Source organism: Chlorocebus sabaeus, chromosome 6, assembly GCF_047675955.1.
Source record: "Chlorocebus sabaeus isolate Y175 chromosome 6, mChlSab1.0.hap1, whole genome shotgun sequence".
Classification (NCBI taxonomy): Eukaryota; Metazoa; Chordata; class Mammalia; order Primates; family Cercopithecidae; genus Chlorocebus; species Chlorocebus sabaeus.
In genome coordinates this window covers 42,557,701-42,618,648 of record NC_132909.1, presented here as the reverse complement: position 1 = coordinate 42,618,648, position 60,948 = coordinate 42,557,701, and the positions used below count along the sequence as shown (strand labels likewise).

Here is a 60,948-nt window from a genome sequence, read left to right as displayed (position 1 = left end):
CTTCTCGAAAGGGGTATAAGCTTTTCTGACCTCTGGCAGTTTCTGGGTCCAAAACATAAAAAGTACCCTCTTCCCATCTTGTTTCTGCCTCAGGCTCCAATTAGCATGTTGATCTAGGACAGTTACTCAGTTTGTCTGGCCCATCCCGTATGGACCATAGATCCAGGGCCAGTTGCACCGCTTGTTTAGCTTGTTCAAAAGCCATGCTCTCTTTCTCTCCCCATTGAAAGTCATACCTATTTCTAGTGACTGCACGCAGAGGCTGTAAAATGTTACCCAAGTAAGGAATATGATGTATTCAGAATCTAAACAAGACAATACGTTTCTGGGCCTCCTTCTTAGTGATGGGGGTTGCAAATTATAGTATTTTAGCCTTAGCCTTTGGTAAAGTGGACTGTTTCTTTGCATTCCATAGGATGCCAAAGAATTTTACATTTTTGTGCAGGTCCTTGAATTTTACTAGGGTTAATTTCCCATTTTTGAGATAGGAGCTGGGTTTTTATCTGCTCCAAGCCCCGACTGACTAGTTCTTTAGTTTTACCTTGACCAGGCCACCTGGACAGCTGCTTTTTTCAGCAATAGGCTAATAGCTTTGAGCCTGATCAGTCAAGACATTGACTGGCATTGGGCCAGGGTCAGTCTGGAAGTCAAATGAGCATTTTCCTTTTCCAGCTTACATTTCTCTTGTAGCAACCAGCCCCTATCTTGATACATTAACTTATAAGCAGCCCCCTATCTTGATACATTAACTTATAAGCAGCAATCAAACACCATCCACTTTGGGAGATCCCTCAGCATCTCCTTTGGTGACCGGAATCCCCTGCAGCACTTCACACACAGTCAAAGGTTTAAATTGTACTAATTTAGATTCCCAATTCTCTCAAAGGCCAGTTCCCCTGGACCATTCAATCACAAAGAAGGAGAACTGGGAGAGATCTCATCCCAGGATATGGGAAGTCTCGGAGCCTCCAGACCTGTCCTTCTGGTCAAAAAGGGGCACAGTTTTGTTTTCAAATCCTGTTTGTGACGCCAGAAATGTTCTGTGTGGGAAATGTGAGAGGGGAGAAGAAAAGACAAACACACAAAACCTTTAAGGGTAAACAACCTTTATCCCACATCAATAGCAATGGAGACATAATAAACTAATGATATAATAACCAAATGGTATAATAAGCAAATAAATATCATAAGCAGATTGATATAATAAGCAAACTGCAGTAAGAAGAGGAGACGGGAAAAGATATATATACATACATATATATATATGTATGTATGTGTGTGTATATATATATATTTACCCTCATCAGACTATGGAGGATTACCAACTGAGTGAGAAGCAACAGTCTGGGCTCTAGAGTTGGCCAGACAAGCAGAAGTCTCATGAAGCTTCAGGGTGGTCTGGGACCCTAGCTCTTTTGTAAGAGTTGTGTGGCATAAGGCCCAGTGAAGAGGGCCATTCGTGACTTGCCTCAAGGAACACAAAAAGGTGAGCTTGTTTTTGTGATTGTCTATTGCTTTTCAACAACTAATGTATAGGAATAGATTGAAATAGATATTTCTTTGATACAAGGCTGGATGAACACCTCAGGGGCTCACGGGACCTGTTCTGGGACTTGGTGGCAATTGTTTGTGTCCACGTTCAATTGAGTTCAAATTTAACATTTAACTTTTCCTCCACAAATTTCCCTGTCTTGCTGAATTGGCTCTGTCTAGGCAAAGGGCAAAATGAACCCCTTGGGCCATTACACAACCTCCACCTCATGGGTTCAAGTGATTCTCCTGCCTCAGCCTTCAGAGTAGCTGGGACTACAGATGTGCACCACCACACCCAGCTAACTTTTTATATTATGAGTAGAGATGGGGTTTCACCGTATTGGCCAGGTTGGTCTTGAACTCCTGACCTCAAGTGATCTTAGCCTCCCAAAGTGTTGAGATTACTGGCATGAGCTACCTGTGCCTGCCCCTAAATGATTTCTTTCTACCTCCTATAGCAGTTTGAAATTACTTAAAGGTTGTTTCAAACTGAAAAAATAAAAAGAATGTGGATAAAAATAAAATATAAATAGATAAAAAAATTACAAGGATTACAAAATATATATGTAAATCTGGAGTGGTCAAAAATGACATATTTGATTTATTGATAAGATTTTATTAAAATTAGCTTTAATAGTTAATACACTATTACCAAAGTAAAAGTTGATTTTTTCTTGAACAAAAATTTTATGTATTATTAATATGATAGCAAAAATACTTCTGTTCACCTTTGAATACATTCAACGAGAGAGGGTAAAGAAGAGATAGGATTTTCCCATACTCTGGGGTGAGCCTGGCTCAGCTCAGGAGGGAAGCCCTGCCTGAAAAGGCTGCAGCTTAGACTGTCACTCTTTCTTCAGTCCGCCCAGCATCTGATCACATCTTCTGTCACTCAGGGCCTGCGGGGGCGGGGCCTTAAGCATTATCCAATCAGGGACGCTGGGCTGGAAACCGACCAATAGGGCACGCAGCTGGAATGACCAGGACGGCTTCCGGATTTGGCGGGGTCCTTGTCTCTTGCTGCAGCTGGAGCTCCAGGTCTGGTCTTCACTGCTCTGTGTCCTCTGCTCCTAGAGGCCCAGCCTGTGTGGCCCTGTATCCTGCAGGTATTGAGAGATCCACAGCTAAGACGCCGGGACCCCCTGGAAGCCTAGAAATGGTGAGAGTGCCGGTCCAGCGTCCGGATAGAGGGGAAGTGGCTGTGGCGGTACTCAGGGCTCCCCGCAGTCAGCTCCACAATCTGCACCCCGAATTCTCCTTACCCAGCTCCACCTCAGTCCCGTTCAGCCATAAGATGGCGGTACGCTGACAGCCTGGCCCCGGGCGTCATGTCGCTTCCCCGCGCAGTGATTGTGCCCCTGGCCTGGAGCGCTCTGTGGGCAGCTCTGCACCCGCAGTGCCGCATCTCACCCAGATTGTGCAAGGACCACCGGAGGGTGTCAGGGAAGAATCCTGAGTCTCGGTGCGGGTTCATGAATGGGAAGAACTTTGATCTGTGGGGTTCACAGTTTCTCTTTTCTGCTTACAATTGTATGGGGCCGGGCTTGGTCAAAGTGCGGCCGAGGCGGGCGGATCAGTTGAGGTCAGGAGTTGAAGACCAAGACTGACCCAAAATGGGGAAACCCCTTGTCCACTAAAAGTACAAAAATTAGCTGGGTGTGATGGCGAATGTCTGTAGTCCCAGCTTCTCGGGAGGCAGAAGTGAGAGAATCGCTTGAACCTGGGAGGCGGAGGTTGCAGTGAGCTGTGATTTCTTTCACTCCAGCCTGGGCGACGGAGCAAGACTCTGTCTAAAAAAAAAAAAAAAAAAATTATGGGAGTCACTGCAAAAATATCGAACAATTTAATCAGAGTGATTCAAGAATTGTGAGCACCCAGCTACAGTTTGTAGTTTGTAGTCCATGGAGGGGCTTGAAGAAGAGACATTTGTGAAATGCATGAGGAAGAAAACCAAATTCAGTAATTTATTAGGTTTAGTAATGTAGTTTCTTAAGTTGTACAATCAAGGTGGAAATTTCCTGGTTATGTAATTGAGCTTAACTGGCAGTTTATAGTTGCTTAAGCCTGAATTTTGTTTCCCCTAATGTAGTAATTTACCAAAAAATGCACTTGAGCTTAGATTTTTTTTTTTTTTTTTTTTTTAAGAAATAGAAATCCGGGGACTAGGGCCTCTTCAGTCTAATTGCCTGCCACTCAGTTATTTTCACATCCCACAGGGGACTGATTTTCCCTGGCATTTTTCACATGTGTCCCAAGCAGGGCCTCAGGTGTACCCCATGTTCCTCAATTAATTATTATTATTATTATTTTTTGAGACAGTCTTGCTCTATCGCCAGGTTAGAGTGCAGTGTCAGATCTCGGCTCACTGCAACCTCCACCTCTTGGGTTCAAGCCATTCCCCTGCTTCAACCTCTCGAGTAGTTGGGACTACAGGCACACGCCACCACTCCCAGCTAATTTTTGTATTTTTAGTAGAGATGAGGTTTCACCATGTTTCCCAGGAATCCTAGTTACCAAGGAAAAAAATAGGGAAAATCTCTCTTCCATTTTGGCTGTAGACAATGAATGTATTTCCACAGGAAAATGTGGTAGATAGTTGATGAGTTACATAGATTCATCAACACATTGGTTCCTCTTTTTGCAGGGTAAATTTGTGACAGTGAATATCTCAGTTCTATATTCTTTTTTCTTGAGTTCTGAGTTAAATGCTAAATTATAAGTGATGAAACATGGTACCTTCTAGAAGTGTTCCCATATGACTTAATTTTTTACTACATTATTTTATTTATTTACTTATTTTTTTGAAACAGAATCTCACTCTGTCACCAGGCTGGAGTGCAGTGGTGTGATCTCGGCTCACACAATCTCTGCCTCCCAGGTTCAAGCAGTTCTCCTGCCTCAGCCTCCCAAGTAGCTGGGATTACAGGTGTGCACCACCACGCCCAGCCAATTTTTTTGTATTTTTAGTAAAGACAGGGTTTCACCATGTTGGCCAAAATGTTCTCAATCTTCTGACCTTGTGATCCACCCACCTTGGCCTTCCAAAGTGTTGGGATTACAGGCATGAGCCACCGTGCCCGGCCTACTTCATTATTTTTAAGATAAATAATAAAATAATACATATATTGTCTGAAAGAAGTAGATATATATGTTTTTCTTATGGAGATATAAAATGCAAGCATCTTAGCCAGGTGCAGTGGCTCATGCCTGTAATCTCAGCACTTTGGGAGGCCTAGGCAGGTTCATTACTTGAGGTCAGGAGTTTGAGACCAGCCTGCCAACATGGTGAAACCCCATCTCTACTAAATACAAAAATTAGCCAGGTATGGTGGCGTATGCCTGTATTCCCAGCTACTTGGGAGGCTGAGGCACAAGAATGTCTTGAACCCGGGAGGTGGAGGTTGCAGTGAGCTGAGATCTTTCTAGCCTGGGCCACGGAGCAAGACTGTATCTCAAAAAAAAAGAATGTAAGAACCTTAAAATTTCCTTCCCTATGTAAACACTGCGTTTGAGTAATTTCCCTGGATTTTTCAAACACTTAGTTTCAAAAACCAAGTGACTAATTCTGATATGGAAATTAAAGCTTGAACCTAGTGACTCCAAGCTAAGGCTAATATTAAGCCTGCAACTGGATGTTACTACATACTCAGTTTTTTCTGGGGAGCCTCCCCTGCAGATGTCCCAGCCTAATCACTCCAGTCATAGAAGGAGCCTTTATCCTGAGAGAAGCTATAGAGCCCTGGAAAGCTGGGGATCCAAAGGCAGATGCATTTGAGGTTAAGATGAAAGGAAACTGAGAGGGTCTTAGTGATGATGAAGTCGTTACATTTTGCGGCACTTTCTATACTTTGTAAAATAAAAACATTAGATTTATTTTAAAAAAATGAATTCCAAAAAATTATTGCAACAGGAGAAGGTACCAACTAAGTATAAGATCTTTATAGCTTGCAAAGATTTTGGCAGAAAAGGGCTTTCTTTTTTAGGGAGGAGTGAACATGATTAGAAAGGAGGTGGGAGGTGAATGGCAAATGGAGAGTGAAAAAGTCAGATTTTAGATGAGGATGTCTTACCCTGAAATCAGCATGTTCTTAGGAAGGATGCAAAATGGGGTTGTATGTTGACTCAGACTGAGGGTAGCTCAAAGTTCAGGGAGGGAAATAAACTTAAGTAAAGTTTGATTAAGAAATATTTTAGTCCAGGCCCAGTGGCTCATGGCTGTGATCCCAACACTTTGGGAGGCTGAGGCAGGTGGATCACCTGAGGTCAGGTGTTTGAGACCAGCCTGGCCAACATGGTGAAATCCTGTCTGTACCACAAATGCAAAAATTACTGGGAGGCCAAGGCGGGTGGATCACCTGAGGCTGGGAGTTTGAGACCAACCTGACCAACATGGAGAAACCCCATCACTACTAAAAAAAAAAAAAAAAAAAAAATTTCATCAGATATGGTGGTGCATCCCTGTAATCCCAGCTACTCGGGAGGCTGAGGCAGGAGAATCACTTGAACTCGGGAGGTAAAGGTTGTGGTGAGCCGAGATTGTGCCAGCACTCCAGCCTGGGCAACAAGAGTGAAACTCCATCTCAAAAAAACAAAAAAACAAAAATTCGCCAGGTGTGGTGATGGGCACCTGTAATCCCAGCTACTTGAGAGGCAGAGGCAGGAGAATTGCTTGAACTCAGGAGGTGGAGGTTGCTGTTCGCCGAGATTGCATCACTGCACTCCAACTTGGGTGACAATGTGAAGAAATGTTTTATTTTGACCACTGAAGACAAATTCAGCTGATTTTTTTTTAAATGAGAAAAAGGAGAAAATGTGTAGAGTGTGTGTCTTGCTGTGTGATACGTAAGAAAAGAGAGCACTATCTTAGTCATAACGGGAATAGTGTTTCTTTCCATAAATTGTTCCTGGAGCACACAAAGGATGGAGAATTTTATTAATCACAGATATTTCCCAGGATTATCTATGTGTTTCATCCATCTCCATTTCTTTTGTTTGTTCTATGCATTTCTTCCATTTGGCTTTTCCTGGGCTGCATCTCACATATTAAACTGGTAAATATAACTAGTATTTTGCTGAGTTCTGTGAGTAGCTCTACCAAATTATTAAAATTCAGAGAGGTTATGGGAGTCCCAAGTTTTTAAACAGTAGCTCAGAAGCATGGATGGACCCATGGGTTTTTTGACTGGCATCTGCCGTGAGGACAGTGTGGTGGGACTGAGCCCTGAATCAGGGTCTGTGTTGACTCTGGGTGGTGTCAGAATTCAAATGTTAGACAGTAAGGTCAGGAGTTACAGACCAGCCTGGCCAATGTGGTGAAATGCCGTCTCTACTAGTAATACAAAAATTAGGCGGGCATGGTGGTGTGCACCTGTAGTTTCAGCTACTAGGGAGGCTGAGGCAGAAGAATCACCTGAACCCAGGAGGCAGAGGTTGTAGTGAGCTGAGATGGCACCACTGCACTCCAGCCTGTGCAACAGAGTGAGACTCCATCTCAAAAAAAAAAAAAAAAAAAAAAATTACCCTAGAAAACCTTAAATGATTTGTTTAAATTGCATATTAGTATGAAGCATAAAGTTGACAGGGCAGTGGCTAGAAAATATTAAAATTACAGAAACTCTGGGTTTTAAGGTTTTTTTTTTAGGTAACCTTTGAAAAAACAAACCTGGTGGTACTACAGTGGCATAGAGAGCAGGATTCTACATAGTGTCCCCACCCTGCCCCAGACCTGTTCAGATTCACCCTTTTTGGAGGCCTTATTTTTGTCTGACCGTACCTTGGAGTCTTGCCTCAGAGAACTGATTAGAAGAGATCAGAGTTTTGGCTGGTGAATCCTGCTGCCTTTCTAGAGCTGGTGCTCACAATTTCCTGAAACCCAAAAGCAGGTAAGTGGGATAAATAAAGTATGTACTTTAGGGTCTTAGATTTTAAATGTTCTATTAAAACCAGTGCTTGCAGAGACATTGTATTTAGAATCTTGTTTTCCATTCCTGCAGATCCAGTAGTTGCTCCATAAGTCACAAAAAAGTAAATATAAACAGAATAAAATTTTGTCTAAACTACATTAACCTTTCTTCCTGTATCTCTTTCATCTGTCTATATTTAGCTTTTATTCTGTACAATTGTAAAAAAAATTGATGACAGAGGAACAGAAGAAGAAATAAAGATGCTGGGCCCTTTTTCTAAATCCTGGAAATTATTAAACCAGCTCCCAGGGTGTTATGAGAATTAAATCACATAATGTATTATGTCCAGCACAGTGCTGTGTATCATACTCTTGAGCACATAGTACCTGCTTAATAAACATTGCATTGGTACATGTGTACATGTTGTTTTTAAAATACAGACCTACTCAGACATTGCTGCCTTCTGTTTCCTCTGTAAACTTTAAAGAGCCAGCAAAGAATATAAAACTTTAGGATGCAGATGGGTTGTCCTTGTTTGTACCAGAAGTATTTGGTTGTGACAAGAGTGCTAAGCCTAAGGGATCCTGTGCTGTGCTGGGTTTAATAATTTCCAGGATTTAGAAAAAGGGCGCAGCATCTTTATTTCTTCTTCTGTTCCTCTGTCATCAATTTTTTAAAAAATTATACAGAACAAAAACTAAATATAGACAGATGAAAGAGATACAGGAAGAAAGGTTAATGTAGTTTAGACAAAATTTTATTCTGTTTATATTTACTTTTTTGTGACTTATGGAGCAACTACTGGATCTGCAGGAATGGAAAACAAGATTCTAAATACAATGTCTCTGCGAGCACTGGGTTTAATAGAACATTTAAACTCTAATGTTAATAATGCACCAAGGGGAAGCAACATCAGCATTGATGGGGGCTTGTTTAAAACATCCATTCATGGGCCCTTTTCAAACCTGCAGAATTACATAAAGTGGGGCCAGAATTACCGAGTGAATTATAATAAGCTTGTTAAAGCTTGAGAGGCAATGCTTAGCTTATTATCAGCCCAGGCTTCTTATTAGGATCACACGGTCGATTTGCAGAAATGTGTTGTGCCCTCCCCACAAGTTCTGTTTATTTTTGTGGGTGGAAGCATCCACGCTGTTTTAATGAAGGGCCTCCTGTGACTCTAAGATGAGGCCAGAATCAAGTATGAAGGCTTCAAAATACATTCATGAGAGTTAAGTTCCACCTTTGCACTAAAGGGTGGTCATAGGGCCTATTCTGTTTGGATTTGGAAGGGACTGGTAGTTCGTGCATATTTCCATTACTGTAGCAGAAATTGCTGGTGTCTGTGGCAGGGGAGGGCACCTGAGGACAGGAAAGGAGAAACTTATATTTGCATCTTCATGGAGCAGCTCATTGTTCCTGAATCTCTTCTGTTTTAAAGGACAGAAATGGGTGGATTTTTTTGTTATTCTGCCAGTTGATGTCATGCTAGCAGGTAAACATGTGGTACTGACACCTTTAAAGGCATATTCTCAAGACGCAGTTGTAATTTGTCCAGAGAATCTCGTCTGAGAAGGAATTCTATAGAAGGAGGAGATAGGAAAAAAAAAAAAAAAGGGATTTTCTTCAGGTAAACATGCCTCAGCTGAAAAGCTGTGTCCACTCTGCTTCCTGGAATGCCAAGCGTTTAGTACTTGAAAACCTTTACTTCTCTACTTGTGTTTTTCCTCCCTAAGGAGTTTGGTTTAAATACTTCTTAAAATTCTTATGATAGTCAGGGGTCTCTGAAAAGTATTTCTTTCCTGTATCCCAGAGCCTTCTCTACATTCTGTACAGAATAACTTCTTATATGCCATGAAGATTTATCAACAAGAATTTATGATCTGCAATATTAAAAATGTTCCCTTTGTGGCTGTTGAACATGGAAAGATGTGGATACTCAGCATTTCTATTGGGGAAAACTGTGGTCCTTAGTAAAGGTGGAGAAAATACAATGTTGAGGCTCCATTCGTGTGTTCTGTTAGCTGTATGCCGAACAGGATTAAGAAATTGCTTATTTAGGTCGGGCACGGTGGCTCACGCCTGTAATCCCAGCACTTTGGGAGGTCGAGGCGGGCAGATCACCTGAGGTCAGGAGTTCGATACCAACCTGGCCAACATGGTGGAACCCCGTCTCTACTAAAAATACAAAAATTAGCCTGGTGTGATGGCAGGTGCTTGTAATCCCAGGTACTTGGGAGGCTGAGGCAGGAGAACTACTTGAACCAAGGAGATGGAGGTTGCAGTGAACTGAGATCGTGCCATTGCACTCCAGCCTGGGGGACAAGAGTGAGACTTTGTCTCAAAAAAAAAAAAATTGCTCATTTAAATGTGATGGCATTTATTACCCAGAAATTCTGAAAAAAATTGTTAGGCGATACCTACTCTCTAGGGTGCTAAATGAAGCCTACTTAAAATTACTACTAGAAACTACAGAACATAGGTGGTGTCTGCATTTTGAGGTTTGCATAAAACTGATGATTCTTTTTGATTAAATTCAGATTTTATTTGCTTTTTTAAAGAAGGAATATTTCAACAGTGACACTGTGTTCTTCTGCGTGCATTAGGACATCATGAAAATTTGTCCTAGTGCAGTTAATGATTAATGATTCACTTGCTTAAATAGCTCTCTGATGATTTTTTTTCTTTTTTTTTTACTATATAGCTAATTATTTTTCTCTTCATTGTTAAGTTTCATTATGCAGCTGATGTGCATAAACAATCATATTTAATCTGGCAGCTGTTCTTTTTTCTTTTTTTTCTACGTATTTTTCTTTGGAAAATGAAGGCTCTTATCTTTGTTTACAGGCCAGAAAAACTGGAAAAAACACAGACTCTTCCACTTACTGGATATCTGACAAAATATCCTTCTTGGGCCAAAAACATTGACATTATTGGTGAGCTTGTTAGAAATTCAAAAAAAATCAGACTTTATTCCAGATCTTCTGGAAAAAAGGGTCTTCACCTTATTATACATACTAAAATTTGAGAGGTGCCTTCTAACTCAACATGTATTTCTCATCTGAAAAATATTCACAACTCATTCCATATGATATAAATATTCATTCAAAAATGTACATGTTTGTGTTCATGCCCTTAATTTTATACTTTATTATCTATAAAAATACATGAACTGATGTGGATCTTATGCTCCTCTTTTTTCTCAGAGTTGCAGAATACTTTAGAGAATATTTCTGTGTTGAAAATTATTTTATTGGATAATTTTAATCAATCCTGTAAGTCAGAAGCAGTTGTATTCACTCTCTCATTTCACCTTAAGTCAAATTAAAAATTCTACCCATAATCACTCGGTGAAAATGTGTGCATGTGTGTGTTTCAGGGGCCATTGCAATTTAGAGACGTGGCCATAGAATTCTCTCTGGAGGAGTGGCATTGCCTGGACACTGCACAGCGGAATTTATATAGGAATGTGATGTTAGAGAACTACAGAAACCTGGTCTTTCTTGGTGAGAAAAACTTTAATACATAGTTCATAATATACACAAAATGTTTTATTTCTCTTTTTTGTGGAATTTTTTTAGTAATTTATTCTTTTTATATAAAAGAGTTTCAGATCCAGTTTTTCAAGAAAATCTTCAGAATTTGTTCATTTAGAAAAGAATTACTTCAGTGCCTCATGCCTGTAATCCCAGCAATTTGGGAGGGTGAGGCTGGGGGATTACCTGAGGGCAGGAGTTCGAGACCAGCCTGGCCAACATGGTGAAACACCGTCTCTCTAATAAAAGTACAAAAAATTAGTTGTGGGCTGTGGCACGCACCTGTAATCCCAGCTACTCAGGAGGGTGAGGCAGGAGAATCGCTTGAACTTAGGAGATGAAGGTTGCAGTGAGTCGAGATCATGCCATTGCACTGCAGCCTGGGTGACAGAGCAAGATTCTGTCTTGAGGAAGAAAAAGAAAAAGAAAGAAAATAAAAAAATTTCTTCAAGATATTTCATCTTAATACAAACTTTCCACATTTCTGAATTGAGTTATATTCTTCACTCTAAATTAGTGGTAATTCCAGAAATTAACTGACATAAAATATTGTAGCTTCCACCTGAAAATCTAATTGTCGCCACCAATTTTTGATTCAGTAGTACCAGGTAGTAAAATTAGGAAACCTACAAATTGAAAGTTTTTTTTTTTTGAGACAGAGTCTCGCTCTGTCACCCAAGCTGGAATGCAGTGGTGCAATCTGGGCTTACTGCAACATCCACCTCCCAGGTTCAAGCAATTCTTCAGCCTCAGCCCCCTGAGTACCTGGGACTACAGGCGCACATCACCATGCTCGGCTAATTTTTGTATTTTTAGTAGAGATGGGGTTTCACCATGCTGGCCAGGCTGATCTTGAACTCCTGACCTCATGATCTGCCCGCCTCGGCCTCCCAAGATGCTGGGATTACAGGCGTAAGCCACTGCACCAGGCGAATTGAAAGTATTTTCTAAATATTTAGAAATTTCTGTTACAAATTTGTATTTTGGTATTAATTTACTAAAATATTTTATCACATCATCTTTCCTGAGCACATTACTAGCTTGTAATTGGAGAATATGAGCAAGATTCATGTTATTTATTTTTAATAAAACAGGTATTATTGTCTCAAAGCCAGACCTCATCACCCGTCTGGAGCAAGGAAAAAAACCTTTGACTATGAAGAGACAGGAGATGGTAGGCAAGCCCCCAGGTAGGTGCGAGTGAAAGCGAATACAACAGACAACAGGGATAAGAGGCCCAAGGTCAAAGAGAAAGCCAGTTCTTAAGGTGTGATTCGGGAAGCTGTTTTCCAAAGGAACTTCCTGGGCAGCCGGTTTGTTTTTTTTTTTTTTCTCTTTTTTAAATTTTGCTCTCACAAAGGGGCATATTGTCTTATGCTTTTAAATTCTCTAAAAATTCTCCTTTTCTTTTGGTGAGCTTCCTTCGTGTTCACAGTGAGAGCCAAAGTCATCTTCATGGCATATAAAAGACTGCACAATCTGGCTGATTTTTCATTGTTTTGGGAACACACAAATATCTGACTTATTTTGAGAAACTAAAACTATTTTTTAGTTCTATTTTTGCATCAGGTCTGAAATGTGTGAGAGTAGTAGTTTCTATTGCATTTTTTTGTCCATTTTTGTGCATGGTCCATTCTGTTTTTATTACTATACAGTCTTGAAATATAGTTTGAAATTATAAGTATGATATCCTGCTTTGTTCTTTTTCCTTAAGATTGCTTTGACTATTTGAAATTTATTTTAGTTTCATGTAAACTTTAGAATTGTATTTTCCATTACTTAAAAAAAAAAAAAAACACTGCAATTTTGATAGGAAGACTATTGAATCTATAGATCACTTTGGATAATATGACACTTTAATAAAATTTATTCTTTCAATCCATAGACATAAAATATTTTAAAATTAATTTTGATTTTCTAACTTTTTTTATTGTAAACTTTTTTTTACCTCCTTAGTTAATTTTTTCTCAGAAATTTATTTAATGCTACATTAAATAAGATTTTTTCTTCCTCATCAGATACTTTGTTTTAAGTGTAAGAAACCATACATATACTTGTGTGCTTAATTTTATATTTTGCTAATTTACTGAGTGTATTTATTAGTTTAGACAGGTTTTAATGTAGTGTTTATGGTTTTTTAAATATAAGATTGTGTGATCGACAAACAGCAACTTTTGACTTATTTTTCTTCAATTTCAATGGATTTTTTTATTTCTTTTTTTTTTTCTTTTGAGAGGGGATTTCACTCTTTTTGCCCAGGCTAAAGTGCAATGGTGTGATTTTGACTCACTGCAACCTTCGCCTCCTAGGTTCAAGCGGTTCTCCTGCCTTAGCCTCCTGAGTAGCTGTGATTACAGGTACTCACTATAACACCCAAGTAATTTTTTGTATTTTTTTTGGTAGAGATGGGGTTTCATGCTGTTGGCAAGGCTGGTCTCCAACCCCTGACCTCAGATGATATGCCCGCCTCTGCCTCCCAAAATCTTGGGATTACAGCCATGAGCCACTGCACCTGGCTGGATTTTTTTATTTCTGTGAATAATTCTTCCGCCACATACTTCCAGTACTACATTCAAAGAGAAGCATTGACAGTGGGCACAATATAGTTTTGTATTGGTGTCTGAATTTGATGGAGCAAACACCTCTTCGAGTTTTCATAAACTGATTTTAGAAGCATTTCCTCCAGGAACAGTGTGGGTTTCTTTTTTGTTTTGTTTTCTTTTCTTTTTGAGATGTAGTTTTGCTCCTGTTGCCCAAGATGGAGTGCAATGGTGCGATCTCGTCTCACCACAACCTCTGCCTCCTGGGTTCCAGCGATTCTCCTGCCTCAGCCTCCCAAGTAGCTGCAAATACAGGCATGCACCACCACGCCTGGTAATTTTGTATTTTTAGTAGAGAAGGGGTTTCTCCATTTTCGTCACGCTGGTCCTGACCTCAGGCTATCCACCCACCTCAGTCCTCCAAAGTGCTGGAATTACAGGCACCGCACCCTGCCCAATTGCGTGGATTTCTACGTGGGCAGAACTGACCATAAACTGTGGCTCAGGTAACTGAAACTGTCATAGAACTGCTTCAGGGACTTCAGTAAAGGCCACGGTCTGCAGGCCTGCCTACATTGTTGTAAATGGGTGCCTTCCTCCAGGTCTCTGGTATGGCAGGACCTCTACCAGACTGTGGCTGGGAGGAGTTTGGGTTGGTTACAGAGTAAGTTCAGAATTCTCAGTGGGACCAAGTTGGGTGAACCCTATCCTGGTGCATAGCCATGAATGGGGGTCCTGTAGTTTTTCACCTGACTAAGGGCCTACCTTCTGAATAGAACACTTCTCAATCTTAAACTTTAGCAAGATTTCACAACTCCCTCCCTGGATCTCAAATCTCTCTTAGAGGTGCTTGTTTTGGAGATGGTGTCTTGCTACATAACCCAGGCTATTCTCAAAATCCTGGCCTGAAGCAGTTCTCCAACCTTAATGTACCATGTAGCTGTCATTACAGATGTGAGCTATAATGCCTGGTTCTCTCATAAAAGCATTTTTGTCAGAGAGGTCTGACTTTTTTTGCTGTAAGGGAATATGAATATAGGGAATTTTAATCTTTTCCTCTTACTGATGTCACTTTCCCTATACATTTTTACTTTCTATTTTCTCTTTCAGATTTGTCTGTAAATTTTGATTCAGATATTTGGGACAATATGTTAGAATTTGCATGGTGTGCCTGAAGTAAATTAGATAATTCATAGGGACTCATATTTACTAAAATATTTACTTATAAATTTAAGTTTGCTGCAGGCAAAAAGGAATTAAAGGATTTTCATCTACTTTTTAAGCCTATATATAAATAATAATGTAGTTTATTTCTCAATATTTGTTTTACGTATCAGAGGGCCTAACCCTATTCTGCAAATTATATATTTTTTTATTTAACAATGTAAGGCTACTCTTTGCTTCTAAAGTTGGATTATAGCAGTTTCATTTTGTGTAAGAATACCATATATTTAAAACATTAAAAGTAACTCTAGTTTCTTTTAAATGCTAATTTTTAAAGTTTCTCATTAGAATCTTCTATTTATACCGCATATTCTCCAAAATTTTACTGCCACACAGTGCATGCCAATGATTCAAAATATCTGCAGTTAGTGAGTACACACTAGCAGTTAAATATTTCAGTTATCTAGAAACTTTTTTTTTTTTGAAATGGAGTCATGCTCTGTCACCCAGCCTGTGGGGTGCAGTGATATGATCGTGGCACACTGCAACTTCTGCCTTCTGGGTTCAAGCAGTTCTCATGCCTCAGTCTCTCAGGTGCTGGAGTTACAGGCATGTGTCACCACTCCTGGCTAATTTTTGTATTTTTAGTAGAGATGGGGCTTTACCAAGTTGGCCAAACTGGTCTAGTTGTGAGCCACTGCACACGGCCTGACAATTTTTTTAATGATACATTAATGTTGCATACTAGGTTTTATGAGTAAACATTTCTTTTATTATTGTTTTGAAGTTTTATATTAGTATGCTTTTTCAGTGTAGGGTTTTTTTCTTTTCTTTTCTTTTCTTTTTTTGAGACAGAGTCTTGCTCTGTCACCCAGGCTGGAGTGCAGTGGTGTGATCTTGGCTCACTGCAACCTCTTCCTCGAGGGCTCAAGCTATTCTTCTGCCTTGACCTCCTGAGTAGCTGGGACTACTAGTGTGTGCCACCACGCCTGGCTAATTTTTGCATTTTTAGCAGAGACGGGGTTTCACGATATTGGCCAGTCTGGTCTGGAACTGCTGACCTCGTGATTTGCGTGCCTCAGCCTCCCAAAGTGCTGGGATTACAGTTATGATCCACTGTGCCTGTCCTCAGTGTAGGTTTCTTAACATTAGTTTATTGGGTGTTTTGGTTTTACTTAATGTATTATAATTTTAGATAATTTGCAATTCTGCTTGTACATTTTAAGTCAATTTTAGGTTTAAGAGATAAATTATGCATGTCTGTCACAATTAGATTACATATGTATGTCTGTTTATCTATAAATATGACCCAAATTTTAGTCATGGCTTATCTTATATTCTTTCTTAGCTTATTTTCCGTGGTAGTTTTATCTTGTCTAAGTGAGTACTCATGGAGATAGTCTTATTTTTACCATGTGTTTAATTATTAACATATATTTACTTTTGTGAGAGAAACACTTTTGTGATTTGAAGGTAATTTTCAAAAAAATATGTAATTCTGGTTTTTTCTCAGTTTTTCTTTAAAAAAATTGTCTTAAAAACACATGACATAAAATTCACCATCTTAAATCTATTGAAGTTTACATTTCAGGGCCAGGCATGGTGGTGGCTTGGATTTGTAATCCTAGGATTTTGGGAGGTCAAGACAGGAGGATCCCTGGAGCTCAAACAGCCTGGGGAGCATATGGAGACTCTCCACTATAAAAAAAATGTAATAATAGCCAGGCATGGTGGTTTGCAGCTGTGAGCTACTTGGGAGATTGAGGGGGAGTCAAAATTGTGCCACTACACTTTAGCTTGGGTGACAGAGTGAGACCCTGTCTCAAAAAAAAAGCTGTTCATTTTAGGCATGTTAATTATATTCGCTTTGTTGTGCAAAATACTTCTAGAAACTTTACATCTTGTAAAACTAAAACTCAATGCCCATTAAGTACCAACTGCTCATTTTAGCCTCTCTCCAGCCCTTGACAGACAAACCTTCCATTTTCTGATTTCATGATTTTGACTGCTTAAGATACCTCACGTAAGTGGAATTATACAATATCCATAATTTTGTTACTGGATTAATTCAGGTGACATAATATTCTCAATGTTCATCTTAAAATGTGATAAGATTGTTCTTTTTAAAGTGGAATAATATCCCATTGTATGTGTATGTTACATTTTTTGATGTGTTTATAAATCAAGAGATATCTGGGTGGTTCAGCCTTTTGGCTTTTTTGAATAGTGGTACAAAATACATGGATTTTCAGTTATCTTCCAGGTCCTGTGTTGCATATTTTTTTTGTGTGGTTTGTTTCCTTCCTTCCTTCCTTCCTTCAGTGGTTGGATCACGAGTTCAGCAGATCGAGACCATCCTGGTTAACACGGTGAAACCCCATCTCTACTGAAAATACAAAAAATTAGCCGGGTGTGGTGGCAGGCGCCTGTAGTCCCAGCTACTCAGGAGGCTGAGGCAGGAGAATGGCGTGAACCCGGGAGGTGGTGCTTGCAGTGAGCAGAGATCACGCCACTGCACTCTAGCCTGGGCAACAGAGTGAGACTCCATCTCAAAACAATAATAAGAATAATAATAAAAATAAAAATCATTTTTTTTGTCCTCTGAGCAAGAATATGTTGAAGAGTGTGATCCATATTCACATATTTGTGAATTTGCCAGTTTGACTTTTGCTTTTAATTCCTAGTTTTATTCAGTTTTTGTTAGAAAACACACAGTGTATAATTTTAGTGTTTTTAAAGTGATTGGTTGTTATTGTTTTGAGACAAGATCTTATTGTCACCCAGGCTGCAGTGCAGTGGCATAATTGTGGCTCACTGTAGCCTCAGCCTCCTGGGCTCAAGTGATTATTATTTCACCTCAGTTTTTTGAGTAGCTAGGACCGTAGACATGTACTACCATGTCTGGCTAATTGGTTGCTTGTTTTTAGTGTTAGGACCTCACTGTTTTGCCCAGGCTGGTGTCAAACTTTTGGCCTCAGTGGATCTCCCAAAGTATTAGGATTATAGGCAAGAGCCATGACACCCAGGAGGTATTTTTAAATTTAATAAAGCTTGGTATGTGTCCTAACAGAATATAACAGATGCAAATAAGAATATTGTGTATTATCTTGGTTTTGACGGGAGAGTTTTTTATGTGTCTGTGAAGCCTAGTTGGTCTATAAGATGGTTTGGATGTCCCTGTTGTCCAAACATCAAGCTGCAATATAAATCCTCAGTGTTGGATATGGGACCTGGTGGGACATGTTTGGGTCATGGGGGTGAATTTCTCATGAATGGCTTGGTACATACTCTTGGTAACCAAAAAGATTAGACTCTATCAATTCAAATAAGAGCTGGTTCATTAAAAGAACGTGGCTTCTTCACCTCATACTTGCTCTGTGTCTTATCATATAATATATCCAGTTACTCCTTACCTTCCGCCATGATTTTAAGCTTCTTGAAATCCTCATTAGAAGCAGATGCTGACACGTACTTCTTGCACAGTCTGATGAACTGTGAGCCAAATAAACCTTTTTTCTTTATAAATTATGTACTCTCAAGTATTCCTCTATATGCAAAATAATTAATATGGTCTATAATATTGTCTCAGTTTTCTCTTATTTTTTGTCTGAATTTTCTGTTTATTATTGCAAATGGGTTTTTGATGTCTACAATTATTATGTTGCTATGTGTCCCCCTTCACTTTTGTCAGTATTTGCTTATATATTTTGGAGCCTTGATGCTATATACCCGTATACATATAGATAGATAAATATTTTAGATTCCTGTGAAATCAATTTACTTTATCGTAATATAATATCAATCATTGTCCCATGGTAGTACTTGACTTAAAGCATATTCTGTCTAATATAATTATGATTATCTTAATTGTTGTTACTATTTTCATGGAATATAACTTTTTTTCATTCTGTTACTTTCAGCCTATTTGACTCAATGCTAAAATGAGTCTCTTGTAGGGAGCATAGTATATGCTTTTTGAAAAAAAGCACTCAGGCATTCTATATCTTTTTTTAATATAATTTTATTTACTTATTTATTTATTTATTTTATTTTTTGAGAGAGCGTTTCACTCTTGTTACCCAGGCTGGAGTACAATGGTGCAATCTCAACTCACTGCAACCTTCACCTCCTGGGTTCAAGTGATTCTTCTGCCTCAGCCTCCCAAGTAGCTGGGATTACAGGCGCATGCCACCACACCTGGATAATTTCTTGTATTTTTAGTAGAGATGGGGTTTTCCCATGATGGCCAGGCTCATCTTGAACTCCTGACCTCAGGTAATCTGCCTGCATTGGCCTCCCAAAGTGTTGGGATTAGAGGTGTCAGCCACTGTGCCTAGCCTCATGTATTTTTGAGATAGGGTCTCACTCTGTCAACCAGGCGTATTTGCATGGCTCACGGCTGCTCGAACCTCCCAAAATCAGATGATCCTCTCCATTCAGCCTCTTAAGTAGCTGGGTTACATGAATGTGCCCGCACACCCAGCTAGCTTTTTTTGTATTTTTTGTAGAGACAGAGTTTTGCCATGTTGCCCAGGCTGATCTTGAACTTGTGGGATCAAGTAATTGGCCCACCTTGGCCGTCCAAAGTCCTAAGGTTACATTTCATTTCATTAAATAGCTTAATGAGAGTTCTGTATTTTTGTATCTACTGAATGATTTGGTGACAGAAATTTGCATTGCTTTTACCTATTACCTTTCAGTAACAATGCTGCAATAATTATGCAAAAGTTAATGAATGTGCTGCCTTCTGTTTCATTAGTCTACTTTTTCAACTTTTTACTCATAACAAATGATTTTAATTCTGTAGCTTTTTGATGTGTTTTGAAATCAGAAATGGTAATCCCTCTAACATTGTTCCTTTTTTTGTAGATTGTTGGGTAGTTTATTGTCTCTTTAGATTCCATATACTTTTGGATTTGTTGTTTGTATTTCTTCAAAAATGCAGTGAGACATTTGAAAAACATTGCATTAAATCTGTAGATTAAATTGAGCAGTACAGACATCTTCACAATATTATTTCTTTTTCAATGGTTTGTTTTTGAGATGGAGTTAAATTCACCCACGTCAGCCTCCCAAAGTGCTGGGATTACAGGTGTGAGCCACTGCACACAGCTCAGTTTTTTGAACAAGTGCATGGTCAAGAGCGTGTTTTATCATTTCTATATATTTGTAAATTTATCAATTATTTATATTATTGTTTTACACTGTAATTCCATTTTTGTCATAGAAAGTAGTCTATAAAATTTCAGTTTTAAAAAATGTGTTAAGGCTTCATTTTTGGTCTAAGAGGTGGTCTATATAGGAGAATTCTCTATGAGCTATTGAGAAGGCTGTGTATCCTGATGTTGTTGAGGAGTGTTCTGTTTATCTTCATTAGAAATAATGGTTTTTTACTGCCTTCTAGTCCTCTGTTCCCTTATTAATATTCTGTCTTGTTTTATTATTATTACAGAAAATGAAGGATTGAAATATCCTACTATAGTTATATTGCTGTCTGTGTGTATTCAATTTTGTATTTGCTTTATATAGTTGAAACTCTAATATGAGATGCATACGTGCAAATACACACATGTATAAACAAATTTGTCATAGATTCCCAGTGAAAGAATGCATATGTTGTTTAATGCCTTCTTTGTCTTCTTGAAGTTTTGAATTAAAGTACGTTTTATAAAATATGACAGTTTCTTAGTTAAGATGTAGCTTGTGTAATATTATTTTGAGCCCTTCTGCTCTCATTTGGTTAATATTTACATGAAATTTCTACTTCCGTCTTGCCACTTTCAGGCTTTTTTTTATCATTAGATCTCAACTGACTCTTGTAAAAAGGCAAGTTGAATCTTGATTTTTAAAAATTTTTGATAATCCTTTTTATTTAAAGTGTGTCTCTTAATTGGAGAGATAATTATATATATTTAAATAGTTTTCTGCAAAAGAAAAACTTGTGTTATTTTATTGTTTTATTTGATTCTTGTGTCTTTGTCTCTCATTTTCTTTTTCTTTTTTTTTTTTTAATTTTTGTATTGACATGCTTTCAGTTTCTTATTTTCTTTTGTGTATCTGTACAGATATTTTCTAAGTGATACCTTCTGAGTTTACATAAAACCTCTAAAAGATCCAACAATATATTTAAATGTGGTAAAAAATCAACTTAAGTTTCATACAAAATATTTTCATCATTACATCTGCCTTCACTTTGTTATTGATTTGGCTAATTATATTTTTTATGTTTGTATATTCATTAACAGATGTTTGTAATAATTTCTATTTTTTAAATTAATAATTAAAAATGTTTTCTGCACCATTATGGTAATGTTAAGTAACAAATTCCATTTTTGTGTATGTGCATATCTTTCCCAGAAAGTTACATATTTTCATATGATTATGTGTTGTTTTCTTGCATTATATTGTTTTCAGTGGAAGAAACTCCTTTCAGTATCTTTGATATATAGGGCATATGCAGTGCCAATGTAGGTTCTCAGGATTTGGTTAGTTTGGAAGTACTTATTTTTATTTGGTAGTACAATTGTGGTGATGGTATTATTCTCACTTGACAGCTTTTATTATTATTATTATTATTATTTTAACTTTAACAATATCACAGTTTCCTTCTCACCTGCAAAAAATATTTTTCTAAATTGACTTGTTATCTCATGAGACTATGCTTATAAATGACACATCATTTTTATCTTACAGCTCCCAAAATTCTCTAATCCGTGATTTTTGAAATTTTGCTTATATGTATGTTTGTTATAAATATCTTTGTGTGTATCCTAGTTTGTTTGTTCAGCTTCCTCATGTTTACCTCATTTTTAAAGAAATTTTCCAGTTTTTAAATATTTTTTATAACCACAATTTTTGTTTTTTGCTATTTAAATGTTTCTGGTTGTTATTCTCATTTTTCTGATCTTTGATAGTTGTCTGTGTTCCTACTTAACTTGCTGAATATTCAACTTATTTTATTTATTTATTTATTTATTTTTCTGAGACGGAGTCTCTCTCTGTTGCCTCGGCTGGAGTGCAGTTGTGCAATCTTTGTTCACTGCAACCTCCATCTCCCAGGTTCAAGCAATTCTCTTGCCTCAGACTGTCAAGTAGCTGGGATTATAGGTGCCCGCAACCACACTCGGCTAATTTTATGTATTTTTAGTACATAAAAGGTTTCACCATGTTCGCCAGGCTAATCTTGAACTCCTGACCTCAAATGATCCACTCACCTCAGCCTCTCAAAGTGCTGGGATTACAGGCATGAGCCACCATGCTGGCCCTATTTTATTATATTTTTCAGACAGTCTTCCTCTGTTGTCCAGGCTGGAGTGCAGAGGTATAATCTTCACTCACTGATGGGGCCATGTTGCTCTAATATTTTGTATTCACTGTAATCTTTGATTGAGATTTGGACATTAACAAAAAGCTACCTGTTAGAATCTTTAAAATATAACTATCCTGACATAGTCTGAAATCAGTTGTCATGGCTAGAGATTTTGGGAATTTCTCAAACACGTTTTTAGGATGTGTCTTGTCTAAAATTTTGTGTTTATTGTTTAGTTAAATTGGCTTATTCATATTTCTTCTTAATAGTCAGTAATTACTTGCTATACCTATTCCCTGTTTGGGGTAGGGCGGTATCTCTGCTTCTGTAACATTTATCTTTATTTTTTTATTTTTTTATTTTTATTTTTTGAGACGGAGTCTCGCTCTGTCGCCCAGGCTGGAGTGCAGTGGCCGGATCTCAGCTCACTGCAAGCTCCGCCTCCCGGGTTCAGGCCATTCTCCTGCCTCAGCCTCCCGAGTAGCTGGGACTACAGACGCCCGCCACCTCGCCCGGCTAGTTTTTTGTATTTTTTAGTAGAGACGGGGTTTCACCGTGTTAGCCAGGATGGTCTTGATCTCCTGACCTCGTGATCCGCCTGTCTCGGCCTCCCAAAGTGCTGGGATTATAGGCTTGAGCCACCGCGCCCGGCCCCAACATTTATCTTTAGACGCAGCAGACTCAAACTGTTAATCCAACTTATATCACCATTTCCTTCAGCGTTTTATGTCATGGGAGACATTTACCAGTGTCTAGAAAAACCCCTAAAAGCCAAAAATAAAGATGTATGTGCCAATATTTTTCTTGTTTTTTAAAAAAGAAACCAGGATTTGGCAATTTACATTTGTGTGTGTGTGTGTGTGTGTGTATGTGTGAGAGAGAGAGAGAGAGAGAGAGGGAGACAGAGTCTCACCCTGTTACCTATGCTGGAATTCAGAGGCATGATCTTGGTCACTACAATATCTACCATTAGAGACTCTCACTCTGTCACCCAGGTTGGAGTGCAGTGGCATGATGTCGGCTCACTGCAACCTCTGCCTCCTGAGTTCAAACAATATTCTGCCTCACCCTCCTGAGTAGCTGAGATTACAAGTGCCTGCCACCACACCTGTCTAATTTTTTGTAGTTTTAGTAGAGACAGGGTCTCACCATCTTGGCCAGGCTCCCTTTGAACTCCTGACCTCATGATCAACCCATGTCAACCCCCCAATGTGCTGAAATTACTGGCATGAGCCATCATTCCTGACCAACAATTTACTTTTAAAAGCACAATGTTATACTGGAGAGCAGGAAGAGCTCTGTTGGGTATATGTAACAGGCTTTTGTTTTTATTCTATGTGGCTCTTTGCATTGTGCTCACCTGGGGCCTTTCACACACTTAATTATAAATTTTTTACAAATGTATTTTGGGCAGTATGTTTGGTTAAATTTATATGTCCAGGAAGAAATTACAGCTTGTGATATTTTACTATGTCATCTTGCTTATGTAGTATGTATACTTATATAGGTTTGATTTATAAAGTATATTTATCTGAGTCTAGCAATTGAAGTAATATGTTTTTATGGTTTCTTTCAGTTCTGTGTTCTCGTTTTACCCAAGACCTTTGGCCAGAGCAGAGCATAAAAGATTCTTTCCAAAAACTGATACTGAGAAGATATGAAAAATATGGACATGACAATTTACAGTTTAAAAAAGGCTGTGAAGGTGTGGATGAGTGTAAGGTGCACAAAAGAGGTTATAGTGGACTTAACCAATGTTTGACAACTACCCAGAGCAAAATATTTCAATGTGATAAATATGGGAAAGTCTGTCATCAATTTTCAAATTCAAACAGACATAAGACAAGACATACTGGAAAAAAAGCTTTCAAATGTATAGAATGTGGCAAAGCTTTTAACCAGTCCTCAACCCTTACTACACATAAGAAAATTCATACTGGAGAGAAACCCTACAAATGTGAAGAATGTGGCAAAGCCTTCAACTGGTCCTCACACCTTACTACACATAAGATAATTCATACTGGAGAGAAATGGTACAAATGTGAAGACTGTGGCAAAGCCTTTAACCGCTCCTCTAACCTTGCTACACATAAGCAAATTCACACTGGAGAGAAACCCTACAAATGTGAAGAATGTGGCAAGGCCTTTCAGCGCTCCTCTATCCTTACTACACATAAGAGAATTCATACTGGGGAGAAACCCTATGAATGTGAAGAATGTGGCAAAACCTTTAAGTACCTTTCTTCCCTTTCTACACATAAAATAATTCATACTGGAGAGAAACCCTACAAATGTGAAGAATGTGGCAAAGCCTTTAACAACTCATCTACCGTTACTAAACATAAGAAAATTCATAATGGAGAGAAACCCTACAAATGTGATGAATGTGGTGAAGCCTTTAAGTACTCCTGTTCCCTTACTGCACATAAGATAATTCATACTGGAAAGAAGCCTTACGAATGTGAAGAATGTGGCAAAGTGTTTAAGCGCTCCTCTCCCCTTTCTAAACATAAGAGAATTCATACTGGAGAGAAACCCTACAAATGTGAAGAATGCGGCAAAGCCTTCAGTCGGTCCTCTATTCTTACTACACATAAGATAATTCATACTGGAGAGAAGCCCTACAAATGTGAAGACTGTGGCAAAGCCTTTAACCGCTCCTCTAACCTTACTACACATAAGCAAATTCACACTGGAGAGAAACCCTACAAATGTGAAGAATGTGGCAAGGCCTTTAAGCGCTCCTCTATCCTTACTACACATAAGAGAATTCATACTGGGGAGAAACCCTATGAATGTGAAGAATGTGGCAAAACCTTTAAGTACCTTTCTTCCCTTTCTACACATAAAATAATTCATACTGGAGAGAAACCCTACAAATGTGAAGAATGTGGCAAAGCCTTCAACTGGTCCTCACACCTTACTACACATAAGAGAATTCATACTGGAGAGAAACCCTACAAATGTGAAGAATGTGGCAAAGGCTTTAAGTACTCCTCTACCCTTACTAGACATAAGAGAATTCATACTGGAGAGAAACCTTACAAATGTGAAGAATGTGGCAAAGCTTTTAACCATCCCGCAACCCTTTTTTCACATAAGAAAATTCATATTGGAGGGAAACCATACAAGTGCAATAAATGTGGCAAAGCCTTTATTTCATCCTCAAACCTTAGAAGACATGAGATAATTCATATGGGAGAGAATCCCTACAAATGTGAAAATGTGGCAAAGCCTTAAACACTCCTCTACCCTTACTAGACATAAGATAATTCATACTGGAGAGAAACCCTATGAGTTTGATGAATGTGGGAAAGTTTTTAACCAGCTATCCACTTTTACTAAATATGAGAATTTATATGGAACATAAACCCTACAAATATAAAGAATGTGACAGAGGGAGTTCTCAACCCTTATTACACATAATTCATATTGGACAGAAACCTTAAAGAATGTGGCCCCTGAAGAATGTGGCAAAGCCTATAACAAGTTTTCAATTTTTTTTTTTTTTTTTTTGAGATGAAGTTTCATGCTTGTCACCCAAGCTGGAATACAATGCCATGATCTTGGCTCACTGCAACCTCCGCCTCCTGAATTCAAGTCATTCTGCCTCAGCTTTTCTAGTAGCTGAGATTACAAGTGCCTACCACCATGCCCAGCTAATTTTTATATTTTTAGTAGAGGTGCAATATTACCATGTTTGCCTGGGTGGTCTCGAACTCCTGACCTCAGGTGATCCACTCACTTTGGCCTCCTAAAGTGCTGGGATTACAGGCATGAACCATGATGCCTGGCCACCATTTCTGAATTCTTAAAAGAGACTTGGTGATAATTCATGCTGAAGAGGAATTCCACAAACCTAAAAAAAGTGACAGTGCTTTTACCAACCCCTCTCTCTAACTTCTCTATACATAACAATAATTATTCTGGTGTGAAACCCTAGAAATATATAAAATGTGACAGAGCCTTTATATGGTGGCCACACTTGATTGTGGGTAAGATAACTCATACTGGCAAAACTCCTACAAACGTGAAGAATGTGGCAAAACTTTTAATCAGTACTTACACCTTATTTCACAAGAAAGCTATTATCCTTGAGAAAAATTGTACAAATATAAGGAATATGGAAAATCCATTAACTCCTACTCATATCTTAACATAAAAAGGTTCCTTTTAATAAAAGCATTAAGACATTAAGAGTATAATTACTGTCAAAAAAAATATTTCAGAAAGTATAAGCCTTTAAACTGAAGAAATATGAAGACAACTGTTTTTTTTTTTGAGACCGAGTCTGGCTCTGTCGCCCAGGCTGGAGTGCAGTGGCCAGATCTCAGCTCACTGCAAGCTCCGCCTCCCAGGTTTACACCATTCTCTTGCCTCAGCCTCCGGAGTAGCTGGGACTACAGGTGCCCGCCACCACGCCCGGCTAGTTTTTTGTATTTTTTTAGTAGAGACGGGGTTTCACCGTGTTAGCCAGGATGGTCTTGATCTCCTGACCTTGTGATCCACCTGTCTCGGCCTCCCAAAGTGCTGGGATTACAGGCTTGAGCCACCGCGCCCGGCCTGAAGACAACTGTTACAACTATAAAGGGGGTTATAGCACATTTACTTATATCAGAGATCTTATTGCACACATTTTGTACTAGAGGAAAACCCTGAAGCAGTTGCTCAAGCTTTGTTCAACATCAGGAAATTTATATTGGAGATGAGTCCTGTAAATGTAATACGTTTAGAAACACTTTTTTTTTTTTTCCCAGAAACTACATCTTAGAAAACACCAGAGAGTTTATACTAAAATATAGTTTTGCAGATGCAGTAAATATAAAAACATTTAATTCAAAATAGAATGTATATAAATATCAGAGAATCTACAGTAGAATAACTAAGGCACTGACACTTGAGTATAAAAACTAATCCACAACTACAGTTTTTAGATAAATGATTTGTATGTAACTTTAAAAAGAGATTTTTGGAAGCATTGTAATTACATTGAAAGTATACTTGTTTAAAATTTTTTGAAAACTGAATAGTGATGTAATACAGCTTTCAAATTATGCTGTTATTCCTAGTTTGTTCACATGTGAAAGCAAGTGATCAATTCTACATCAGAGATATTAGAGATATTTAAAAATTATTTGGACATTATGACCTTTTCTATAAAAGAGTAAGGACATTAAAATGTAAGATGCATAATGAAAATATAAGTGGAGAGGTTCTTTTTAGTAAACCTCTATTAAGTAATGTATAAGGTAGATGTTCAGAGCAATACTTTTCTACATTATCATGTCACAAAGAAATAGTTAAAAGTATGTTAAAATAGTATATTGTTTTACTAATTGTACTTGTATGTAATAAAATACAGTACATTTAAAAATTGTTAGGGCTGGGCTCGATGCCTGAAATCCCAGCACATTGGGAGGTCGAGGTGGGTGGATCACCTGAGGTGGTGAATTCGAGACCAGCCTGACCAACATGGAGACACCCCGTCTCTATTAAAATTACAAAAAAATTAGCCAGCCATGGTGGTGCATGCCTGTAATCCCAGCTACTCAGGAGGCTGAGGCAGGAGAATTGCTTTAACCAGGGAGATGGAGGTTGTGGTGAGCCGAGATCATGCCATTGCACTCCAGACTGGGCAACAAGAACAAAACTGTGCTCCCACCCCTGCAAAAAAAAAAAAAAAATTTTGTGTGAAGTTAATTTTATTATTTTTTAACCATGTTAAGACTATTGTGCATTTAATGAAGCATTATCATGCCACTAACTTTAAACTATCCCACCTTACTCAAGGGTGCGGCTACAAGATGGTAGCAATATATGATTTGTTATATAGTGGAATAACATCTCTAGTAATCACTTTGCCAGTGGCTTTAAACTGCAAATGAGTTAAAGAATATTGTTTCCACAGATTAAATTTTTACTCTTTTTTGTTATTGAAATTTGTTATTTATATTTGTGGTTATATAGTATGTGTACATATTTATGCCTTATATGGCATCTTTTGACTCAGGCCTACAATATGTAGTAATTACATTAGGGTAAATATGGTATCCATAACCTCTAGCATTTATCTTTTGTATTACCAACAGTGTAATTATATGCTTTTATTTATTTTAAAATGTAAAATTAAATTGTTACTACAGGTTTTTTTATGGTCACAATAATTATACAAAAATATAAATAAAATACGTCCACGTGCAATGGCTCACACCTGTAATTCCACCACTTTGGGAGGCCAAGGCAGGTGGAATGCTTGAGGCTAGGAGTTCAAGACCAGCCTGGCCAACATGGTGAAACCCCGTCTCTACTAAAAATACAAAAATTAGCCAGGCATGGTGGTGCACGCCTGGCAGCTGAGGCAGGAGAACTGTTCAAACCTGGGAGGTGGAGGTTGCAGTGAGTCGAGATCGCTCCACTGCACTCCAGCATGGGTGATAGAGTGAGACTCCATCTCAAAAAAAAAAAAAAAAAACAGAAGAAGAAATAGAAACAAAGTCCATATATTTCTGAGTCCTGAAAATTTATTAATAAATTTGTTATACAGCTTTCTTTGAATGTGTGGGGTCTCTGCATGCAAGCATATAGACTTTTAGTTTTAATTTACATAGAGTTAAATATACTCATATTACTCTGAAGATAAACCTTAGGTGTATGAAAATTATGAAGTGAGTGTTTTTGTGTGAGTACAAGTTTGTACATATTTTCAGAAGATAATTATTGCAACAAAACTAATTAGGTGACTAACAAAACTAAACACTTTGAAAATCCTGAAAGCAAATTTATACTTACTGCTTTGTATTCAATTTATTAATGTAAAATATCAGCTTATGATTTGGATTCTCCCTGGAGTCTCCCTATTAAAACACAGGCAACTTCGTCTCCAGAAACAACACTCTTCAGTACAACAGTAAAACCCTTCTTCAAAGAGAAAAAAAAAAAAAAAGATTTTTAACACTTATTTTCATGAATATTCAACCAAAATCGAATAATTGGATATATTTTTATTGTTCTGTATGTGAATGTATAAAATGGTGCATACAGGAAAAATGAGCGAGAAAAACAGATGTTAGTTAAGATTTGTAGTGAATAAAACTGGAAAGTAGTTAATTATTATATCCAGTTGATATCTTTGTTTATGTAGATAACAAAAGCAGCAGAAAGGCTTTATTTTTTCAAGATGGAATCTTGCTTTGTCACCCAGGCTGAGTGCAGTGGTGTGATCTAGGTTCACTGCAACCTCCACCTCCTGGGTTCAAGCAATTCTCATGCCTCAGCCATTTTAGTAGCTGGGATTACAGGTGTGTGCCACCACGCCTGACTAATTTTTGTATTTTTAGTAGAGACAGGATTTCATCATGTTGGCCAGACTGATCTCAAACTCCTGACCTCATGATCTACCTGCCTCAGCCTCCCACAGTGCTGGTATTACAGGCATGAGCCACTGTGACTGGCGAAAGACTATTTTAAAAGTTTATTTAGGTGGGTAGACAACGTTCTAAGATAATACCCTGGATTCCCAGTCTCTTGCACACCTGCTGTGTAATACTTTCCTCTTGAGGGTAGAAACATGTGTGACTGTGCTGGGAAATCACTCATGAAATTAGGTTACTCATGTGTTGACTTTGTGTTTATCAAAATGGAGATTATCCTGATTGTGCTAAACTTAATCAGGTGTGCTTTTAAGAGAAAGACACACACCATAGAAACACACCCCTGCTGGCCTAAAAGTAAGTGACTTCTTGGTGGAACATGTAAGCTGCTTATGGTGGCCACATAACAGGAAACATGTTTGTATATTGTCTTCATCCTGCCTCTTACATGTTGATTTCAGTAAGGAGTATAAGAGGATCTTATGGCAGAGGGTAAAAAAAGGGACTCTCATTCATGTAAGAAATAATCACCTCTCATCTGGGATAGCTTAAGAGAAACAAGAGACCACAACAGGACCACATTAATGGGAGGAAAAGGGTAGCCTGGGTAAAAGTGCTCACTGGCATTATGGAACAATATTTACCAAGCTGTAGTGAATGATCAGCCTCTGGGATACTGATAGTCTACCAACAATGCTGAACTCATTCTATTTCAATCAGCATGTCTGCACCATTCTGGTGACCCAGGTTTACACTATTCATTACAGAAATACCATGAAGACCAGTGAGTAATGTCCTAGAATTGAACTTACTTCAAAAAGCATACTTAATTGTTTTCACATTTGAAAAACCTTAAAAACGATGAATTTATAATTAACATAGAGTATTCTACTATACTGTAATACAAGATTAAACTGTAAACACCTTAATACGAATATTTTTTGAATGCATGATTAGTTATGTAGATAGTTTCTTTCAGAGTCACAGGACCAAAGTAACAACTAGAGAAAACATTTGAAATGGGATAAAATTAACCAAAACCACATCTTTTCAATGGCTTGGTGTAATTGCCATACTTATGGAAATGGCCAGATGACTAACAAGAAACAGAAAGATTTTGGCTTTTCTCAATGATTGTTTTTGACCTTTTGAAATACAAAATCCTGGCTAAACTATTTAAAGGGAATATTTTATAGGTGGCTTCCCAGGGTTTCCAAGTAAATGAAGGATGGATTCTCTCTCTGTAACCCAGGCTGCAGTGCAATGGTGTGTTCTCAGCTCACTGCTAACCCCGCCTCCCTGGTTCAAGCGATGAGTATCCGGGATAACAGGCACCCACCATTATGCCTGGATAATTTTTGTATCTTTGGTAGAGATGGGATTTTACTATGTTACCCAGGCTCATCTTGAACTGCTGACCTCAGAGTGCTTGGATTAAAGCTTGAACCACTGTGCCCAGCTGGAAGAATTTTGATAGGCAGGAAAATGCACCTCATATACACACATTGCTCTACTCTGATTTACTTCAACACTGAAAAATTGAAGATTGTAAATGTAGTCTCAATTTAGAGTGAATTAACAAAAGATTTGTTTTTCAAACGAGCAAATGTATAAAATTAATGGGTAACAGATTCCATTAGCTGATAAAAAATAGTATGACTAAATTTAGTAAGTATCTAGCTATGTAAATAGCAGTCCAATTAAGTTAAGACCCTAATAGCTGCATGTGGAAAGCATTGATGTGCAGTGCGGTGCACCTCCACTCAGCATTTTCTTCTGCCTCTTTACAGATACCAATTCTTTCTGAGTTACTCAGAAAGGGTCCATACTGCTGTTAGAAATGCTTGTTCTCTGGAGCCATAAAGAAATAGCACTTGAACATAAATTTAATTTTCTTAGCAAGGCCATTTTTACTTTTTTCAGAAACGGTACACTCGCCAGCAGTTTTGCCACAAGAATACACCAAAAAAAGGAGACAGGGTCATTTATAACCTGATGCATCCTTTCTACTGATGTGTCCGGTTTTCATTGGCTGAAACAGGACCTCATGTTCTGTATTTCTCTCGATTGTTTAGCAACTTGGAACTCTTTTTAAAAAGCAAAGGCAGAGGAGAACAAAGGAAGGAGGAAGTAACTTGTGGAATGTTGAGAAAGGTAAAAGCACCTTCAAATAAGAAAGAGTAACAGGCTATGACCTAATGCTTGCTTGGACCAGTATAAGCACGCCAGGGCAAATATTTAGGCTAAATTGTGGGGGCTAAGAACATAAACTACATTGATTTATTTTTATTTTTATTTTTTTAAGTCTTTTTAAAATTTCTTATTTATTTATTTTTTATTTTACTTTAAGTTCTAGGGTACATGTACACAACGTGCAGGTTTGTTACATATGTGTACATGTGCCATGCTGGTGTGCTGCACCCATTAACTCGTCATTTACATTAGGTATATCTCCTAATACTATCCCTCCCCCGTCCCCCAACCCATGACAGGCCCTGGTGTGTGATGTTACCCACCCTGTGTCCAAGTGTTCTCATTGTTCAATCCCCAACTATGAGTGAGAACATGCGGTGTTTGGTTTTCTGTTCTTGCAATAGTTTTGCTGAGAATGACGGTTTCCAGCTGCATCCATGTCCCTACAAAGGACATGAACTCATCCTTTTTTATGGCTGCATAGTATTCCATGGTGTATATGTGCCACATTTTCTTAATCCAGTCTGTCATTGATGGACATTTGGGTTGGTTCCAAGTCTTTGCTATTGTGAATAGTGCCGCAATAAATATACACGTGCATGTGTCTTTATAGCAGCATGATTTATAATTCTTTGGGTATATACCCAGTAATGGGATGGCTGGGTCAAATGGTATTTCTAGTTCTAGATCCTTGAGGAATTGCCACACTGTTTTCCACAATGGTTGAACTAGTTTACAGTCTCACCAACAGTGTAAAAGTGTTCCTATTTCTCCACATCCTCTCCAGCACCTGTTGTTTCCTGACTTTTTAATGATTGCCACTCTAACTGGTGTGAGATGGTATCTCATTGTGGTTCTGATTTGCATTTCTCTGATGGTGAGTGATGATGAGCATTTTTTCATGTGTCTGTTGGCTGCATAAATGTCTTCTTTTGAGAAGTGTCTGTTCATATCCTTTGCCCACTTTTTGATGAGGTTGTTTGATTTTTTCTTGTAAATTTGTTTGAGTTCTTCATAGGTTCTGGATATTAGCCCTCTGTCAGATAAGTAGATTGCAAAAATTTTCTCCCATTCTATAGGTTGCCTGTTCACTCTGATGGTAGTTTATTTTGCTGTGCAGAAGCTCCTTGGTTTAATTAGATCCCATTTGTCAATTTTGGCTTTTGTTGCCATTGCTTTTGGTGTTTTAGACATGAAGTCCTTGCCCATGCCTATGCCCTGAATGATATTGCCTAGGTTTTCTTCTAGGGTTTTTATGGTTTTAGATCTAACATTTAAGTCTCTAATCCATCTTGAATTAATTTGCATATAAGGTGTAAGGAAGGGATCCAGTTTCAGCTTTCTATGTATGGCTAGCCAGTTTTCTCAATACCATTTATTAAATAGGGAATCCTTTCCCATTTCTTGTATTTTTCGGGTTTGTCAAAGATCAGATGGTTGTAGATTTGTGGTATTATTTCTGAGGGCTCTGTTCTGTTCCATTGGTCTATATCTCTGTTTTGGTACCAGTACCATGCTGTTTTGGTTACTGTAGCCTTGTAGTATAGTTTGAAGTCAGGTAGCGTGATACCTCCAGCTTTGTTCTTCTGGCTTAGGATTATCTTGGCAGTGTGGGCTCTTTTTTGGTTCCATATGAACTTTAAAGTAGTTTTTTCCAATTCTGTGAAGAAAGTCATTGGTAGCTTGATGGGGATGGCATTGAATCTGTAAATTGCCTTGGGCAATATGGCCATTTTCATGATATTGAATCTTCCTATCCATGAGCATGGTATGTTCTTCCATTTGTTTGTGTCCTCTTGTATTTCAATGAGCAGTGGTTTGTAGTTCTCCTTGAAGAGGTCCTTCACATCCCTTGTAAGTTGGATTCCTAGGTATTTTATTCTCTTTGAAGCAATTGTGAATGGGAGTTCATTCATGATTTGGCTCTCTGTTTGTCTGTTATTGGTGTATAAGAGTGCTCTGATTTTTGCACATTGATTTTATATCCTGAGACTTTGCTGAAGTTGCTTATCAGCTTAAGGAGATTTTGGGCTGAGACAATGGGGTTTTCTAAATATACAATCATGTCATCTGCAAACAGGGACAATTTGACTTCCTCATTTCCTAATTGAATATCTTTTATTTCTTTCTCCTGCCTTGTTGCCCTGGCCAGAACTTCCAACACTATGTTGAATAGGAGTGGTGAGAGAGGACATCCCTGTCTTATGCCAGTTTTCAAAGGGAATGCTTCCGGTTTTTGCCCGTTCAGTATGATATTGGCTGTGGGTTTGTCATAATAGCTCTTATTATTTTGAGGTACTTTCCATTAATACGGAATTATTGAGTTTTTAGCATGAAGGCTGTTGAATTTTGTCAAAGACCTTTTCTGCATCTATTGAGATAATCATGTGGTTTTTGTCTTTGGTTCTGCTTATGTGCTGGATTACATTTATTGATTTGCATATGTTGAACCAGCCTTGCATCCCAGGGATGAAGCCCACTTGATCATGGTGGATAAGCTTTTTGATGTGCTGCTGGATTTGGTTTGCCAGTATTTTATTGAGGATTTTTGCATCGATGTTCATCAGGGATATTGGTCTAAAATTCTCTTTTTTTGTTGTATCTCTGTCAGGCTCTGGTATCAGGATGATGTTGGCCTTGTAAAATGAGTTAGGGAGGATTCCCTCTTTTTCTGTTGATTGAAATAGTTTCAGAAGGAATCGTACCAACTCCTCCTTGTACCTCTGGTAGAATTCGGCTGCATCTGGACCTGGACTTTTTTTGGTTGGTAGACTATTAATTATTGCTTCAATTTCAGAGCCTGTTATTGGTCTGTTCAGGGATTCAACTTCTTCTTGGTTTAGTCTTGGGATAGTGTATGTGTCCAGGAATTTATCCATTTCTTCTAGGTTTTCTAGTTTATTTACATAGAGGTGTTTATAGTATTCTTTGATGGTAGTTTGTATTTCTGTGGGGTCTGTGATGATATCCCCTTTATCATTTTTTATTGCGTCTATTTGATTCTTCTCTCTTGTCTTCTTTATTTGTCTTGCTAGTGGTCTATCAATTTTGTTGATCTTTTTGAAAACAGCTCCTGGATTCATTTGATTTTTTGAAGGGTTTTTTGTGTCTCTATCTCCTTCAGTTCTGCTCTGATCTTAGTTATTTCTTGCCTCTGCTAGTTTTTGAATGTGTTTGCTCTTGCTTCTCTAGTTCTTTTAATTGTGATGTTAGGGTGTCAATTTTAGATCTTTCCTGCTTTCTCTTGTGGGCATTTAGTGCTATAAATTTCCCTCTACATGCTGCTTTAAATATGTCCCAGAGATTCTGGTATGTTGTGTCTTTGTTCTCATTGGTTTCAAAGAACATCTTTATTTCTGCCTTCATTTCATTATGTACCCAGCAGTCATTCAGGAGCAGGTTGTTCAGTTTCCATGTAGTTCTGCAGTTTTGATTGAGTTTCTTAATCCTGAGTTCTAATTTGATTGCACTGTGGTCTGAGAGACAGTTTGTTATAATTTCTGTTCTTTTACATTTGCTGAGGAGTGCTTTACTTCCAACTGTGTGGTCAATTTTGGAATAAGTGTGATGTGGTGCTGAGAAGAATGTATATTCTGTTGATTTGGGGTGGAGAGTTCTGTAGATGTCTATTAGGTCTGCTTGGTGCAGAGCTGAGTTCAATTCCTGGATATCCTTGTTAACTTTCTGTCTCGTTGATCTGTCTAATGTTAACAGCGGGGTGTCAAAGTCTCCCATTATTAACAGTGGGGTGTTAAAGTCTCCCATTATTATTGTGTGGGAGTCTAAGTCTCTTTGTAGGTCCCTAGGGACTTGCTTTATGAATCTGGATGCTCCTGTATTCGGTGCATATCTATTTAGGTTAGTTAGCTCTTCTTATTGAATTGATCCCTTAACCATTATGTAATGGCCTTCTTTGTCTCTTTTGATCTTTGTTGGTTTAAAGTCTGTTTTATCAGAGACTAGGATTGCAACCCCTGCCTTTTTTTTGTTTTTCATTTGCTTGGTAGATCTTCCTCCATCCCTTGATTTTGAGCCTACGTGTGTCTCTGCACATGAGATGGGTCTCCTGAATACAGCACACTGATGGGTCTTGACTCTTTTTCCAGTTTGCCAGTCTGTGTCTTTCAATTGGAGCATTTAGCCCATTTATATTTAAGGTTAATATTGTTATGTGTGAGCTTGATCCTGTCGTTATGATGTTAGCTGGTCATTTTGCTTGTTAGTTGATGCAGTTTCTTCCTAGCATCTAGATGGTCTTAACATTTTGGCATGTTTTTGCAGTGGTTGGTACCAGTTGTTCCTTTCCATGTTTAGTGCTTCCTTCAGGAGCTCTTGTAGGGCAGGCCTGGTGGTGACAAAATCTCTCAGCGTTTGCTTGTCTGTAAAGGATTTTATTTCTCCTTCATTTATGAAACTTAGTTTGGCTGGATATGAAATTCTGGGTTGAAAATTCTTTTCTTTAAGAATGTTGAATATTGGTCCCCACTCTCTTCTGGCTTGTAGTGTTTCTGCCGAGAGATCTGCTGTTAGTCTGATGGGCTTCCCTTTGTGGGTAACCTGACCTTTCTCTCTGGCTGCCCTTAACATTTTTTCCTTCATTTCAACTTTGGTGAATCTGATAATTATGTGTCTTGGAGTTGCTCTTCTCAAGGAGTATCTTTATGGTGTTCTCTATATTTCCTGAATTTGAATGTTGGCCTGCCTTGCTAGGTTGGGGAAGTTCTCCTGGATAATATCCTGAAGAGTGTTTTCCAACTTGGTTCCATTCTCCCCATCACTTTCAGGTACACCAATCAGACGTAGATTTGGTTTTTTCACATAATCCCATGTTTCTTGGAGGCTTTGTTCATTTCTGCTTACTCTTTTTTCTCTGAACTTCTCGCTTCACTTCATTCATTTGATCTTCAATCACTGTTACCCTTTCTTCCAGTTGATCGAATCAGTTACTGAAGCTTGTGCATTTGTCACATAGTTCTTGTGCCATGGTTTTCAGCTCTATCAGGTCATTTAAGGACTTCTCTATATTGGTTATTCTAGTTAGCCATTCGTCTAATCTTTTCTCAAGGTTTTTAGCTTCTTTGCGATGGGTTCGAACTTCCTCCTTTATCTTAGAGAAGTTTGGTCATCTGAAGCCTTCCTCCCTCAAGTCGTCAAAGTCATTCTCCATCCAGCTTTGTTCCAGTGCTGTTGAGGAGCTGCATTCTGTTGGAGGGGGAGAGGAGCTCTGATTTGAGAGTTTTCAGCTTTTCTGCTCTGTTTTTTTTTTTCCCATCTTTGTGGTTTTATCTACCTTTGGTCTTTAATGATGGTGACGTACAGATGGGGTTTTGGTGTGGATGTCCTTTCTGGTCATTAGTTTTCCTTCTAGCAGTCAGGACCCTCAGCTGCAGGTCTATTGGAGTTTGCTGGAGGTCCACTCCAGATCTTGTGTGCCTGGGTATCAGCAGAGGAGGCTGCAGAAGAGTGAATATTGCTGAACAGCAAATGTTGCTGCCTGATCATTCCTCTGGAAGCTTCATCTTAGAGGGGCACCCGGCTGTGTGAGGTGTCAGTCTGCCCCTACTGGGGTGTGCCTCCCAGTTAGGCTACTTGGGGTTCAGGGACCCACTTGAGGAGGCAGTCAGTCCATTCTCAGATCTCAAACTCCATGCTGGGAGAACCACTACTCTCTTCAAAGCTGTCAGACAGGGACATTTAAATCTGCAGAGGTTTCTGCTGCCTTTTGTTTGGCTCTGCCCTGTTCCCAGAGGTGGAGTCTACAGAAGCAGGTAGGCCTCCTTGAGCTGTGGTGGGCTCCACCCAGTTTGAGCTTCCCAGTGTTTTGTTTACCTCCTCAAGCCTCAGCAATGGCGGATGCCCCTCCCCCAGCCTCGCTGCCACTGTGCAGTTAAATCTCAGAATGCTGTGCTAGCAATGAGGGAGGCCCCATGTGCGTGTGACTCTCCGAGCCAGGCGTGGGATATAATCTACTGGTGTGCCATTTGCTAAGACCCTTGGAAAAGTGTAGTATTAGGGTGGGAGTGACCCAATTTTCCAGGTGCTGTGTATCACGGTTTCCCTTGGCTAGGAAAGGGAATTCCCTTCCCCCTTGCACTTCCCATGTGAAGTGATGCCTTGCCCTGCTTTGGCTCTCACTTGGTGGGCTGTACCCACTGTCCCACACCCACTGTCTGACATGCCCCAGTGAGATGAACCCAGTACCTCAGTTGGAAATGCAGAAATCACCTGTCTTCTGTGTCGCTCATGCTGGGAGGTGTAGCCTGGAGCTGTTCTTATTCGGCCATCTTGGAATGGCCTCTGATTTTTATTATTATGGCTAGCAGATATTTAGGAATGTTAGCACAGGACTTTGAATAAACTTTGCTTCTAAGAGAAGTTACTATTCCTAATTAGATGGGGAGGAAACTCTTTGAAGAGGAACCTCTACTTTACTTTTTACCCTAGGAACTGAGAATGCTGTGTTCAGAGTGATTGCTGAAAACATGGCTAATACACATCTTCCATATGATAATAAAATGTCATAAATATTACTCTGCCTTAGAAAAGCTTTTACTAAAAGATTATCTATAGTAACCAATTTGAGTTCATGGAAAATTTCAGTATTCCAGATAATTCAGACAGTTAAATGTCAATAAAATCTCAAAACATTTGAATAAGATAAAGTCTTCTTAGTGAAGAATTTTGTATTACTGGTGAATTTAGAAAAGAAATAGAAAACCAGGATGACTGCAGTGGCTCATGCCTGTAATCTCAGCACATTGGGAGGCTGAGGCAGGTGGATCACCTGTGGTCTGGAGTCCAAAACCAGCCTGGTTAACATGGTGAGACCCCATCTGTACTAAAAGTACAAAAAATTAACCAGGCATGGTGGCAGGCACCTGTGATCCCAGCTACTGGGGAGGCTGAGGTAGAAGAATTGCTGGAACCTTAGGGGCAGAGGTTACAGTGAGCCAAGATTGTGCCATTGCACTCCAGCCTGGGCAGCAAGAGCAAAACTCTGTCTCAAAAAAAAAAAAAAAAAAAAAAAAAAAAAAAAAAATTAAAAACCAGTACTTCAAGCCAAATAACATTGTTTCACACATGAGTAGCAACCAAACAAGTGCTATTCATGATTACATAATCAGTTTTTTTTTGTTGTTTTTTTGAGTCTCATGTCACCCAGGCTGGAGTGCAGTGACGTGATCTTGGCTTACTGCAACCTCTAACTTTCAGGTTTAAGCCATTCTCCTGACTCAGCCTCCCTAGTAGCTGGGAGTACAGGCACCCAACACCACACCCAGCTAATTTTTTTTTTTTTTTTAGAGGAGTCTCAGTCTGTCACCTTGGCTGGAGTGCAGTGGCACAATCATGGCTCACTGCAACATTGGCCTCTCAGGTTTCAGCAATTCTCCTGACAGCCTCTTGAGTAGCTGCGATTACAGGCACCCGCCACCACACCTGACTAATTTTTTGTATTTTTGGTAGAGACCAGATTTCACTATGTTGCCCAGGCTGGTCTCAAACTGCTGACTTCAAGCAATCCACTGCCCTCTGCCTCCCAAACTGCTGGGATTATAGGCATGAACGATTGTGCTCATCAATTTTTGTATTTTTAATAGAGGTGGGGTTTCACTATATTGGTCAGGCTGGCCTCGAACTCCTGACCTTGTGATCCACCCACTTCAGCCTCTCACAGTGCTGGCAATACAGGAGTGAACCACCATGCTCGACCTGATCATTGTTAAAGTAGCAGTAGCACCATGTGCTTTCCTAGGACTTGCTGGCCTGTTTTTCACTGATACAAAGTGAAGAAGGCATTGAAATATTGCTGAGAAGTGGCTGTCCTGCCAGAAAATCGCTATTCTCAGCTGTATCCACATTGACTAATAGTAAGTGGAAGTGAAGTGGATAAAAGGCAAATGTGTCTTCTCTGTATCTTTTTTCATCCATAGGCTCAAGAACAGAATACAGAAAATAAAAAATAATAATAATCCCTGAAAGGTCATGAAGAAACTCTCTTCACTAGACAAAAAACGTCATAGGGAATTTTTTGTTTGTTTGTTTCATTATTGTACTGTCTGCTTCTATGAGTTTAAATTTTTTGTTTACACTTTACATAGAAATAGGATTATGTGGGTCGGACACAGTGGCTCATGCCTGTAATCCCAACACTTTGAGAGGCCGAGGTGGGTGGATCACTTGAGGTCAGGAGTTTGAGACTAGCCTGGCCAACATGGGAAAACCCCATCTCTACTGAAAATATAAAACTTTGCTGGGTGTGGTGGCATGTGCCTGTAATCCCAGGTACTGAGGAAGCTGAGGCAAGAGGATCACTTGAACCTGGGAGGTGGAGGTTGCAGTGAGTGGAGATGGTGCCACTGCATTCCAACTTGGGTGACAAGAGCAAAACTCTATCTCAAAAAAAAAAAAAAAAAAAAATTAGGATTATGTTTTCCACTTTTTTCTGTGTTGACTTATTTTACTTAGCATAATATCATTCAGGTTCATGAATGTTGTTGCAAATAACAAGACTATCTTATTTTTAAGGGCTGAATAGCATTTCATTGTGTACATATTTTATTTTTCCATTCACCTATTGACGGACATTTAGGTTGATTTCATATGTTAGTTATTGTGATAATGCACTTCCTTCCATTTTGTTTTTGTTTTTGTTTTGTTTTGTTTTGTTTTGTTTGAGACAGAGTCTCATTCTGTCGCCCATGCTGGAGTGCAGTGGCGTGATCTCTGCTCACTGAAAACTCTGCCTCCCTGGTTTAAGTAATTCTCATGCCTAAGCCTCCTGAGTAGCTGAGATTTCAGGTGTGCGTCACCACACCAGGCTAATTTTTGTAATTTTAGTAGAGGTAGGCTTTCACCATGTTCACCAGGCTGCCTTTTATTTGTTTGTATATTTCTTTCTCCCTTTCCTTTATTTCCAGAAGTATTTTAATTTTAATATATAAATTATGACTGTTAAAAACCTTCATTTCTCTGTCTTTGCATACTATTATGGCTGATTAAAAAATAAGTTTTTTGAAATATCCTGTATAAAGTTTATTAATTCATTATTAACATAACTTGAGACAATATAGAAATGAAAATCAACATTTGTTAGTAAAACAGAAAATATCTAGCTACTGGTAGTCATTTAGTCTCTCACCCAACATGAATGCTACATCTTGGTGTCATCTCTCCCAGTTGTATGAAAGAGGCTACTGATCAAATTGGTCAGCATAAAGTTTTGCGAAGTTTAACATATTTGTTCTGAAAATTAAGCTGATCTATTACCAGAAAAGTAGGCTTTTTGATGTGTATAATTTTACTCTAAATTCTTCAGAAAAATAAAACAGACAACATTTATGTAAAAGATTTTTGGAAATTAAAAATGCTTAAGAAACATTTATAGAAACTGAAGGTAAAAATAGTTTTAGATTCTTAGAGAACATCTTTAAAATACTTCAAGTTATCATCCTCTGATGGTGTATATATATATATATTTTTTTCTTTTCTTTTCTTTTCTTTTCTTTTTTTAGACAGAGTTTCACTCTTGCTCAGGTTGGAGTGCAATGGCACAATCTCGGCTCATTGCAACCTCCACCTTCTGGGTTCAAGTGATTCTCCTGCCTCAGCCTCCCCAGTACCTGGGATTACAGGTGCCCACCACCACACCTGGATAATTTTTGTATTTTTACTATAAATGGGATTTCACCATGTTGGCCACACTGGTCTCGAACTCCTGACATCAAGTGATCCCCCTGCCTCAGCCTCCCAAAGTGCTGGGATTACAGGCATGAGCCACTGGCCCGCCCAAGTGTTAAACTTTTCTGAATAAATTATCTCAGCTCGATAATTTAAATCAACCAATTAGCTTACCTCAGGGGATTCCAAGCAGCCCATTAGCACACTCCAGGAGAATCCAATCAGCAAATTAGCCTATCCCAGCTGATTAGCCCAGGTAATTTCTAACAGCCAACTAGCTTATTCCAGGTGATACTAATCAGTCAGTTAGCTCAGCTGATGTGAACCTTATATGCCAATTACTTTAGCACAGGTGATTTTAAACCACCAATTCACTCAGCCCAGGTGATTTCAATCAGTGAATTAGCTCAGCCCAGGTGATTTCAATCAGCCAATTAATCAATCCAGGTGAATAGCCAGTTAGTTCAGTACAGGTGATTCCAATCAACCAATTATCTAAATAGCAGCTACCGATTCATTAAGGTATGCCCAAAATGGTAAATGTAAATAGCCCATGCACACCAAGAAGAAATGCAGGGCCCTCTATGCTAACCTGGACAGTATGTACCACACAGCTTTACTGTCAGCTTATTTACTAGGCCTGAAACCTGAAGCTGAAGCTTTATGTTTATATAAACAACATTGTATGGCTATGTTTTATTCTGATATGCTATTGAGCAAAACAGAAGTCAATTAATTCTACATCTGCATTCTTAGTATAGGCTCTATGTTTTAAAAAGTGGGAAAATATTGTCTGTATACATTAATATTTACATATACACATTCATATAAGTTTGTGAGTGTTTATCTACCATGTGTGTGCATATATTCATATATTTACCTAAGTACATATAAATATATATATCTCTCTGAAGCTGTAACAAACTTTGTATTTATATTCAAACAGAATAAAGATGTTGAAAGTGAAAGTATTGATAGTTATTGCTACAAACAGTAACACAAAAGCTTCCATACATGTATAAAAATATTTTCCCTATAGAATACTATATCTAAAATAGTACAGAAATAGAGGAGTGCTCTGATATACATTCTGCTGCATTTAGTATATTCAAAGGAAGCACTGGGCTTTGTTTTGCACTTCTGGAAGATGAAAATTTACTAAGGCCACTGGAGTTATTTACTCTATGTCAGGGTTGACTTTTCTTTTATTGTTGTACGTAGGGTCGAGATAATCCAGCCCCAGTCCAAAAGCTCTAACCTAAATATGAGAATACTTATTCTTTCTTTTTAGAACTTCCATCAAGACAAGAACTGTATGTATTTCCAAGAGTGTGTGATGTAAAATCACACTCCTGTCTTTTTGTCTTTGTGGCAGAAGTCGGGTACTTACGGTAACAAAAAAATTAGTCTAGGTCTCTTTTTAGAAGACAGATGTTGATGATGGAAGCAAATATGGTACATGGAAGTTGGCCACATTTCAAATGGGTGATAGTGAACAATCACTGAAGTGCCATAGGTGGCTCTTACTTACCAGGTAAAATCTTCTTTGTGAGGAAGGCTCAGCCCACTGGTGTCAAGCATTTCTGGCAGTTCCTAGATAGAGATGAAAAGAACCTCAATGGGCTAGTTTAATGGGACCAGAATTAAAAACACCCAGATGCCAGGTTATTAAAGACATTTTTACATTTATTTTAAAAAATGTGATGTGGTGTGTGGCTTGGTTTGAATAAATTTTCAGAGCTCAGTAGCTGATTGAATTTACCTAACCTGTAGGGAAAGAAAATGGAAATAACCTCCGATCAAGTTTATTTTATGGGCTTCTTTCTGTACATACAGACATAAAATAGGTGGCTAGATAAATATATACACAGAAAATGAGTCACATGGGTATGTCTATGAAATGTTTATTTCTGCATACAACGTTCCAAAAAAAAAAAAAAAAGCCACAGAAATAAAGTAGGTCAGAGGACATCTCTGTATGCTACCCCTGAAGCCGAGATCAATTAAATAAGCAAATTAGCAGAAACCAGGTGATTGCAATCAGCCAATTTGCACAGCCCAGGTGATCCCAACCAGACATGTAGCTCAGCCCAGGTGGATCCAATCATCCAATTATCTAAATGGTGACTGTGGCTTTGTCAAGACAGGCACCAAATGGTGCATGAGAACAGAACATGCACAGACATGCAGGGCGCTGAGATACTGTCCTGGACAGATGTGTTCCATGACTTTCTTTTCAGCTTATTTCTGTGGCTTTGCCCTTGAAGACAGAGCGTTGTTGATATTTACATAAACAACATTGTATAACTATGTTCCATTCTGACATGCTATTTAGCAAAAGAAGAAAAAAGTAATTCTACATCAGCATCTTTAGAGCATGCTAAAAGATTAAAAATGTCTCTTGGGGAACATGTTTTGTATATACAAATATTCAGATAGAAATATTTATATAATTCTCTATGTGTTTGTCTTGCTATGTATATTTATATCTAGATGTGTCAATCTTTGTATTGATATGAAAGGCTGTGAATAGTAAGTTAAAAAGTAACTTCTGCCCGGACACTGTGGCTCACACCTGGAAGCCCAGCACTTTGAAAGGCTGAGGTGGGTGGATCACCTGAATTCAGGAGTTCAAGAACAGCCTGGCCAACATGGTGAAACCTTATCTCTACTAAAAAATACAAAAAATTCGTCAGGCTTGGTGGGAAGCATCTGTAATCCCAGCTACTTGGGAGACTGAGGAAGGAGAATTGTTGAACCTTGGATGCAGAGGTTGCAGTGAGCCAAGATTTCACCACTATCCTCTATCCTAATCAATAGAGCAAGATTCAATCTCAAAAAAAAAAAAAAGGTACATAAAACTGTTAAAGTACTGTTATAGAATATGTAACTCTGCATAAATCTGTTAATAGATACACCATATAAAATAATTTTAATATCAATAACAAAAATATAGAAGCATAGTTTTGTATTCAGTTGAAGTTATAAGAATTATATTGCTTTAACTTTAAGATGTCTGTAATCTCCAGCTATCAAGATGATTACAAAGATAATATTTATAGAAAGTATGCAAAAGGAAATAAAAAACAATCAAAGCATGCCAGTACAAAATTAAATTAAATTTAAGAAAGTAAACAAGGAATTGAGAAAAATATACTACTAAAACACATAAAACAAGAACAGTATAACTGGCAATAACAACTTCATTTCTTTAAGCAATCATTTTAAATATAACTTAATTAAACTACTTAATAAAATGAAATGTAATCTTAGGACTTTGTAAGGCCAAGGTAGGCTGATCAGTTGATCCCAGGAGTTCAAGAACAGAATGGGCAATATGGCAAAACTCTGTCTCAACAAAGAATACAAAGAAGGTAGCTGGGTGTGATGGCACATGCTTGTAATCCAGCCACTTGAGAGGCTGAAATGAGAGGATCATCTGAGTTTGGGAGGTTTGGGCAGTGGTGAAGCCAGCAAATCATCCTGGTTGACAGACTAAGACCCTATCTCCAAAATACATGAGACTGGGTGTGGTGGCTCATGCCTGTAATCCCAGCACTTTAAGATGCTGAGGCAGGCTGACCACCTGAGGTCAGGAGTTCAAGAGCAGCCTGGCCATCATGATGAAACCCGGCCTCTACTAAAAATACAAAAACATTAGCCAGGCATGGTGGCAGGTGCCTGTAATCCCAGGTACCAGGGAGGCTGAGGCAGGAAAATTGCTTGAACCTGGGAGGCAGAGGTTGCAGTGAGCTGAGATTGCACCATTGCACTCCAGTCTGGGCAGCAAAAGCAAAACTCCATCTGGAAAAAAAAAAAAAAGAATATATAAATAAATACAGTTATATGAAGAAAAAAATAGAATGCCTGATTGGTTTTTTAATAAAGCAAACAATATGCTCCCTACAAGAGACTCATTTCAGCTTTGAGTCAAATAGATTAAAAGTAATATAATAAAAAAAGTATATTCCATGAAAATACTGCCACAATTGAGAAAGGTGGTCACAATTATATTAGATATAATATGCTTTAAGTATGGCCATGAGACAATGACTGATATTATATTATGATAAAGTGAGTTGATTTAGCAGGAATCTATAACAATAATATTTATCTATCTATTTGCATATGTGTATATAACATCAGGACTTTAAAATATATGAAGCAAATATTGACAAAAGTGAAGCAAGACATACATAGCAACATAATAATTGCAGGCATCAAGACCCCATTTGCAGTAATAAAGAGAAAATTCAGATAAAAAATAAGAAACAGAAAACTAAGACATTATAGACCTTATTAACTATTTTGCATATAGAGGAATACTTGAGAGCACATAATTTATAAAGGAAAAGGCTTATTTGGCTCACAGTTTGGCAGACTGTATAAGAAGTGTGTGCCAGCATCTGCTTCTGGTGAGGATTTCAGGAAGCTTAAAATCATGGTGAAAGGTAAAGAGTAACTACACATATTATATGATAAGAGACACAGCAGGTGTAAGGTGAAGGAGCTGAGTTCTTTTAATGAACCAGTTATCATTTGAATTAATAGAGTGTAAACTTTTTGGTTACCAAGAGGTTGTACCAAGCCATTCATGAGAAATTTGCCCCCATGACACAAACATGTCCCACCAGGTCCCACAACCAACACTGAGGATTTATATTGCAGCTTGAGGTTTGGACAACATGGACATCCAAACCATATTATAGACCAACTAGGATTCACAGAAACATATAAAACTCTCCAGTGAAAACCAAGATAATACACAATATTCCTATTTGCATCTGGTGTGTTCTGTTAGGACACATAGCAAGTTTTATTAAATTTAAAAATACTGACTGTGTGCAGTGGCTCTTGCCTATAATCCTAACACTTTGGGAGACCAAGGTAAGAGGATCCATTGGTGCTAAATGTTTGAGACCAGCCTGGACAACACAGTGAGATCCTAACACTACAAACAAGCAAACAATTAGCCAGACATGGTAGTGCATATCTGTAGTCCTAGCTACTCAGAAAACTGAGTTGAAAGCATCACTTGAGCCCAGGAGGCTGAAGCTACAGTGAGCCAAAATAATGCCACAGCACTGCAGCCTGGGATGCAAGATCTTGTCTCAAAACAACAACAAATTACGTTAAGAAGATTAAAATTATATACTGTGTGTTTTCTAACAAAAATTCAATGAAACTAGGAATTAAAAGCAAAAGTCAAACTGGCAACTTCAAAACTATGTGAATATGAAGCACATTCTTCAACACATTCTTGCTGTGGTGTCAAAAAAATGCCATTTTTCAAAGATGTCAATACAACCTACCATTAAAAGCTACAGAACATAAACAGTGTGATACTGACACAAAGATTAACAGATGAAAGAACAGAATAGAGAGCTCAGAAATGAACCCTTCTGTATACGATCAAACGATCTTCCACAAGGTTGCCATGAGCACAAAATAGAGAAAAATAATCTTTTCAAAAAATGATGTTGAAAACCGAATATCAAAACTGATAAAATAAAGTTGGATTATTTCCTTGAATAAAAACATATTTTAAATAAAATACTTAGACATAAAAGACTAACAAATCTTCTAGAAAAACTGCAGGGAAAAGACATGACATTGGTCTTGGCATCATTTTCTTAGATACAAAATGAAATGCATGAGCAGCAAATGAAATAACAGAAAACTTTAACTACACTAGACTTCAAAATTTCTGCATATCAAAAAAAAATTCAAGAGTAACAACGTCCCTTAGAAAATGGATGAAAACATTTGCAAATTACATGTGAAATAAGTTAATATTCAAAATATACAAACAACTCTAAAAACTAAACAATAAAGTTGAATAACTTGATTTAGAAATGGACAAACAAAATTTTCATTTAAAAAGTACACAAACGTGAAAAAGCATTTGAAAAGACACAAAAAATTACTAACTTGTAAAGAAATGAAAAATAAAAATAAAAAAAATACTGACAAACAAAATCACCTCACACCCATCAGAATGGCCACTATATATTTTTAAAAAACAGCAAATCTGTTGATGATGCTATAAAAATGAAACCGATGTTCAATGTTGGTGGAAAACAAGGATGCAGCCATTATTTTAAAAAGTTATAAATGTTCCTCATTTATAAATCTATATCCAAAATAGGTAACAAAGGCCAGGCACAGTGGCTCAAACCCATAATCCTAGCAATTTGGGAGGCCAAGGGGGCAGATCGCCTGAGGTCAGGAGTTTGAGACCAACCTGACCCCATCTCTACTAAAAATACAAAAAATTAGCTGGGCATGGTGGTGGGCACCTGTAACCCCAGCTACTCAAAAGGCTGAAGTAGGAGAATTGCTTGAACCTAGGAGGCAGAGGTTGCAGTTTACTAAGATCGCAACACTGCTCTACAGCCTGGGTGACAGAGCAAGACTCCATCTGAAAAAACAAAACAAAACAAAAAAAAACACAGGATATGGGAGGCATATTTGAAAATCCCTGTCTATTGCAGCAGTATTCACAAAAGCCAAAGGGCCGAAGCCACCCAGATGTCTCTTGATTTATAAACATATAAAAAAATGTAACATATACATACAATAGATTATTATTCCACCTTAAAAAAACCTTGTTCTATTTTAAGATGAACATTGAGAATATTATATCACCTGAATTAATCTAGTGACAAAATTATGGATACTGTATGATTCCACCTATATTAGATATCCTAAGTAGTCAAAATCATAAAAACAGAAAATGGAAGGTTTGTCTGTCAAAAGCTGGAGAGAGGGTAAAATGAGGTGTTGTTACTTAATGAGTATTGAGTTTTAGTTTTGCAAGATGTAAAGTTTCTAGAAGTCTTTTGCATAACAATGTAGATATACTTAATATGCCTGAAATGAAAAGCTTTTTTTTTGAGACAGGGCCTCACTCTGTCACCTGAGCTGGAGTGTAGTGGCACAATTTTGACTCCCCCTCAATCTCCCACGTAGCTGGGACCACAGCTGCACACCGCCATACCTGGCTATTACTAATTTATATATATATATATATATATATAGAGAGAGAGAGAGAGGGGTCTCCCTATGTTGCCCAGGCTGGTCTCAAACTTTTGGGCTCCAGGGCTCCTCCTGTCTTGGCCTCCCAAAATCTTGGGATTACAGATGAGAGCCACAATCATGCCTGGCCCTGAAGTCTACACATCAATACATTTAAGATGGTAAATTTTATGTTACGTGTTTTTAAAGCAATGTTTATAGAGAAAAACTTTTATAAAATCCAGAATTATAAATCTTTTTGAAAATTGACTTCGAATCACAAAAGGGTTTCTCTCACAAAAAGAAATATATATTAATCACTAAACACATGATGAAAGTAAGACTATCTCCATGACTACTCACTTAGACAAGATAAAACTACCATCGAAAATTAGCTAATAGAGAATATGAAATAAGCCATAACTAAAATTTGGGTCATATTTATAGATTAGCACACATACATATGTAATCTGATTGTGATAGACATGCGTAATTTATTTCTTAGTTAAAACTAAATTGACTTAAAGTATACAAACAGAATTGCATATTGTCTAAAATTATATTACATAAGTAAAACCAATAGACACAATAAACTGATGTTAGGAAACCTACACCGAGGCTGGACTCGGTGGCTCATGACTGTAATCCCAGCACTTTGGGAGGCTGAGGCAGACATATCACGAGGTCAGGAGTTTGAGACCAGCCTGGCCAATATAGTGAAACACTGTCTCTAATAACAATACAAAAATTATCTGGCCTTAGTGATGCATCTGTAGTCCTAGCTACTCAAGAGGCTGAAGCAGAAGAATGGCTTAAATTCAGAAGGCAGAAGTTGCCGTGAGCTGAGACAGAGAGAGAATCCCTCTCAAAAAGAAGAAGAAGAAGAAGAAGAAGAAGAAGAAGAAGAAGAAGAAGAAGAAGAAGAAGAAGAAGAAGAAGAAGAAATCTACACTGAAGAAACTCGATAACACAGAATTTCAAAACAATAATAAGAGAAATGTTTGTTCATAAAATCTAGTATACTACATTGATGTATTATCAAAAAAAATTTATCAGGCAGGGTGTGGTGGCTCATGCCTACAATCTCAGCACTTTGGGAGGCCAAGGGGGACAGATCATCTGAGGTCAAGAGTTTAAGACCACCCTGGCTAAACTGGTGAAACCCCATCTCTACTAAAAATACAAAAATTAGCTGGGCGTGTTGGCACATACCTGTAATACCAGCTACTTGGGAGGCCGAGGCATGAGAATTGCTTTAACCTAGGAGATGAATGTTGTAGTGAGCCAAGATCACACGACTGCAATCCAGCCTGGGTGAGAAAGTGTAACTCTTCTCAAAAAGAAAAGAAAAGAAAAGAAAGTATCTACGTAACTGCAGTATTTAACTGTTACTATGTACTCATCATATACAAATATTTTAAATCATTGGCATGCACTGTATGGCAGTAGAATTTCAGAGAATATGTAGTATCATTATAAATAGAAGATTCTAATGAGAAAGTTAATAAATTAGCCTTTTAAAGAAACTAGAGTTGCTTTTTTATGTTTTAAATATATGCTATTGTTACACAAAATGAAACTGCTGTAATCCAACTTTAGAAGCAAAGAATAGCCTTACATTGTTTTTTTTTGTTTGTTTTTTGTTTTTTGTTTTTTTTTTTTGAGATGGAGTCTTGCGCTGTCGCCCAGGCTGGAGTGCACTGGCGCGATCTCGGCTCACTGCAAGCTCCGCCTCCCGGGTTTACGCCATTCTCCTGCCTCAGCCTCCCGTGTAGCTGGGACTACAGGCGCCCACCACCGCGCCCGGCTAATTTTTTTTTTTTTTTGTATTTTTAGTAGAGACAGGGTTTCACCGTGGTCTCGATCTCCTGACCTTGTGATCCGCCCGCCTCGGCCTCCCAAAGTGCTGGGATTACAGGCGTGAGCCACTGCGCCCGGCCTTTCATTGTTAAATATAGGAAAAGATATATATTTTGCAGAATATGGTTAGACTCTCTGATATGTAAAACAAATATTAAGAAATAAACTGTTATTATTTAGACATAGACTGAAACAAGTAAATGAAAATCCTGTAATTCCTTTTTGCCTGCATCAGACTTAAACATATATGTAACTATTTTAGTAAATATGGGGTGCCTACTAATTATCTCATTTACTTCTGCCATACCATGCAAATTCTAGCATATTGTCCTAAATATCTGAATCTAAAATTAGAGACAAATTTGAAATAGAAAATAGAAAGTAAAAATGTATAAGGAGAGTGACATCAGCAAGACAAAAAGATTAAAAGTACCCTATTTTCGTATTCCCTTACAACAAAAAAAAAAATGTCAGCCATCCCTGACAAAAATGCCTTTATGAGAGAACAGGGCATTATTACTCACATCTGTAATGACAGCTACATGGTACATTAAGGTTAGAGAACTGCTTCAGGCCAGGATTTTGAGACCAGCCTGGGTTATGTAGCAAGATGCCATCTCAAAAATAAGCGCCTCAAGAGAGATTTGAGATCCAGGGCTGCAGCTGTGAAATGCTGTTAAAGCTTAAGTTTGAGAAGTGTTCTATTCAGAAGGCAGGCTTTCATTCACTTTGGATACTACAGAACCCCTGTTTTGGTTACAGACCAGGATAGGGTTCACCCAGCTTGGTTCCACTGAGAATTCTGAACTTACTCTGTAACTACCACAAACTCCTCCTAGCCACAGTCTGGCAGAGGTCCTGCTATTCCAGAGACCTGGAGGAAGGTGCCCATTTACAGCCATGCAGGCAGGCCTGCAGACCTTGGCCTTTACTAGGGTCACTGAGGCGGTTCAATGACTCAGTTTCAGTTACCTGAGCCACAGTTTATGGTCAGTTCTGCCTATATAGAAATTCACACAGTTACCTGAAGAAATGCTCTCTGGTACTCACTGAAAGCCATACTCATGCACATCCTGATACAAGGCCCACCATATGCAGGTCCAGCTGCAAAAACTTGCCCTAGTGTCTGCCCTACGGAGCAAAGTCCTGAAGGACATTCGGTCTGTCCAAAAATAAAATGGGGATTACAACTACCCAAGCCCGTAACAAGCCAACTAAAGGTGGACCCTAGTGCAGACCCAGCAGCCTTGTGACCAAGCTACAACCCCTCTTCACTACAAATTCAGACGGCATCTCCTCACCCTAAGGGCCCAACAAAAAGAATCTTTACCTTCTGAAATCAGTTTATGAAAACTCGAAGTGGTATTTGCGCCATCAAATTCAGACACCAATACAAAACTACATTGTGCCCATTGTCAGTGCTTCTACTTTAATGTAGCACTGGAAGTATGTGGCAGAAGAATTAGTCAAAGAAATTTTTAAAATCCATTAAAATTGAAGAAAAATAAAAAATTGCTGCTTGTAGATCATATAATTTTATATTTAAAAACCCATAAAGAATACATTAAAAGCTATCTAAACTAATAAATACACTCAGTAAATTAGCAAAATATAAAATTAACATACAAGTATATGTACGGTTTCATACACTTAAACTATCTGATAAAATAGAGGAAGAAAAAATCTTATTTACTATAGCATTAAGTAACAAATTTATGAGAAAAAAATTAACCAAGGAAGTAAAAAATCTTTACTAAAAAAAGAAAAAATTAGAAAAGTTGTAAATAAATTTTAAAATATTTTATGTCTATAGATTAAAAGAATAAATATTATTAAAGTGCCATATTATTCAAAGTGATCTATAGATTCAATAAACTTCCTATTAAAATTGCAGTGGCATCTTTCTGACAGTAATGAAAAATACAATTCTGAAATTTACATGAAACTATAATAAGCTTTGAATTGCCAAAGCAATCTTGATGAAAAGAACAGAGCAGAAAGGTATCATACTTATATTCTTGAACTCTATTTCAATATTATATAGTAATAAAAACAGAATGGACTGGGCAGAAAACTGAGCAGAAAAAAATTCAACAGAAACTACTACTCAGACCTGACGCAAAAAGAGAACTTTGGGAATAGTTTTAGTTTCTCAAAATCATGCAGAGATTTGTGTGTCCCCAAAACACTGGAAAAGCAGCTAGATTATGCAGCCTCTTATATGCTATGAAGTGGACTTTGGCTCTCACTGTGAACTTGAAGGAAACTCACTGAAAGAAAAGAAGAATCCTTAAAGAATTTAAAAGCATATGACAGAAGATGTCCCTTTGTGAGAGAAAAATTAAAACAAAAATAAAAACAAAAACAGCTGCCCAGGAACTATTTCCTTTGGAATACAGCTTCCCAAAACACACTTTAAGGACTGACTTTCTCTTTAATCTTGGGATCTCTTATCTGTGTCATCTGTTGTATTAATTTTTACTCACACCCACCTGGGGGTTTGGCAATCATCTCATGTCTCTTCACAGTCAAAGGTTTTTTTTTTTCTTACACCAGACAGGTGATCAGGTCTGGCTTAGAGACAACAATACCTGTTTCATTAAAAATAAATAACATGAGGCCAGCGTGGTGGCTCACACCTGTAATCCCAGCACTATAGGAGGACGAGGAAGGCGGATCACGAGGTTAGGAAATTGACACCATCATGACCAACACGGTGAAACCCCGTCTCTACTAAAAAATACAAAAAACTAGCCGGACATGGTGGCAGGCTCCTGTAGTCCCACCTACTTGGGAGGCTGAGGCAGGAGAATGGCGTGAACCCGGGAGGCGGAGCTTGCAGTGAGCTGAGATCCGGCCACTGCACTCCAGCCCGGGTGACAGAGCGAGATTCCGTCTCAAAAAAATCAATCAATCAATCAATCAATCAATCAATCAATAACATGAATCGTGCTCATATTCTCCAAATACAAGCTAGTAATGTGCTCAGCAGAGAGGATGTAATACAATATTCTAGTAAATTAAGACCAAAATACTAAGTTATAACAGAAATTTCTAAATATTTAGAAAATGCTTTCAACTTGTAGGTTTCTTTTTCTTTTTGTCTCTCTTTTTTTTTTTTTAGGCCGAGTTTAGCTCTTGTTGTCCAGGCTGAAGTGCAATGGCGTGATCTCGGCTCAGTGAAACCTCTGCCTCCCGGGTTCTACCAATTATCCAGCCTTAGCCTCCGGAGTAGTTGGGATTTCAGGTGTGCGCCACCACGCCTGGCTAATTTTGTATTTTTAGTAGAGATGGAGTTCCTCCATGTTGGTCAGGCTGATCTCAAACTCCTGAACTTCGGTAATCTTCCTGCCTCAGCCTCACAAAGTGCTGGGATTATAGGCGTGAGCCACCGTGCCAGGCCCTGCATGCAGGTTTTTAAATTTTACTACCTGATACTACTGAATCAAAACTTGGTGCTAGCAGTTAGATTTTCAGGTGGGGGCAACAATATTTTATGCCAAAATTTCTGGAATTACCACAAGTTTAGAGTGAAGAATAAAACTCAACTCAGGAATGTGGAAAGTTTGGATTAAGATGAAACATCTTGAAGAAATTCTTTTCTACATGAACAAATTCTGAAGATTTTCTGGAAAAAAAGCATTCTGAAACTCTTTGATGCAAAGAATAAATTACTAAAAAACATTCCACAAAAAGAGAAATAAAACCTTTAGGGTGTATTATGAATTTTGTATTAAAGTTTTCCTCAGCAAGAAAGACCAGGTTTCTGTAGTTCTCTAACATCACATCCCTATATAAATTCCGCTGTGCAGTGTCCAGGCAATGCCACTCCTCCAGAGAGAATTCTATGGCCATGTCTCTAAATTGTAATGGCCCCTAAAACACACACATTTTTACCAAGTAGCCATGGGCGGAGTTTTTATTTTGTCTTAAGGTGAAATTGGAAAGTAAAGAGAACCGGTTCTTTCTTACAGGACTGACTAAAATTATCCAATAAAATAATTTTCAACACAGAAATATTCTCTAATGTATTCTTTAACTCTGAGAAAAAAATGCTGCGTAAGATCCACAACATCAGTTCATATATGATATTTTTCTAGGTGACAAGGTATAAAATTAAGGGAATGAACATGTATATTTTTGAGGGCAACCTCCATCTCCTGGGCTCAAGCGATTCTCCTGCCTCAGCCTCCCAAGTGCTGTTACTACAAGCTCATACCACCATGCCTGGCTTTTTTTTTTTTTTTTTTTTTTTTTTTTTTTTTTTTTTTTTTTGCATTTTTAGTACGGACGGAGTTTCACCATGTTAGCCAGGATGGGATGGTCTCAATCTCCTGACTTTGTGGTCCACCAGCCTCCCAAAGTGCCGGGATTACAGGTGTGAGACACCGCGGCCGGCCATAAGCATTTTCTTAATCCTGCTCTGCATAGAGCTAACGGAACACACAGATGGAGCCTCAACATTGTATGTTTTCCATCTTTACTAAGGACCACAGTTTTTCCCAATAGAAATCTTGAGTATCGACATCTTTTCGTGTTCAACAACCACAAAGGGAACATTTTTAATATTGCGTGTTGGAAACAATTACTCGGAGTCTCAGAGAAAACGAGCACTCAAATAGAGAACATCTAAGCAAGGCAAATTTACTCCTATAGAAGGCTACGTCTCACAGATGGAGCAATAGCAAGGGCACAACTGGACAAGGGAGGGGAAGGGGGTTTTACCCCTTACACCTCTAGTCCCTACAGCTGTATCTTTCTCCTATTGGCTAGGGTTAGACTGCACAGTCTTAGCTAATTCTGATTGGCTATTTTAAACAGAGCAAGGGTGGCCCGGTGAGTAGTTTCAGCAGGAAGTACGGTTCCAAGGCACGTGACTAGGGGTGAGTCAGAATAGAGCAGGTAACTGGGGATGGCTCAGAGCAGGTGACTAGGGGTGACTCAGAACAGATTAGGTGACTGGGGATGAGTAAGGACCCTAAATATGTGAGTTAGAAGGGGGTCATTTACTGAAACTAGGGGCAAGGAGACATAAAGATAGAGGAATTTAAACATTAGAATGGAGAACAAAGAATAGGGAAGCTGAAAATACTGAAATATTTGTTCTTTGAAGAGGACTTCAGAACTCATTGTACTTAACGATTTTCCTCTCTTGGATTTTAAAGGAAATTAACAAGCTGAAACTATTAAAGAGATATTTACTGTATCCTACATTTCAGACCATAAATTCTTGCTGAGAATTCTGCATGGCATATAAGAAGCTATGACGTATAAAATGTAGAAAAGGCTCTGGGATATAGGAAAGAAATATTTTTCAGAGACCCTTGACTATCATAAGAACTTTAAGAAGTACTTAAACCAAACTCATTAGGGAGGAAAAACACAAGTAGAGAAGTAAAGGTTTCTGAGTACTAAACGCATGGCAGTCCAGGAAGCAGAGTGGACACTGCTCTTCATCTGAGACATGTTTACCTGAAGAAAAACCATTTTTTCTTTCTCCTTCTTCTCTGGAATTCCTTCTCAGATGAGACTCTCTGGACAAATTACACCTGCATCTTGAGAATATGCCTTTAAAGGTGTCAGTACCACATATTTACCTGCTAGCATGACATCAACTGGTAGAAAAAGTCCACCCATTTCTGTCCTTTAAAACAGAAGAGATTCAGGAACAATGTACTGCTCCATGAAGATAATAGCATAAGTTTCTCCTTTCCTTTCCTCAAGTGCCATCACCAGCCACAGACACCAGCAATTTCTGCTACAGTGATGCAAATATGTGCCACATTGTCCTGTCCCTACCAAATCCAAACAGAACAGGCCCTGTGACCACCCTTTAGTGCAAAAGTGGAACTTAATTCTCATGAATGTATTTTGAAGCCCTCGTACTTGATTCTGGCCTCACCTTAGAGTCACATGAGGCCCTTAATTAAAACGACCTGGATGCTTCCACCCAGAACAATGAACAGAAGCTGCGGGGAGGACACAAGAGATTTCTGCAAATTGGCATGTGATCCTAATGAGAAGCCTGGGCTGATCACCACTAAGCTAAGCATTGCCTCTCAAGCTTTAACGAGCTTATAAATCACTTGGTAATTTTGGCCCCACTTTATGTAATGTGATTCTGTAAGTTTGAAAAGGGTCCATGAATGGGTGTTTTAAACAAGTTTCCTGTCAATGCTGATGTTGCTTCCCCTTGGCTCATTATTAGCATTAGTTAGAGAAGTAGGCACAGCACAGGGTCCCTTACACTCTGCACTCTCGTAACAACCAAATACTTCTGGTACAAATAAGGACAACCCATCTCCATCATAAAGACATATTCTTTACTGACTCTTTAAAGTTGACAGAGAAAATAGAAGGCAGCAATGTCTCAATAAGTTTGGATTTAAAAACAACTTGTACACCTGTACTAATGCAATGTTTATTAAGCAGGTACTATGAGCTCAAGAGTGTGATACAGAGCAATGTACTGGACATAACACATTACGTGATTTAATTCTCATAACACCCTGGGAGCTGGTACTAAGGGTTTAATAATTTCCAGGATTTAGATAAAGGGCCTAGCATTTTTATTTCTTCTTCTGTTTCTCTGTCATCAAACGTTTTAAAAATTGTAAAGAATAAAAGCTAAATATAGACAGATGAAAGACATATAGAAAGGAAGAGTTTAATGTAGTTTACAGAAAATTTTATTCTGTTTATGTTTACTTTTTTGTGACTTGTGTAGCAATGGCTGGGTCTGTAGGAAGAGAAGGCAAGTTACTAAATAGAATGTCTCTGCAAGCACCGGTTTTAACAGAAAATTTAAAAACTAAGACCCAACAATACATGCTTTATTTTTCCCATTTATCTGCTTTTGGGTTTCAGGAAATTGTGAGCACCAGCTCTAGAAAGGCAGCAGGATTCACCAGCCAAAACTCTGATCTCTTCTAATCAGTACTGTGAGAAAGACTTCAGGGTAGGGTCAGACCTAAATAAGGCCTCCAAAAAGGGTGAATCTGAACAGGTCTGTGACAGGGGGAGGACCCTATGTAGAATTCTGTTCTCTATGGCACTATGGTACTTCCAGTTTTGTTTTTTCTAAGCTTACTTAAAATAAACTTAAATCCCAGAGTTTCTGAAATTTTAGACTCTTCTAACCACTACCCTGTCAGCCTTACACTGTATACTAATATGCAATTACACAAATCCCTTAAGGTTTTCTAGGGTAATTTTATTTTGGCGGGGGGCAGAGTCTTGCTCTGTCACCCATGCTGGAGTGCAGTGGCGTGATCTCGGCTCATTGTAACTCTGCCTCCCTGGTTCAAGCAATTCTTTTGCCTCAGCCTCCCGAGTAGCTGGGATTACAGGTGTGCACCACCACACCTGGCTAATTTTTGTATTATTACAAAACCATATATTTGCCAGGCTGGTCTTGAACTCCTGACCTCATGATCCACTTGTCTCAACCTCCCAAAGTGCTGGGATTACAGGCGTGAGCCACTGCACCCAGCCTTTCTAGGGTAATTTTATTAGAAAATAAATATGTACACATAGCAAGGTAAAAGAAATAAAAATTATACAAGTGGGCACAGAGGGTCACTCCTGCAATTCCAGCATATTGAGAGGCCAAGGCAGGTGGATCATGATGTCAAGAGTTCAAGACTAGCCTCACCAAGATGGTGAAACACAATGTCTACTAAAAATACAAACGTTAGCCAGGTTCAGTGGCAGCCGCCTGTAATCCCAGCTACTCAGGAGGCTGAGGCAGAAGAATCACTTGAATCCAGGAGATGGAGTTTTCAGTAAGCCGAGATTCTGCCACTGCACTCCAGCTTGGGTGATAGAGTGAGACTCCATCTCAAAAAAGAAAAAAATATATAATAACAATTCTTCTGTTCATAAATATCCCTTCAGTTGTAGACAACAGAAGTCACAACAATATAAAGAAAGTGGCCTAAATAAAGCCCAAGATTCTGGACACATCTATTTGTTATACCAACCATATGATGCATAATTTAATTATTTACCCAGTTGCTAGTCTAGACTAAAAGTTTCTGGATTGTAGGAACCATGACTGTTTCATTTTTGTTTTGTTTTGTTTTGTTTTTGTTTTTTAATGGCCATATGAAATGGAAGCAACTAGTTTATCTATTTGGGTCTCCAGACCTTTTCCTTGTTTATCATCCAATTACCAGGAAACTGGAGAAACTCCCATCTGGGTACCAACCAAAGACACTGCTTGTATGAGGGGATGAACAAATACAGGACGACTCACTTCTCTTACACTGAGACAGAAGCAGAATTAACCACTCTTGTCAGCCTGACACAGTTCTTCTCTGGACATCCTCAAATGCCTCAAAGACAACTGGGTGATTGTAAGAGAATTCCCCGTGACCCAGGGCTGATGGCTCAATGATAAGCCAGGCTGGAGAAACTCAAGCTGATTCTAAGTAAAAAAAATGGAACTGCATGGCCGAGCGCGGTGGTTCCTGCCTGCAATCCCAGAACTATGGAAAGCAGGTCTAATTAGATATTCATCTAATCTGTTTTCAAGGTTTTTAGCTTCCTTGTGATAGGTTCGAACATCCTTCTTTAGCTCAGAGAAGTTTGTTATTACTGACTTTCTGAAGCCTACATCTGTCAGCTTGTCAAAGTCATTTTCTGTCCTGCTTTGTTCCATTGCTAGTGAGGAGCTTCGATACTGTGGAGGAGAAGGGGTGCTCTGTGTTTTAGAATTTTCAGCTTTTCTGCTCTGGTTTCTCCCCATCTTTGTGGTTTTATCTACCTTTGATCTTTGATGATGGTGACCTACAGATGGGGTTTTGGTGTAGATGTCCTTTTTGTTGATGTTGATGCTATTCCTTTCTGTTTGTTAGTTTTCCTTCCAACAGTCAGGTCCCTCAGCTGGAGGTCTGCTGGAGTTTGCAGTAGGTTGTTGCCAGGAGATGCACAAAGGAGCAGCAACAGGGAGAGTGGTTTGGGTCATAAGGGGTCCAAATATGGGGGGAGTGGCATTAATGTAAGGAGGAAGATTTTTTAAGTAGGTGCAGAGAAGGGTGTCAGCCTACTGATATGAAGTGTCTTAAGAGGCTTTGCTGGACCTATCCAGAAAATAAAGAAATTCTTCAGGAGACTAGAGATGAGGGCCATTGAAAGAGGTTCAAAGATGTAAGGAGACAGGAGATGTTGGAGAAGCAGGATAGTGTCCTGCTGGGAAGACTGGTAAGAGGGGCTGCAAAGAAGAAGGTCATCAACATATTGAATAAGGTGGGAGGCAGACAGCAGAAAGAAAGTAAGTCATGAGAGAGGACCCGACTAAAGCAGTGTGGGCTGTCCCTGAAATCTTGGTGTAGAACAGTCCAGGTGAGTTGCTGGGACTGGTGGGTGTCAGGGTCGTTCCCAGTAAAGGTGAAAAGAGGCTGGGAGGAGAGATGCAAGGGGAGAGTAAAGAAGACATCTCTGAGGTCGATAACAGAATAATGAGTTGTGGAAGGGGTTATTGTGGAGATGAGAGTATAGGCGCTTGGCACAACAGGATGGATGGAAAGGGCAATCTGATTTATGAGGCAAAGGTCTTAAACTAGCCTGTAGGACTTATCCGGTTTCTGGATGGGTATGATAGGGGGATTTTAGGGAGAATTTGTAGGCTTTAAAAGGCCATGCTGTAACAGGCAGGTAATAACAGGCTGTAGTCCCTTTTTTTTTTTTTTTTTTTTTTTGAGACGGAGTCTTGCTCTGTCGCCCAGGCTGGAGTGCAGTGGCCAGATCTCAGCTCACCGTAAGCTCCGCCTCCCGGGTTTAGGCCATTCTCCTGCCTCAGCCTCCGGAGTAGCTGGGACTACAGGCGCCTGCCACCTCGCCCGGCTAGTTTTTTTTTTTGTATTTTTTAGTAGAGTTGGAGTTTCACCGTGTTAGCCAGGATGGTCTCGATCTCCTGACCTCGTGATCCGCCCATCTCGGCCTCCCAAAGTGCTAGGATTACAGGCTTGAGCCACCGCGCCTGGCCCAGGCTTTAGTCCCCTTAAAGCCTGCTGTGGGATGGGACACTGGCGTTGAGCAGGGTAAGGGTGATTAGGTTTTAATGGGATAGTAATGGGCATGTGATTGGTTGCCAGAGAGGGAATAGAGGTGTCCCATACTTGTGGGCTAAGGTGGGGGGATACAAGAGGAAGACGTGAAAAAGGCTTTGGGTTGGGAAGAAAGGCAGCAAAAATGTGGCTGTAGTCCAGGAAGAGTCAGTGTAGTGGATAATTTAGTTAAAATGTCTCGACCTAATAAGGGAACTGGGCAGGTGGGGATAACTAAAAAGGAGTGCATAAAAAAATGTTGCTCAAGTTGGCACCAAAGTTGGGGAGTTTCAAGAGGTTTAGAAGCCTGGCCGCTAATACCCACAATAGTTACAGGGGCAAGGGAAACAGGCCCTTGAAAAGAAAGTAATGTGGAGTGGGTAGCCCCTGTATTGATTAAAAGGGGGACGGACTTACCCTCCACTGTGAGAGTTACCTGAAGCTTGGTGTCCGTGATGATCCAGGGGGCTTCCAAGGAGATTGGGCAGCAGCAGTCTTCAGCTGCTAAGCTGAGCAGATCTGAGAAGGAGTCAGTCAGAGAGCCTTGGGCCAGAGCTTTACAGGCTCTCTGAGTGGCTGCCAGGTGAGCTGGGCAGTCTGATTTCCAGTGGGTCCCTTCACAGATGGCGCATGGCTTGGGAGGAATCCCAGGTTGCGGGCATTCCTTGGCCCAGTGGTCAGATTTCTGGCACTTGAAGCAAAATCCTGAGGGAGGAGGTCCTGTAGGAATGCCTGACCACTGCAGCTTAGGCATTTTGAAGTTCTGGTGTGCTGGAGGTGTGGCTGTGTTTTGTCT

The 60,948-nt window shown here is 38.8% G+C and overlaps 1 protein-coding gene across 2 annotated transcripts; it reads left to right on the top strand.

The window, feature by feature from the left end:
• The first annotated feature begins 2,522 nt into the window (after positions 1–2,522).
• Positions 2,523–27,698, top strand: LOC103234248 (uncharacterized). Of its 2 annotated transcripts, XM_073016754.1 has the most exons (5): positions 2,523–2,692; positions 10,816–10,942; positions 12,067–12,162; positions 23,562–25,145; positions 25,228–27,698. In XM_073016754.1, the coding sequence occupies exons 1-5, from the start codon at positions 2,690–2,692 to the stop codon at positions 25,353–25,355; spliced, it is 1,938 nt and encodes a 645-aa protein (XP_072872855.1). In that variant the 5' UTR covers positions 2,523–2,689; the 3' UTR covers positions 25,356–27,698. The 2 variants fall into 2 exon arrangements, with proteins under 2 accessions (XP_072872855.1, XP_007994140.3); XM_007995949.3 differs by having other exon boundaries at positions 23,562–25,332.
• Positions 27,699–60,948: the final 33,250 nt, after the last annotated feature.

Bases quoted from the DNA above. Each gene is read 5' to 3' on its own strand.
- LOC103234248 (XM_073016754.1), top strand. The intron at 10,943-12,066 runs GTGAGAAAAACT...TTAATAAAACAG, and splicing joins CAGAAACCTGGTCTTTCTTG to GTATTATTGTCTCAAAGCCA. The intron at 25,146-25,227 runs CATCCTCAAACC...AAAGCCTTAAAC, and splicing joins ATGTGGCAAAGCCTTTATTT to ACTCCTCTACCCTTACTAGA.